Below are 72,089 nucleotides of genomic sequence, written 5' to 3' on the forward strand. Positions count from 1 at the left end.
TTAGATTAGATTTTATTTGATTTGATTAGATTTTATTTTATTTTATTTTATTTTATTTTATTTGATTTGATTAGATTTTATTTTATTTTATTTTATTTTATTTTATATTATTTTATCTTATTCCCTGAATCTTTTATCTTCTGAATCTATATCTTCTCCTATATCTTTTTGTGCTAACAAATCTTTTCTAGGGTTTTATTTTCTTGTGCATGCAGGAAGCAATTAGAACAAGGAGCAAGAAAACAACAGAACCTCTGCTTGAAGGTCTAGACGAGAGTAGACGGAGGAGAAGAATCCGAACATCTAGAGAACTTTTCCCTTCTCCAGAAACTCTCTTACAATCACCACCACAAGGTTCTGTTCATAGCATAGAAAATATGGAGAACAACAATGTTAGAAGAACTCTTGCTGACTACACCAATATAGTTGGACCTCAGCACTTTAACAGTATAGCTAGACCTAGAGGCAATATTAAATGGAAAACTCCAGAGGAAGCAACAGAGATTATAGAAAACATGGCTACTAGTGATAATGAGCTACACAGTGAGAGAGGAACTCCTATGCAAAAAGGAATCCTCCAATTACAGACACATGATGCCCTGCTAGCTCAAAACAAAATTCTAACTCAACAGTTGGAGACTCTGACTAAAACTCTTGCACAATTACCCAAACAGTTGAAAACTGCTGCATAGGTACAAACCCAGTTGTGCGAATTGTGTGGAGGCGACCATATCAATGGTCAATGTGCCTTTCCAGTTGAAGCCGTAGAGGATGTAAACTACATGACCAATCAGTACCGTCAAGGAAGCTACAATCAGGGGTGGAAACCTCACCCAAGTATTGGTCAAGGGCAAACTGGGCAAGCTGGTCAATATAATAAGCAGCAGCAACAACCCACCTTATGGCAACAGTTATCTATGCTTAATGAAAGGTCCATGAGGATGGAGGAAACTCTCAACAATTTCATACAAAAAACTGAGTCTACCCAAAAGCGCACTGAAGCTGCTATCAAAAATTTAGAGACTCAGATGGGGCAGATCACCAAACAGGTGGAAGAAAGGCCACATAGAAATTTGGGGGCTAATATTGAGGTTAACCCCAGAGAAGAGTGTGAAGTGCTAGTGAGTGTAAATGTTGAAAAAGTTGAGTTGGAAAAAGAAGAGAGAAAAGAGAGAGAAGAGAAAATTTGTGTGAAGATTGAGAAAGTGAGTAGAAAAAGAAAAGAAAAAAAGAAAGTGAGAGAAAAGAAAAAGAGGACGAGAGAAAAAAAGAAAGAATCATATGAAAAACCTCTTAGCTCATCCAAAGAAGTATCATAGGAAGAAGGAATTTGAGCGCTTTATGGAAATCTTCAAGAAATTGGAGATTAAAGTTCCTATGATTGAGACACTGCAACAGGTTCCCGGTTTGGTCAAATTTCTGAAGAAGTTCAGTAGAAAGAAGAAAAAGAAGATGGAACATGAGCTTTATTGGGTCAAGCTAATGACGTTAAAAGAGCGCTTGCTGGGAGGCAACCCAGTGGATTTAAGAACTTTTTAATTTTTCTTTGGTTTGTAAATTTTTAATTTGTTGAACATTACTTTGTCATTATTTTTGGAGATAGCATCTACTGAAGGATGCTAGTTTGACATAACATCTACTGAAGGATGCTAAGTTTGAAGCACCTACTGATGGGTGTTGGTGAGAAAATTTTGCACCTACTGATGGGTGTAGGTAAGTATGGTAACACCTACTGATGGGTGTTGGTGGATTTTGGGTCAGGCTCGTGACGTTAAACAAGCGCTACCTGGGAGGCAACCCAGTGGACTGATTGTTTTTGTTTGTTTCATTTTAGTTACACAATAGGGTTTGCATAAGTATTATGAACATTGAATTACAGGGAACAAGTGAGGGGCATGTCTAGGAGGCACGTAGGTTAAGAAAAGAAGGAGAAGAGCACATCACGAAAGTGCCGCTGAACGGTAACTTACCGTTGAGCGGTACTCTTGCAGATGGGCTTTAGTTTCCCCTTAGCGGGATCCGAGCCCATTAGGGTATTTTTATACCCTAGGCTGCGCATTTGCTCATATGTTCAGGCTCTTCTCTGCACACACACTCCTACATACCTTTTCAAAGGTTCTCTACAACTTTTCCCTCATCCCTCTTTAGAAAATCTCCCTTCCACTCACTTGCTCACTAGTTTTCCATCTAAGTTTGGGGTTGGGAGAGAGCATTATTGAAGGGGTTGATTTCTTCATTGTGGTTTACTAATGCTTAACAATGTATCTTGTGGTTTTGTGAATTATGTTTGATGCAGGGATGGCCTCCTCATCGGACAAAAAGGATCAAGATTATAGGATCCAAGAAGAAGATGAGGAAGAAGAGGAAGATACAGAGGACAGCTCAGATTGATGAGGAGCTGAGATAGCATTTACTGATGAATGCTATCATATGCTTATGCTTTTGTGGTTTAAGTTTTCTGAACCTATTTGTTTTTTTTTTAGATTAGGGTTTGATGTACTCTATTGGACACCTGGTTTGATGATGGTTTGCTATTAACTGTGATTTTGTGATAAGTAATGCTGAATGATGCTTATTGATTGATTGATGTTGAGATAGATGTGCACATTAAAATGCTTATACAGGTGATTCACAAGCTTTGTGAACAAATGCAGGATATCATGATTGTGATTGTGAAATTAAGCAGGATGTGTATGTCAAATGTGAATGAGCTTATATGTGAGGTTTTGAGCTCCAGAGTTTTTGGTATGATTGAATGCTATTACTTTGAAAGCATGAATGACTTTGCCCAGGTTTTCTATGATTGAATCAATTGCTTGTTTTGCATCATGTGATCAAGGCCGTTTGTTGGAACCCTTTTTATTGGCCAAATTCATAAAGTTAGCCCACTAAAAGAGAACACTTTGTGTTCTATCCTTTGAACCCTTAGCCTTGAACATACACTGAAACCCTTGATTGAAAATCTTTACCTTGAGTTAAGTAGAAGATCTTGTGTGGTATTGTTAAATGTTCAAGTTTGGGGTTGTTGGGAAAACATGAAAAAGGAAAAGCATTGAGCTAAGAGCTAAAAAGTAAGAATATGCAAAGAAAAAAAAAAGAAAAAGAAAAGAAAAGAAAAAGAAGCAAAGCTCAATGCAAATGCAAAGGCAAGTTGGGAAGAATAAGCATAATTGTGTTGTTATGATTCTCTTAACTCAAGGATTTTGTGATCCAGAAAAACCAATTTTCTTGTTAGCCCAGCCACATTATAAGTCATTGAAAAGTCCTTGTGATGATGCATGCTTGTGAATGTTTTTGATTGTGGTAAAATGAAAGGCAAAGTTGATTCATGTGACATTGTGATAGTAGAGTGAATGAGTGATTACCTCTTATACACTTGTGTGTGAGTGAAACACTTTACCTAGTGAGGAAATATTCCATAAGCACATGAACATCCATGCTTAATTGATTGATCATTCATGAAAAATAGCATTTGTTGGAATTTAAATGACTTTGTGAACACTAAAGCATGTGCACATCTTGATTGAACTCTTGGTCATAAGTTTGAGTGAAGTTGTTACTTATCTTGAAAAAGAGGATTTTTGAATGAGTGAACCATCATATGAATTGGTTGAAGATTGAGTTACATCTTGTTTGCTTGAGGACAAACAAAGTTCTAAGTTTGGGGTTGTGATAACAGTTGAAAAACTGTTATTTTCATGCCTAAAATTGACACAAAAAGCAACCTTTACACTTAGAAACTAGCTTGAAATCATGCTTTTATCCATATTTTCAGAAATAAAAGAGCTGGATAGGTTTATGCTTGATTTCAGTGTTTTTGTGCAGGTTTTAAGGTGAATTTAGTGAAAGAAGTGAAGAAGGAGAGAGATGGAATCAGAAAAGTCAACCAAAAACCAGAAAAGTCAACCAGTCAACCAGAAAAGTCAACCAGTCAACCAAAAAGTCAACCAGTCAACCAGAATACGAAAAAAGTCAACCAGACGAGTTTTGGGCCAGTTTTATGCGATTTTATGATCTATTTGGGCATGGACCCGTTTTCTATTATTTTTATGTCCTATTTAAAGACCTAGATGTCTTAGGGTTTGGTATCTTTGGCCGAAACGAAGCAAACACTCTCTCTTCCACCCCTTTGAAGGAGGATCTTGGATACTCAGGCTACCTCTTCACCTTTCTAGGGTTTTATCTTTCATTCTTTCATTATTGTTCATCTAGGTTCACCATGAATATGGTGAACTAAACCTTGTATGTTTGTTGGGGAATCAATGTAATCTTTTGAAGCTCTCATATATGGAATTTGTGCTTGCATCTTAATCTAAGATTTATGCTTTCTTTCATCATTAGTTAGGGTTTTTCCTCTTTGCTTAATGCTTGCTTTGTTTAACTCATTCAATGCATGATTATTGATTTTGTCGATACGGGAACGTACGGGGAAGTCTAGATTCGGGGAATCTCTCCCAATATTATATTGGTTGTCGTTAAGCTCCTGTGCTAAGAGAACTAATTATTAGGAATGCTAGGAATCGTATGAACTCGTAATTAGGGACAGGCCTTCTTGACAAGGTAATTTAGAGAGTGGGATTAACAATGATGATTTGAATGTTGAATTCCTAAAATATATGAGAGTAGATGAGATGAAATTGACCCCCAACAACATATTCATCCATATATTTCATTGAAAGTGCTTGTCTTTTGCTTTTGCCATTGATCAAAACCTCATGCATACATATTTATTTTCGTCTTTTGCATAGTAAAATCCAATTATTTTGTTCTTAAATCTTAGCTAATCAACAAATCATATAACTAAACTAGGCCGTGAGTCCTTTGGGAGAACGATACTTGGTCTTACCGAGTTTATTACTTGAAACGATTCGGTCATACTTGCCGATTGTTCAACAAGTTTGTGACATCATATTTTGGTGATCATAAATTTGTCCATCACTTACCGAAGGCTTTTGGCCTTCGGTAACTACCCACGTTAGGTTATTACCGAAGGCTTTTGGCCCTCGGTAATTACCGAAGGCTTTTGGCCCTCGGTAATTATCGAAGGCTTTTGGCCCTCGGTAATTACCGAAGGGCGGAAGCCCTCGGTAAATGTTAGCGACAAGAGATTTACCGAGGGCTCTTTGACCGTCGATAAGCCGTCTGTAATTACTTTTTACCGACGGTTTTGGGCTGTTTCTGAGGGCTTCTGGCCTTCGGTAATGCCCTTCTTTTTTGTAGTGGTAATTGGTTACGAGAAATGGTAATCAATTATGTAACGTTGAAGTCGTTGGAATGTAAAACGACTTTCAATTTCCAATTATTGCAATCGATTACATAGTGATGATAACCAATTACAAAGGAGTTTTATTCGTGTTACCTGTAGCTGTAAATTGATTACAAGTTGCCTTTAATTGATTATCAGGAGAATTTATTTATAAAAAATAGGAGTGTAATCGATTACGAGTATTTTCAATCGATTAATAGAGGGGCTTCGTTGGTCAAGCTGATGGACTTGGTGGCAGAGCACTTGGGTGGTGTGTCAAGCTGTGCTGAGCTAGTTTCCATGTTTTGTGTTTGTTTTGGATGACTCTCGTTTATCATTGATGATTACTATGGTGGTTGTATGGTACCTTGACTCTGGCCTGTTGTTGACTATAGTGCCCAATGTGCAATCTGTCATCATTTTTACTTTTAAGTCCATGAGGAGTAGGGAAACGGGTCCTTTACACGTGAGGACGAGACGAATCGAACCATCCTATTTGAAAGAATATGTAGGTGTGGTAGGGTACAAGAGATAAACAATAGTCCTACATGCTTAGTGATGGTAATGTTGTTCAGATGTTTGGATTGATATGTTATATTTATTACTGTTTTTACATTTTGAGTTGCTTTAATGGTAGCTTACTGTTGTTTGTTATGTTTGTGTTTGTGAGATGATCGTATGACTCTTTGGTTATACGGGAGTATATGACATTGTAGGTGTTCCTGATGCATTATAGAGATGCAAGTGGATGAGGAAGACAACACCAAGCTTTGTCCAAAAGCTTTAAATAAAGAAACATGGAGAAGTAAGAAGGAGTCTTTAAAAGCATCTAACCAAGAAGGATCGTACAAGCTACATTTATGAAGGGACTGTTGCCCTACATATTAGACTTAAGTTTGATCAAGCTATCAAAAAGAGCTATGAATCCTTTCTTGAAATCTACTCGCTGCACAATGATAATCTCTCAAGAAAGTCTATAGAAAGAAGATCAACTAAAAAGATAAGAAGAGTGAAAAGGTGAAATATAAAAGAGTGAAAGTAGGAAGAAAACGAAGAAGAATATGTTTAAGAAAGATCATCATCAGCTCTACTTCATCTCAATGCTTATATCGTCCAATTGTCTTCAACCCAAAAGAAATTATGAAAGCTAGCTCAAGCACTACAAAAATAATTTATTATAGTGGAGGTTTTTTTTTTGACGATATTAAAAACCATGGGCAATTTTCTGTGACTTTAAATAAAAACCACAACTATATTTTATTTTTCCTTTTTTAAAAAAATTTCCGGTGATTCATCATAAAAATCGCAACTAAGATTAATTTATTTTTTTATTTGGAAAAATTTTCTTGCAATTTTTTAATGAAACCGTCAGAATTGCAAATAATTTTTGCAACCCTACTTCTTCGTGATTTGAATTCATGTTTTCATCTTCTCCACATTTTCATCTTTTCCACTGCCCTTAGACTTCAATTCGCGCCTCCGTAGCTTCACTTCAAGCGTCCATAGCTTCGCATCTCAATTACTTCTCTTTGCATCTCACATCCCTAACCATGGTGACACCGAGAACGATGATGTCGGCGACAAGAAGAAGCCTAGAGGAACAAAGAGCAAAAGTGAGTCCTTAGAGTAAAAGGAAGCTTCAAGCTCCACCCCTAATAGTAAAGTATCGTGCACTTCTAGCTTTGACTTGTAATACCTATTTTCTCAAAACCTAAATAAATCCTCATCTATTTTTCAATTAGGTCATCCAATTTGCCGTAAACTTTGTGCCTTTCTTGTTTGCAGCGCCAATTCACCAAATATAGTAGTATGACAGGCTCAACGTTCCTGGCAATTATTCCCGCCAATGAAAAAAAATGACATGAATTTAACACCTAAAGAGTTTCTCATAATATAAACACAATTGGTGAAAATAAGACAATAAGGAAGAAGTAGGAGGCAACCTGGACTTCAGACGAGGGTTTGATTTTCAGCATTAAGCAATCAATCAATCATAAGAGATGTACTTAGGTTTTCTAGTCTGGAAGTTACATTTTTTTTTCGAGTCTATGAAGATTTTGTTGTGATATGTAATAATAATTACTACAATCACTGTAGGCCACTATGAAGTACCATGATGTTGGAAGACGCCGCTTACAATTTGAGGAAGGTGCTTTCAGTGCTATTGGAAGTAACAATTCCCATGAAAAAATAAATGCAAGGTTGTGGAAACTTACCATTACCAAGGATGAACATGAAGAGATCCATACTTTCGTCTAATGTCAATGGGGAATCATCTACTGGAATTAACTTCACTGTATATTGGTAACATTTCCTAATCACTTATAGTTGTTGGTTGTATGAAGGAAAAGGTGCTAGTATACAAATTGAAGATTATAATATTGATATATCATGCATTCTGGTATGTATTTGCCTTTGTGTTTAGATTAGAATATTGTATGTTGAGAAAAGTGATTGCTGATATGTAATTGATCATTGATCGCACTAAAGTTATTATGAGTTTTACACCCAAATGCAATACAATGCAGAGGTTTTGGTTGAGAAGTATCTTTTACGTTAAAAAAAGGGAAACTAGACATGTGCATTGATTGTAAATGTGAAGAAATGATTGAAATAGTTTTTGTTTGCAGGCTGGAATTATGGCCAAATACATGCCATGGAGCAATTCCACATTGTTGATGATAGAGATAAAGGGAATAGAGGAGACAACTGCAAAAGCTCTTCAATACTTTACGAACACTCGTCACAATGTTCTATGTTGAGATTTGTATCGCGCAACGAAATGTTTCGAAAGCGTGAAATCAGTCAATAACCAAAAGGGGAGGGGTGAATTGGTTCTTTTAAAATATATAATTATTTTTCAGTAATTTTATAGATCAATTTGTAAACAAAGAGTATAAGAAAAGAGAAAATCATATAAAAGATTTTGATCCTGGTTCAAATCAACAGATTCTACGTTTAGTCGTTAATCACTATAAAGAGTGATTAACCTTTTAACTATAATTTAGTTTCAGATTAGAATCAGAATAATACAAAGATTAGGAAAAGAATACACTCTCCTTCGACACACGATGGAAAGAAACCAACTCCATCAACTTTAAGAGAATCGTTTGAACCTTAGACGAACTAAACACAAGCTTTTCCTTTTCACAAGACTTGATTGGACTCACACTTAAACTCAGAGAACTTCCTCAAAACTAATATGTGCTCGCAAGTAGTTTAGGTAACCTCTTAAAGGTTTAGGAAGGTTGTATATATAGGCTAGGATTCAGAAAATGAAAAGAATGCTCCCAACTGCCAATAATAATCGATTATCATAAGTGCTAATCGATTATTTTAGGCCGTTATAGGTTTTTAGAAAATATGATAATCGATTATCCTTAGTGATAGTCAATTATTTCTGAACCTTGGACAATATTAATCTAGTAGTGATAATTAATTATCCCCTGTGATAATCGATTATTATGGCGACCACCCTTTTCTGTTTTGGAACGTGATAATCGATTATTGCCGTAACAGGCAGAGAGAGGTCTGACCATAAGGCTTCAGAAAGTAAGACATGGTATACAGGTAAGGCTTAAGGAAGCAGGTAGAGAGAGGTCTCACCATAAGGCTTCAGAAAGTAAGACATGGTATACAGGTAAGGCTTAAGGAAGCAGGCAGAGAGAGGTCTGACTATAAGGCTTCAGAAAGTAAGACATAATATACAGGTAAGGCTTAAGGAAGCAGGCAGAGAGCGGTCTGACCATAAGGCTTCATGAGTAAGCATGGTATACTTGTAAGGTTTATGAAAATGAGAAAGATGATTTTGAAGAAGTGAAGAAAAAAAAATGAATTAATGACATCGGGATAGTGGATTGCAGAAATACATGATTGAAACATTTATATTATAAGTAAGTTTAATGATTGTATGATATGGTTGGCTTACCCTTATTTGTTTATGCTATGATCATATAACTCATGTTATATGTGAGCAGATAATGTTGCAGATGCGGTTGAAAATGCTTAGAGATGATGAGAGAGATGCGGGAAAAATATTTCAGGGATTTTTGTAAAAAGAATAAATTTGCATTGGAAAAAAAAATGTTGTGTAAGACTTATAAGTTTAATTTCGAATTTATGTTAAGTGGTGAAGACTATATTGTTTAAAGTTTGTAAGTTTGGAATTATACTTTGGAAGAATTGAAATAAAGTTTGATTGTTTATATCAGATATCAAATTAATTTAGTCTTTACTACCAGTAATACCCTTTAAATTATTTGGGGTGTTACATCCTCTGCAAAAGATACAAAACCTAGGGCGTCTGGGTCCTTTAAATAGAGCAGAATCACAATAGAAACAAAGCTCAGACCCATCTTGCAGGCGCTCAACGCCACACTTAAGGCTCCCGGGCGTGCTGCGATACTAAAACTGGCACTCAGCTTCACTCGGAGGGCAAGCAGCCGTGGTTCTTCGGGAAAAGTGGTGCTCAACGCCTCAAAAAAGGCGCCCAGGCAGTGTGCGATAGGCTTTGGGGCTGAGGGCTCCAAAAAGGGCGCTCAAGCTTCGGGAGTTCCAACTTTCTAGTGCTTTTTCAAATCTTTCTGAGCTCCATCTCCTTGGCACTTCAGCTCTGCTTCCATATTATCTCATTTCCTGCCAAAACAAGGGAATTTAGTCATAAAATCATCAAGTTCAACCTTAACTCTCTTATTCACACAACTTAATAGAAAAACATGATTTCAAGCAAGTTTCTAAGTAGAAAAGGGTGCATCTAGTATCAAAATCTCATCACAGATAACGGTATTTTCAACTGTTATCATCCAACTATGCAATTAGTGAATAAGATGTCATTTAACGCCGACGTGGACACTTTAAGACATAGTGACATGGATTTTTGTTTTTTGGAGTGATTTTCTTATATTAGGGCTTTTTTAAAATTGATAGCAACCCCCTCGGGTCCAAACAGGATCATCGTAGGTCTCCCTGCCTGGCCAAGACTGTCGCCGGACACGTTACTGATGCCAGAAGTGTCGCCGCCCTTCGATGACTGCCACTCCTCGTTTTTGGAATTCACTCCTCATCTCTCTCTGTTTTTTTATTTCATCACAAGCCGTAGAAAGGCGTTGATGTATTATTCCGAGCTTCGCTGAAGCTCAACCGCTACACCTGCCACCAAAATTGGTTTGAATTTTTGGTTAGGGTTTTAATTGTTGCGGTAAGGGATGGAGTTTTGTTGAAGATGATGGTGATGGGTGGATATAGGTTATCGGTGTAGACAAAGAATGGAAGGATCGGAAGAGGTGAACCTATTTTGGTTTCTCTTTGCTGGAACGATGATGGATAATAGGGATTTGGGAGAATAATTTGTGCAGGAAGGTTAGAGTTGTGGTCCGTGAATGATGGGATGACCATGTGAACCCAATCAAGCTTGCTAGTCTAATTTACTGTTGTGTATTCGAATATATGTTTTTCCATGTTATTTGTGTTAGTTAATGTCTGGTTCAAGCTAATATGATTATCACATTTCATCCATGAAATGCAAATCCAAAACCAATTGCTAGAATTAACTTCACCTTTTTCAATAAATTGAGAGAGGAGCAATATGTCACAGGTACAAGAAAATCTACTTTATACTAGTTTAACTTTTCTTTCTCTCTATCTTAGAATTGTCAATAGAAAAAGTTGCTCTAAAAAGGACCTTCCACTCTTGGGTTCTTGGTTTTGCTCGATCTTTCTTTCTTCTAAAAAAGAACCAACTTCAGCGTCATAAACATTGTCTTGCCGCATCCCTCATCTGAAAAATGAAAAAAAAACCATAGTTTAACATCTTATTGGACTTTATCCACCAACCACCAAAGTACCCCAAGAGTCACACCTAACACAGCACATAGAAGGTGTCTCTGGCCATGGCGCCATGATGGATGCTGGTCTCAAACTTGAAGGAGAGCGAAAGGGTTTTGCAACTTGTGAAGGAATAAGAGAGAGTCGGCGTTGAGGATGTTGACGTAGCCACCCACAAGGACTTTAATTGGATAAAAAACCTAATATAAGAAAATCACTTCTAAAAAACAAAAATTCATGTCATTGTGCCTTAATGTGTCCACTCAGCCATTAAATGACATGTCATTCATTGATTACACAGTTGGACATTTGGTCGTTAACGATTTAAACAGCGTTTGCAAAAAGGACTAAATTGAACACAAATTACAATCATTAGGACTACATTGAACATAAAAAAAAATTAGGACCATTTCGAACAAAGCTAACAAAAATTAGGACCAATAATGGTATTAACCGTATTTTATTTTTCGGTTACATTATTTTATTTCTACTAACGTAATTGTTGTTTTGACTATGATAAGAAACTTATATTTGACAATGTAATACTATGATTTTTGGATGATATTTGGATTCTTAAAGTATTTTAGTTATATTATTACCCTATTTTTATATTTCCTCTTTTCTGGTGCATTTTTATATTTGTGTTAATTTAGTGTTATTTTAAATTTGATTTGGAGATTCTAATATTTTAGATTTATACTTTAGTTGAGAAAAAATAAGAACAATATTAGGTGTGTGCTCAACTAAACGAAGAGATAACTATTGAAGTGGTTATTACATGTCCTTCTTCCTACATAACTATTATTAACATATATATGATTTTAGTTCTTATTTACTCTTAGATTTTGGTTATTGTCTAAACATATTTGACAGTTAAGTATTATAGTCCTCGATCATTTCAAAAGAAAACTAACTCCAGTGTTACTTTCCATCAATAATTGGATGAGAAAGATGATCCTTCGATTGAAGCTTTGGATGCCGAAACAAATAACGAGAAGTTGGAGTTTTGGGCGTAAGGTTCGATTTTTCACTAGGCATTTTTCTAGATTATGTGCTATGTTTTAAGGTACTAAATTTTGATCCTTAATATTTGTTTATATTGTTTTAAGGTTACCTACAAGGATACCACTGGTCATCAAAGAAGAAAAAGAGATAATGTCAAACGTAATAGAAGGGCTCACCCAACAACTCTGCTGGATTGTTAGAAATTAGAAAATTTTAGTGGGAATTTTTCAGTCACTATATAAGGTTCCTATTGGATCATAGGTTTTAAAGAGAACTTTATGAATTTATATATTAGTTTATTAGAAGGTGTAGTTAAGTATAAATGTAATGCATTATTTCAAACTATTTGATTGTGTGATTGATATATTAAAGAGTCTTTATCATAATAAAATAAACTATTTGCATCGAATTTTCGGCGATTTTAAAACCCTAGTAGGTTTCGATGGTTTTTTAAACCCTATAAGTTTCGATAGTTTTTGAAAGCCCGGTAAGTTCTAGCGGTTTTCGAAACCCTAGTTAGTTCCAGCGGTTTTCAAAACCTCTGCATATATTGACGGTTCATCAAAACCTTTGCAAATACCGGCAATTTCTCAAAAACCCTTGGAAATAGCTGTGGTTAGAAAAAAAACCGCCGATAATAGTTAACGATGCTTTTTTTCCCAACAATTTTTGTAACAGCAGGAACTGTATTTTCCAGGGGTTAAAATCGCCGAAAATGTTAAAAAAAAAACTAATAAAATTTAATATTTTTTAGTGAAGCAAGAGAAAAGGTGAAGAGAAAGTTATCATCACATCTAGCCTTCTACTTTATCTCCAAGCCTACAACATCTAATGCTTCCAAAATGAAAGGAAGAGAAGAAGAAAAGAGAAGACGAAAAGAAAAGAGGAAAAAAGAAGAGGAAAATAGAAGAGGAAAAGAAAAAAGAAAAAAAAAGAATAGGAAAAAAAGAGAAAAAAAGAGAAGAAAAGAGAGAAAGAACTTTATGAGCTTATATCTTCTAATGCTCTTTAACATAAGAGAAGAAACCATATGAGTTCACATATTGTATTATATTTTATTAATTCTCTTTATGAGAGTTTACTCAATCTGTATTTATTATCAAACACCAAGTGTTTTTGTATTAAAAAACTCATATTATTCTTGTTCTAGTTAGGTTAGACTAGGGAACCAAGAGTAGTTGATAATACCTAGGAACCAGGAGTGGTCAAAATACTCAACAACCAAGAGTGGGTAAACTCAAACCAGTTAGGATTGACTAGGGAAACCGAGAGTGGTTTATAATACTTGGACGAGTCGCTTTGACTAGGTGAACTAGGAGTGGTGCTAATACTTGTTGTAAACTTGGAGAGGTTAAACTTATTGTAATATTTGATAAGGTTAGTGGAATCCCTTTAGATTTTCTAAGGGAGAACTGGATGTAGCTCAGGTTAAGTGAACTAGTATAAAATTTGTGTTTTAGTGCCTTTTTTCTCTAAAGCCTTTTACTAATCCTTTAGAAACATCACCATCTGAACATATCTTTGTTTTTTATTCCTTTGAAAACTCATTAGACGCCATTTACGAAAAGTCATACAAACACTATTAACCCCTTCTAAAGTCCCTGAAAAACACTAGAAGGGGGTTGAATAGTGTTATAGGAAAACCTTTTCCAAAGAGATATTTTAATAACCTTGTCAAGGATTAAAAGATTTATATGAGTTGTTAAACGGTTGACTTGAATGTTCTATTCAAACTACAGTTTGACAAATAAATATTTTTCAATCATCTAGTCAAATCTGTTGCAGCATTTTGATAAAGATAGCTCTTTGATAAAAATAAGCTTTGGTCATAAGAGCTATTATAACTGGTTAAGATAATAACCTACTATAGGATTTGTAAGAAAGGTGTTTAACAAGTTGAAGTAATAAACACAGTTATTTTTATACTGGTTCACTCCACCGAGTTATTTTTAGTTCTCCTCTAAGACCTCTTAGAGGGTTCCACTAGAATCTTCAACAAGATTAGAACCGATTATTCACACCCCTTCTATTATCACCCACTCAATCAAAGTAACCCTGTTACTCTTACTAGAATCGAGTTTCACCCACTCTTGGTATCCCAAGACACTCCAATATTGATGGAAAAGGCTCTAAGGAAGAGGAGGAAAGTGTGAAGCAAGCTCCTCTTCGAGGCTTCCTCTAGAGAAAACGTGGTGAAATAATGAGACGAAGATCTATATTGAGGGCAGAATCAGAGAAGAACTCAAGGAACTAAGGTTAAAAGCTGGAAAACCCTAAAATGGTGAGGAATCACTAAATTGATCGATTAATCGGTGGGAATGGTGGTTTAATCGGGGAAAGTGAAGAATGATCAGTGTGAATGGCTTAATCGGTAAAAAATGGAGGAAAAAGTGAAAGGAAGGGAGAAACCCTAGCGGAGGACGAAGATCTTCGATGAAAGTGACACTACAAAAAAGTAGGGCATTACCGAAGGCCAAAAGCCCTCGGAAAAAGCCCAAAACCGTCCGTAGAAGACATTTACAGACGGCTTATCGACGGCCAAAAAGCCCTCGGTAATACCCTTGTCGCTAACATTTACCGAAGGGTAGAAGCCTTCGGTAATTACCGAAGGGCATAAGCCTTTGGTAATTTCCGAAGGGCGAAAGCCTTCGGTAATTACTGAAGGGCAGAAGCCTTCGGTAATTACCGAAGGGCAGAAGCCTTCGGTAATTTCCGAAGGGCGGAGGCCCTCGGTAAGTACCGAAGGGAAAAAGCCTTCGATAATTAGCGAACGTGGGTATTTACCGAAGGGCAAAAGCCTTCGGTAAGTTCGAGGGAGATGTCAGAGACATTTGTATTTATTATGAAACCAACAAATGACCTGCATAGCAATTTTCATACACAAACAGACCTGCATAACAATTTTCAAGCACATACACACCTGCATAATGTGCATCTCAAAGATGCAATCATTGATCAATAATATCCATAGAACATCCATTAATCCATAGAACATGTATTCATATTAATAACATATAACAATGTAACATAATGATGTTCTAAAATCCAAATCATCCAACTGATCTAACATCCAAATGATGTAAACTCCAAATGTTGTAATATCCAATTGTTTCTATAACAACTAATAACAAAATGAAACTAATACTGTACATAGTTATCATCAGAGCCATCTTCATCATCCTGCTCCTCTATAGATGGTTGGACTGGTGTGGGTTGGACTGATGTGGGCTGTTGAGGGACAACGGGTGACGAGGAGGGTTGTGGCTGGGTCGGAGGGATATTGAATTCATCCTGTGAAGTACCAGGCAACACTCTCATGACCAGGGCCTTAAAGTTTGTAAACTCTGCTCTCAAATTAGTGATTTCCTGGTCACGTTGCTGTAGTGCCTGCGTGAGGCGAAGAACGACCTCGTCAGGAATAGTGGTGGAAGAAGAAGGTTGGTGCTTCAGAGTACCTCCTCTCGATGCTGTATAGTTTGCAGCAAGTTGTGCTACACCATACACTCGTCCCTTTTTCTTCCCACCAACGATGTCGATCCAGCACTGTGTCCTACGGATGTCATCTTCTGCATTACTGGCATCATCCGGTGTAGGAGCTGACTCATGTTCAGATCTAACCTGTGAAAGTCTCGTAGAAAATTCTTCCTGTTGAAACATTAAAAGCAATGTTAGGGAATGATAGAATAACATAAATGAAAAATTAGTAATAGTAACACTGTTATTTGCTTACATGAGTCTTCCGAGATCTTTCATCAACGAATTGATTAGTGCCCTTCCTTACATGAGTCTGTGCAAAGACCTCATCAACATGGACCGCCCGACCCAGAGCTTGTGCTTGTAACAATTTAGAATTAGAAATGCACATATGAAATAGAAAATACATAACTTATATATGAAAGAAAAAGTGCAGTAATGAAATTATACCATACGAATGTCATGCTCATGAATGGTGATCGACCCACCAGTATGTAGGGTGCCACCCCTTTCAGATGCTCTGTTCCTCTGGGCTTTGGCACACTTATTACGAAACTCTACTGTATTCCAATGAGCCAATAAAGAGTTCCAAATTTGATCACCCAGCCAGTAAGGGCGCTGTCCTGCATTGCGGGCATCTCTAAACATCTTTGACAGCCGATGAGATGCTTTCATGTGGAAATTTCTGTGTATATGACTTTCATGTTCAGGTTTCCACTGCACCTTCATCTGTAACATTAAAGAGAACAAACATTGATTACAGAACATACTAAATATAAGAGGGACAATTAGTTTAATTGATTGTTCACCTGAAAGCGCTCCCAAAATGGCTTTTTGTCGTAATCAGGTATTGCTCCCCAAGTAGGCCATGGACTTAAAAACTGTTGCTTAATTGAACGTGTGATGGCCTGGGAAGCAACCCTAGATGGAATAAACCTGCATAATAAAAGTCATTTGAATTACAATAGGGTTTAAACATCAAATTTTATCAAGATATTAAAAACTTACCCTTTAGCATACGACTCAATCCATGGTCGATCATGGAGGGGCGGGTCAAGACCTTCACCATCACCACTTGAATCTGGATCAGCAGATGGTGTGACAGTCTCAGAAGGCGGTATAACAGATGAGGAAGGTATAGAAGTAGGGTCAGGGAGAGGAGTGGGGGTAATAACCACAGGGGGAGGAGTGGGGCTTATAATCACAGGAGGAGGAAGAGGGTCTACTGCAGGGGTAGTAGAAGGGTGTACTGCAGGGGTAGAATGAGGGTCCATTGCAGAGGTAGGAGTAGGGTCTACTGCAGGGGTAGGAGGCTGTATAGTAGGGGTAGGAGGAGGCCCCACAGGTGATGTACTACCGACAATAGTGGTAGGTAGTCTAGCAGGCACCCTAAGTACATACTTTGGTGCCTGTCGTTGTCCTGTCATTACTGCATTGAAATGGTTACAAATAAAGCGAAAAAATAGAAATGATTAACGAAGGATCAATGGTTTTTAAAGTCAATGTATAAATAATTACATACAACTTTTAAGCTGGTATTTTAGATAACTCTATTGAAATGATAGTTCAATTTGCTACAATAGATGTCCAACATTCAGTCGTCGTCATCGTGATCGTCATCTTCATCATCGTCATTATCATCATCATCTTCTTCTTCTTCGTCGTCATCATCATCATCATCATCATCTTCTTCTTCTTCTTCTTCTTCTTCCTCTTCTTCTTCATCACCTTGTATTGTTGCTTCTAAGTCATCTTCATCACCATCAGGGTCGACCAATGCGGTTATACGTTCAACTTCAATAATTTCTTGTGGTTGTGACATTTGGTCAAGTTGGTAGGAAACATCTTCCTCAACCTCATTTGAGTCAATGCGACCTCTAGGCTTGGTTTGTATTGCTACGACCCAACTACGCTTGTCAATATTGCGGAATGGTGGATATGGCACATAATAAACCTGTCTGACATTAGTTGGTAGAATGAAAGGATCAAACGGTCTATATCTTAATCTCTGGTTGAGTTCAACAATATTATACCGTGGATCAACTCTAGTACCAACTCTCGAAGGATCAAACCATTCACAATAAAAAAGTACTACTCTGTTTGGAGAAGTAGTGCTGTTGTACTCTAGCTCATATATTTTATGAATGATACCGTAGAAATCATCATAACAACCCTCTGTTAGGCCCTTGACATACACACCACAATTAGATGTTTTCTTTCCTTTAGACCATTCATGTGTATGGAATTTGTAACCATTGGTGAAGTAAGTGTGTCATTGTTTGACACATGTCATTGGCCAATTCGAGAGATGTCTTAACTCTTGAACTGTGCGAGTTAATGCCTGATTAAAAACCTACAAAGACACTAAAAAAATTATAAAAGCAAGAGTCAAAATAACCGATTTCTAAAGGTAGGAAAAACTACAGACCTGATTTCTAAACCAATGGGGAAACTCAGAGTGTATTCTAGCAGAAGTATTTCCTTCTGCGACTTGCTCAGCAACAAGAAATGAGCTGGTATAAATGAAGTTCATTAGTGTATAACAATTGTGTTGTTGGAAAGATAACAGATGGATGATGACATACTCAAGGTACGACTTAACTTCACTGCAATTAATTAAGACATGGACATGAGCAGAATTGAATTCAGCATCAGTTAACCAATGTGTGAGTTCTTTCCCTGCGTGACGGTCTGATTGTCGGAAAACTGATAATGCACCTTCACGTGGTTCAAATTTTCATTGCATTTCATTTCTGACATGAGTGGGGGATAACATGAAGTTTTTGAAATAATGTGAACAAAAATACGTTGTCTCTCTATGCAAGTAAGCTGCACAAATTGAGCCTTCTACTCTAGCTTTATTTTTAACTAAACGTTTGGATTCTCCCATAAACCTTTCAAATGGATACATCCACCTGTACTGCACCGGTCCCCCAAGCCAAGCTTCATATGCTAGATGAATTGGAATATGCTCCATTGAATCAAAGAATGCAGGAGGGAATATTCTTTCCAATTTGCAGAGAATAATTGGGATATTTTCATCCATCTTTTTAAGGGAATTCTCCTTTAGTGTCGTGCAACACAAATCTTTAAAGAAGTTACTAATTTCTATCAGTGGATTTAACACGTGCATTGGCAAACAACTGAACGCAACAAGGATGAAAGTCTCCATGAATACATGACAATCATGACTCTTCAACCCTTGAATAGTACCATTCTGAACATTGGCACATCTGGACAAGTTAGAAGCATATCCATCTGGCATTCTAAGCTCCTTGATCCATCCACACACTATTCTTGCCTCGTCTTTTGACATGGTGTAATTTGCTTTCGGTTTAAATAATCGGCCGTTACCTTGCACCTTCAACTCTAAGTTTTTTCGTCCACAATACAAAGGTAAATCTTTTCTTGCTTTCTCATTATCTTTTGTCTTACCAATAACATTCATAACTGTGTTGAAGACATTGTCAAAGAAATTTTTTTCTGTGTGCATGACATTCAGGTTGTGTCTTAGCAAGTTGTCCTTCCAATAGGGAAGTTCCCAGAATATGCTTCTTTTAGTCCAATTATGCCATTCTCCAAACCCTTCTATCCTATTCTGACCACATTCAGTGACTTTTGGATAGTCTTTCACTCTTCTCCAGACGTGTGATCTAGTCAATTTTGGCGGGGGCACATCCGTTTCAACTTGCCCTTTGCGAAATGCCTTTTTGTTTCTTCTAAAGGGGTGATCAATGGGCAAGAACCGTCGATGGCAGTCAAACCAACTACTTTTCCGGCCATAAGTCAATTGGAATGACTTTGTATGTTCCATGCAATGTGGACAAGCTAATCGACCATGCGTGCTCGAACCAGATAACATACCGTACGCTGGGAAGTCATTAATAGTCCACATCAAGGCTGCCCTCATAAGGAAATTTTGCTTCCTTGAAACGTCATACGTCCAAACACCATTCCATAACTTCTTCAAATCATCAATTAAAGGCTCCAAATATACATCAATCAATGATTTGGGATTAGATGGACCTGGTATTATACACGATAAAAACATGTAAGGCTTTGTCATACACATCTCAGGTGGTAGATTGTATGGGGTAACTATCACGGGCCAGCATGAATATGGTGATGCAGACGCCTGAATGCACGGGGTAAACCCATCAGAGCATAGACCAAGTCTGACGTTACGTGGTTCACTACCAAATGATGGATGTTTACGATTGAAGTGCTTCCAAGCTTCACCATCAGAAGGATGACGCAAAAATCCCGGAGTTTTGTTACCATCATGCCATGTCATGTGTTCTGATGTTTGCATTGAAGTAAACAATCTTTGTAATCTTGGAATTATAGGCAAGTAGAACATGGACTTTAAGGGAATTGGTTTTTTTTGCCTCCGTCCACCATGCATTGTATGATATCGAGGTGAGCCACAAAACTTACATTCAACCAACAATGCATCATTTTTGCCACTGTCATTGTCATAGAATAACATACATCCATTAACACAACAATCAATCTTCTTGACATCCAATCCCAACTTTGAAACACATTTTTTGGCTTGGTAATAATTCTTCGGCATGAAATTGTTTGGTGGTGTCAAATCTAACATCAATTTTGTGTAGAAGTCCACTACTTGAATGGGAATGTTCCAATTAGATTTTCTAGCCATGAGTCTAATGCACACTGATAATTTTGACTCAGATGAACCTTCAAATACAGGTAGATTTGCCTCTGTAAGTAAATTGTAAAACCTCTGCGTCGTTTCATTTGGAGGCTCTTCATCATGACTATCGTCTGTTTCTTCAGCATGGTGACGAAGAGCATTGTCGACCATCTCTTGCATATAGGCAAATTGATCTATCTCAGATGTATGTACAATAGTATTCGAACCTGATGCAAGTCGTTTATCAGCTGCAGTGGAGGTCGAAGGAATTTCTTCACCATGAAATGTCCAAACCGTGTAATTAGGCATGAACCCTTTTTGGTAAAGGTGAACTTTGACGACTTCATCTTTCAAAATCCTTGTACATTCGCACTTGATGCATGGACATCGAATCCCTCCTTCAAGGGCATAATATTGATATCGTCGGGCCATCTCCACGAACTCTTCAACTCCGATGACAAAAGATTCCTTCAAACCTCTCCTTCCACTATAACAACGGTCGTACATCCATCCACGATGGTTGGGAAAATGGGCCATGTTCTGTGACAAGCCAAACAAATAAAAACTTAGCCAAAACAACAATACTCCATGTGACATAAGTAATATAAACCTATTACTACTCAAGTCGAACATGGAAGGCAAATTGAACACTATTGTCATAGGCATTCAATAAGGGCATGCAAAGAGAAGTCCTCAGTATTGAAATGCCTTAGACATACTAAGGGGCTGTGTATTAAAGTTGGAGGAGACAACTTATTACTACTGAAGTTCTGTTGTCTAGAGTACTTCCAAATATTTTGTAGGTTCTAAGTGTTTACAGTATTTTCACCCTTCTCATTGCAGTGAGAATGTGTGTAGTGACCATAGGATTTTAAATGACTACTTAACTTAATCAAGTTGTAGCCTAATAAATGAAAGACAATATACATGAACATACAATATAGACATCAACATAATTTAGGCAATCAAATATCTATAAAAGCATGGATATATAATACATATTAACATAATTTAGGCAATCAAATAGCTATAAAAGTATCCTTTAGACAATCACATTAGTTAAAATACTCAAACTTTTTAGGTTCTAAATACTCAAACTTTGAGTTTGAGGTAATTCTTTGCTTTTGACAAGTTTCCTAGCTTCATTCCACTAGTTTAGACATGGTAGGATGTTCACATTACTTAAAATAAGTGTACATTAGGTCTGGTTGCAAATTCTTACCTTTTAAGCACACATTTATAGCTTCCAACTACTAAAAATTTGAGTTGTACCTTTAAATTAATGATATAAGGTTGCTTTAATCATCACTTCAGCTGAACAAACACTGCCAATCATTTTTGGGTTTTAAAGCACACTTTTAAAGTCATTTTTCTGATGCAGTTTTCATTTTTAGACCTGTTCGATTTTGTACACTTTGTATTGTTGGGATGTGCCCTCATTTCTATCTTTCTTTTATGTTTTAAAACTTGTGTAGATAGTTGTTTTACTGTTTTGGTTACTACTTTAATACACTATGCATTATGACCACTTTTAGTGTATTCTACTAACTAGTTTTAGGTTCTAGGGTGTCATATTTTGAGTTCTAAGTTGTTTTTGTAGTGTGACTTTCTAATTAGCATTGTTTTACCATCCTAAACTTGTTAGGACAGTTTGTTTGAAGTTTGTTAGGCTACTTTAGTGCAGTCATCAAAATTTGACCATTCTAGTGCATTTCTAGTAGACCTTTTGAGGTTTTAGTAGTGATTTCAAGAAAGTGTGTTAGGAATCAATTCTTGAGTCCATTCTTAGTCATTTCTAGGACGTAACAACTTCTGTAGACGCTTTTAGGCGTCTTTTACAGATTGCACATCATCATTCTAAACTTGTTAGAACAGTGTCTTTGGAGTTTCTTAGGCTACTAGTATTATGTGTTTTTTGGTCAAACAATAAAACTTTATTTAAGTACTTTAAACTTGTTAGGATAACAACATTATTCATTCTTAGGTTAACTCAGGTGAATTTCGAAATTGTCACCTATTAGTACACTTTTTAGGTTCTAGGGTTACCATAACTTGAGCTGTAGGATGTTTTTGTAGTGTGAGTTTGTAGTTACCCATGTTTTATGATTGTATACTTCTTAGGACAATTTCGTTGTAGTTTCTTCTGCTACTTCACTACAGTTAGAAAAATTTTACCATTCTAGTGCATTCTAATTTAGTGTACTTTGGACCATGCTGTCCTTGTACAGTGAGTCTAATTTCTGTTTATGTCTACCTTGCTGCTGTTTTCCAGGTTGGTGTTGTGTAGTTAAACATTCTACACTCACTTTTAACATTGCCTACTTCATTCAATGTTATAAACTCAGTTTTGGTGGTGTGATGGAGTGATTTTTCTACATTTTTGGCCATATCAAAGTCAAATTTCAAAGTCTACCCTTTGTATGTTGTGTCATAGTTTGAGCAAGTCTAAAGTGATCTTTAAAAGTTGCTAGCACAATTCAATTACTAATATAATGTTCTTAGTGCAAAATAGTATATTAAACCATCAATTGATTTCCCAAATATAATGTCACTCTTCTCCACCCTCCCCATAAGTCTCTCCACAGACATGTTACCAAGAATAACACAACCCTCACTTTTTTTTTTCTGCTGCTTTTGGCCCCCACCACTCCACATTCCAACTCCCTCTCACCACTCTCTTGGGCCTATAAATTCCATCATAACGTTGCAGCAGCAATATTGAAAATAATAAGGCCACTTAGAGGCTCTTTAAAGCAAGACAGAAGAAGATGAAGTAGCAACAGTAGTTGTCAGAGAATCTTACTGTTGCTTATTTCTGACCAAATTATTAACCAAAGGGTTGCACCAAAGGGTTGCAGCAAATGGGTGGTGGCAGTGGTGATAGTGGAGATAGCGGAGATAGTGGTGATAGTGGTGATGGTGACCATAACAATTCTATTTTCATGGTTGTTAAGAACAAGAAGAGTGGCTCTATTCGGTCCACTTTTATGCATGTTGATGGGCTGGACATGTTTCTCATGATTTTCGGATTGATTGGAGCCATTGGTGATGGCTTATGCACCCCTTTGGTGTTGTTTATCACCAGCAAAATGATGAATAATATTGGAAATTTTTCTGGTGGAATAGATAGCACTTTCCTCGACAGCATCAATAAGGTATTGTTTGTTTTATCTTCTTTTCTCTCACTACCAGTTCAACACACATGGAACAATATCAGAAAGTAGCTTAATTATTATTTCATCAACGAATTTATTACCTTTGTGATGCAGAATGCTCTGGTTTTCTTATACTTGGCTTGTGGGTCTTTTGTTGCTTGTTTTGTAGGTGAGTATGATTTTGGTTTTTACTTGACCAACTTGTATATCTTCATTTTTCATGATGCTAAGGCTTTAACATTGTGTTGCTCTTACTATGGGGGATTTCAGAGGGTTATTGTTGGACAAGAACCGGCGAAAGACAACCTGCTAAAATGAGAGTGAGGTACCTCAAGGCAGTGTTGAGGCAAGAAGTCGCATACTTTGATTTGCATGTTAGTAGCACATCCGAGGTCATCACCAGTTTCTCTAATGACAGCCTCGTAATTCAGGATGTTCTTAGTGAAAAGGTGTGCAGAAAAACCAAAACCAGTAACTTGTATTTTTCTTGACCTTTCAATTTTGATACTAAACAAAGTGTTTTACTTCACTGTCGTAAACAAAGTGTTTTACTACTTTAAGCTGATGTAACATGCTACTACTGTAAAACTTTTAATAAATTTTCATCTTAACAAGAATTCACAGATGATGTGGTTGAGATCTACTCATTTATGTCTTATGTGTGTGTGGTCACATCATTTGATTTAACAGTTTCTCCCAAATTTGAAAACTATAGGTTCCAAATTTTTTGATGAATGCCTCTATGTTTGTGGCGAGCTACATAATGAGTTTTGCATTATTATGGAGATTGACCCTTGTGGGGTTCCCTTTCGTGGTTCTACTTGTGATCCCTGGTTTTATGTATGGGAGGACACTAATGGGGTTGGCCAGCAAGATGAGAGAAGAATACGACAAGGCTGGTACAGTGGCAGAACAAGCAATATCTTCCATCAAAACAGTTTACTCCTTTGTGGGGGGAAAGCAAAACCATAGATGCTTTCTTTGATGCTCTACAAGGTTCAGTAAAGTTAGGACTCAGACAAGGCTTGGCAAAAGGCATAGTTATCGGAAGCAATGGTGTTGTGTTTGCTATATGGGCTTTCATATCATATATTTTAAATGGCAGCATTGTTTTTTTCCGGACTTGCAAGCTGTCATCATGAGGTTTTCAAATATTAATTATTTTTCTTCCCTCCCCAAATGGTCTTATTGGTGACAGGTTTGATGGTAAGAAGTTTTTGGACAGAAACACAGGAAAGAAGATATTAAACATGTTCCAACTACATAAAACCTTTGCTGGAAAACAAATACAGGTTTGATTACAATTATTAAAAATATGGAATATAGTATCTTAGACAAGAGTTATGATTAGGTGTTGATAAAATAAAGAAAAATTTGATGTTCCACTGAACCAAGCCCAATATGGAAAGGTGACACTGTGACAGATTGGCCCAAGCCAATGTCTCCACTACGCACACACACACCAAACATTCCCAATCTGTTACCCATAACTGTCATTCTTAATTCCAATTTTCATCTTCTCTCTTTCTTTTTACACCCATAATTCATAAACAAACCCTTCCAATTAGGTTTCACATATTACTTTATAAGGGGAACTTTGTATTTTACTTATATATTTATATTATGTTCCTCTTCCCCATCACGTACCAATCAACACAAAATCTTCTATCCACCTTTCCTTCTCAACACAATTCAAAAGTGATTTTCAAATCTTTGAAAATTGTCTATCAAGAAATAATATTCCAGTATATGATATCTCCAACTTGTTTTCAATAACAAATTTTGCATTCTAGTAAAAATTACATAAGATGGGTGTGAACGAAAATTTCAACAACAATCATGATCATCATGGGTGTGTGGATGACGATGAAATCCCACTTCCTGGATTTCGATTCCATCCCACAGATGAAGAGCTTGTTAGTTTCTATCTACAAAGGAAGCTTCACAAGAAACCCATCAGCATCGACCTCATCAACCAAATTGATATTTACAAATACGATCCTTGGGATCTTCCAAGTATGTTTTCTTGATCTTCTTCTGTTTCTCTTAAACTTTCTAGAAAAGTGTCTCATAATATCATGGAAGGCTTTTCATCTATATGTATGATATAATTATAAGCTTTGAGGCTTTCCTAGTAGATTCTTATATTATAAACTTCAACCAAATTTAATATTTAACATTGCTGATTTTGTCATGCCCTTCTTTTTGTTCATTGTGGGGATGGCCATTCCTCTGGCTCTCAAGGTTAGCTGCGAATGAGAAAATAGGTGGCTATGAATGCTTCAAGTGCTACTTTCTATGTCCCTTTTGTTTCTTCTTTTTTATTCAAACCAGCCATTTTTGATGCTTCCATTTCTCTACAGAGAATACCAAATAGACTTGTAGCTGTAAAAAAGGTTCTGGTTCGATCACTCAAACTCCTCTTCTGGGGATTGCTCTTGCAAGGTTAGTTTTTCTCACACATTTCCTTTTGCCCTCTTTTTTCAGCATAACTAAAGAGTTCCCCTGTTCAAGAGGGGGTGAGAAAAGGAATCAGGAACTTCTTATTTTATGTTATGTACACTTCACTCAGCATTACTCCCTGCTGAAATATACTCGGTCTTGTGAAAGTTATTCTTCTATAATTTGCAATAATAATTGATTCTAGATTTCATTTTACCAAATCTAATTCTGGTAACAGTCTAGGGCATGCCCTGTTTTGATATGATGGATGACCTCAATGATGAAGGTGGTTTCTCTCATGCTCCGGACAATCTAACATATGGTGTTGACATGAAACAGATAAGGTGGTGTGGCATCCTTCAGGTGATTTTTATAATTTTTTCCACCTCATTTTCTATTAGAGTATATTTTAGCTGATAAGTCTGATACAAAAGGAATAATACTTGTTTTTGAACCATTATAGAGAATTGCTCTGGCATATTTGGTTGTGGCACTTGTGGAGATATTTTCAAGAAGTGCACAAGATAAAGATCCACCCACCCAACTCTCAATATTGAAGTTGTACTATTGGCATTGGTTAGTCCGTGAAAGTATGGTTCTGGTTAATGGCTAATGTTATATGCTTTTGAACATTTATTTGTTAATATTTCAGGCTAGTGGGGGCTTGCATACTTGCTGTTTACTTGGCTTTACTTTATGGAATGTATGTTCCAGACTGGCAATTCACTGTCCATAATCCAGACAGCATATACAATGGAACAATAAACTACGGCTAAGGCTATTTTAACCTTTTCACTGGCATGCCAATGCCTTTCCCCTCATTTCAATTACAAAACATTAAACTTTCTCAATCAAACAACCACATACACTGCTTCCAGAAGAACATCATACACATTCCAGAACATTGTAACTCATAATGAATTTTTAAACGCACAACTTACCTCAACCAAGATAGCACTTGACGATGGCAACCTTTGTACAACACGACACTAACACAAGCCCACAACGGCCCCTCCAACGAAATCCCTTAACCACGTTCCTTCAATCACATACTAACAAGTGAATGAAAAGTAGATGAAGGCAGCAACACTGTCTAGGCTTCAACAATATGAACATGAGAATGAAATTTTGTGGAACTTACCTCTACCGAGATAGCCCTTCACGAGCACGACAGCAACAGAAGCCCACTACGACCCCTCCAACAAAGTCCCTCAACAAACAGAACCAACACCCCTCAACGTAGCGACTAACCCGCTTAAAAACCGTAGCCCGAGACTCCCCAAACCACCACGCACCGTGAACGAACCACGATCAAGGAGGCCAGTCACCACCGTGAACGACCACCACCAGTCACTAACCGAGAAAGTGGGGAGCGTCAAAAAATGGAGGGAAGGGTGTGAAGAAACAGAGGCAAGTTTGTGAAGAAAGGCACGACAGAGACGAAAGCGTACAAGTGAATAAAATCAAATTGGGGAACGAAAACCCCAAATTGAGACTTAAATTACCGCGAACCTTACCGACGGCTTAAAAGCCTTCGGTAATTATCTCAATACCGAGGGCTTAAAAGCCTTCGGTAATATGCCGTCTGTAATTTGCAATTTTCTAGTAGTGTGATCGAATAACGGTAAATCGAAGGGGATATGGCTAGAATATGGAGGATTTGAGACGCGAAAGGTGATTCGGTAATGAGAATAATGAAAAAGAATGCTAGAGGTTGATGAACAGTAGAACGATAGAGTGAAATGGTTGTGGCTCGAGAGAATGCTTCGAGAGAGAAATGAATATGATCTCGTGTCAACGAAATGAAGGTGTGGCAAGAGAGATAATATCACGCATGGCTAAATGAAGATGTGGCAGCTTGGAGCGTTGATGTGCAAGGAATTGAACTATTTGGTAAGTTTGGGACAAAACGAACTCTTGTTTGACATTGGAGCATGCATAAGTGGTGGGATGCATAAAGGTGTGTGATTGATCGATGAGCATGAGACGTGAAGGACGTGTCTGGTTGTTGTACCGAGTAAATCCTAAGACTATCTACCATGAGATATGGGATAACGACTCTTTTTTTCCTTGTGTGCGAAAAGGGAGCAGTGTTTGAGTGTTGAACCTTCTTTTCATTAGGAGAATGATGTTTTGCATAGTATTTATGCAATAGGGAAACAAATCCTTTTACCGCAAAAGGAGGATGACACCAAGCGGCCTTGTATGCGGACTACAGTTGTGTAAGGTAGGGTACAAGAATGCGACTGAGTCTTTTCATGACAAAGTTTATGAGGTTGTGGATGCTCGTGGTGTTGTTCATGATGAGGATATTCATGATGATGTTTTCATGATGGCGATATTCATGACGGTGGTATATTTATGATGATGATCATGGTGTTGAAGATGCTCCTTAGTATGCCATGGTGATAGTGGTGTGGCTATGATAGTGATTTTTAATTTGGTGATGTTGTTAGCATAGGTGTTTGTTAGAAAAATGATGAAGATGAAGTTTTGATGATGTCCAAATCAAGTCAAGATATGTCGAGATTCAAGAAGATCCTTTGAAGATTTGTTTTGCTATTAAAAGCTTTTGCAATAATTGTAGTTTCACTAGTACAAAAACAGCGTACAACGTCGAATATTTTTTTTCTTTCACGTCGAATTCGAGAATGACGTCATATCGGGAGACTTTAAATTGACGTCAAATTTAAAAAATTCGACGTTAATTCAACTTCGAATTTTGTCAATATACGACGTTAATCAATTTTTATTTTTTTTAATCAATTGTAATCTTTTTTAACAACTCTACGAAACCTGAAAAGTAGAACTATGAACGGTAATATAGGATCAACAACAAATAACAATAATAAACAACAAACAAGTTCAATCAAACAACAACAACAAACAAGTTCAACCAAACAACAACAAACAAATTGAACAAAGAAAAACAAACAAGTTTAACAAATAAGTTCTTCAAAACGAAAACGGAAACTAACCTTTAAAAGGTGGGTTCATCGGAATAAAGTGGTGCTACCAATGAGAGAGAAAGCAAAATGTGCCTATGAAGGACAAGAACACGAAAATAATCAGTTAAAACAAACGAAAATCATACCTAAAGTAGTTAATTAACATGCATTTGTATCAAATGAAAGAAAGATTACATTTGATGGTCGTCAAACTCCGTTCGAGAAAAGTTTGAGCAGAGAAGTGGTTCTCACGCGCTAAGACAAAGTGAATGAATTTTCAATCTCCCGCTCAAATTTTTATTGAATTCACTGGCCTTTTGACGTCTAACGTTGAAGCATTCGAGTTTTATATCGTCTTATTACATCCAATTATAATTCTAAACGACGTTTAATAATTTCATTTATTTACAAAATTGCCACCGGTCATTTTTAACGTTGGTTATTTAGTGGTTAGACGTTAAACGCGTGACGTTAGACGCTGTTTTTCCACTAGTGTTTAATATTTAGGACTTAGTTTTGTAGTAGGTTTTGATTATTGTACTTTCATACTTTGTATTTACTGTTCAAAATAAAAAAACATATGGTTTTAATCGATTAAATCAAGTATTAATTGATTAAAACGTTGCAGGTGCTGAAAACCCAATTGGCACGGAAATAATCGATTAATACCTATTTGAATCGATTAGTTAATCGATTAATCCTTAAAATAATCGATTAAAGGTTACCGTTGGAGTTTTCTGACTTTTGAAAACTAGTTGTTGTACTCATTTTAATCGATTAACACTTGTATTAATCGATTAAAAGCGTTAAATGGTTGGAAACGAATAATGGAAGAGTATTTGCGTAAGTCTATAAATTGTTTCTTTGTGATTGTAATTTGTAATTGTTTTGTGAGTAGTAAACTGTTTATCTTGTTTTGAGATAAGCGACTAGACGTAGGATTGGTAAGATCCGAACCAGGATTAAATCATCTGTGCAAATTTCTCTCAACCTTACGCTTTATTATTTGCTTGGTAAGTTTAAATTGAGTAGAAATTAAAAGGCACACGTTCGTATTAAAATCCCTCTTGGTTTGTTATCCCACGCTAACCATTCCGTTGTAGCCGCTCTGACAATTGGCATCAAAGCTCGATTTGATAGTTATTCAAATGGCAGGATCATATCAAACTTTTGGAGAGGGTGCTTCTATGAATAGACCACCCGTATTCATAGGTGAAAATTATGCATTCTGGAAGGTTAGAATGAAAATACTTATTGAGTCTATTGATGTTGATATTTGGGAAGTTATTGCATTTGGCTCTTTTGTTCCTACTAACAGTATGCAGGAACCAAAACCCCATGTTTAGTGGACTGCTGAAGATAAGAAGAGACTTCAAAATGATGTGAAAGCTCGAAATATTATTTCATCTGCTTTAACCGTTGATGGCAAATGACAAAACTACTAGCCAAGTAAGTACATCTAGCCATTCTGACAATTATAGTCAACTTAGTGAAGATGAATTTCATGAAACTTATGCTGCTTTAATAGAAGAATCTGAAAAATTAGATAAAGCTCATAAGAAATTGAAAAAGAATTTTAAAGATTTAAAATTTAATCATAAAAACGTTCTTGAAGAAAATGAAAATTTAAAATTAAATGTTGAAAATCTTTCTGAAGAAAATGAAAATTTAAAATCAGAGTTTAAAATTATTTGTGAAGAGAATAAAAATTTGAAAAATAAAATTTTATTTTATGAAAAAGGTAAATATCTTAGTAGTAATGAGTGTGCATCTTGTGTGAATCATAACAAATTACTAGATAACATAACCTTAGGAGAATGCAGCAAGAAATATGAAAATAAGGTTGTTAATAAGTACATACCTAAAATTAAAAATAAACATAGCAATAGAACCCATAGAATGTGGATAAAAAAAGGAACAACTTATAGAAACACAAATGTGGTATCATGCTTCTATTGTATGAAAAAGGGTCATACTTCAAACAAATGTAAAATTAAGCATTATGGCATTTTAAGTGGTAGATATGTTTGGATTGCAAAATAATTTTCTAAATCTAACCCAAAGGACCCATACAAGTAGTTGTGTACCTATTGTTAATTTTTAAGAATTTATTTTTAAAACAAAATTTAAGAAAATTTTATTCCAAGGCCGATGAAACAATTTTTTTTTTTGGATATCTTCTAACATACAAAACATATATAGTTTTCAATCGGAAAACATTTGAAATAGAAGAATTTGTGCATGTTGTCTTTGATGAAATTGTAGACCTCAAGGCAAAACCTCTTGAGTCAATTGAATCAAATGCAGGTAATGATGAAGACTTGTAGAAGACAACAAATGAAGCGAAGAATGATGACAATTCTCAAGATGAAGATCTAAACAAAATGTGGAAACAACCTACAGGATCTAAATTTGAAATATATTTAGCTCATATGCATACATGCTTTTATTAAGGGGGAGAACATTAAACACAACTTTTTAATTATGATAAAAAAGGGGGAGAAAATGTTTATAGCTTATTTGCTTATTTGTGTTTATTCACTAATGCGCTTTTCTTCCATAAGTTGTGTTTCTATCCAAATTATTACTAAAAGCTTTAAATCAAAATGGTTTTGGATCATCATCAAAAAGGGGGAGAATGTTAGCAAAATGATGAAGATGAAGTTTTGATGATGTCCAAATCAAGTCAAGATATATTGAGATTCAAGAACATCCTTTGAAGATTTGTTTTGCTATTAAAAGATTTTGTAATAATTGTAGTTTAATGTTTAGGACTTAGATTTGTAGTAGGTTTTGATTCTTGTACTTTCATACTTTGTATTTGCTGTTCAAAATCAAAAGCACACGATTTTAATCGATTAAATCAAGTATTAATTGATTAAAACGTTGCAGGTGCTAAAAACTCAATTGGCACAGAAATAATCGATTAATATCTATTTTAATCGATTAGTTAATCGATTAATCCTTAAAATAATCTATTAAAGGTGACCGTTGAAGTTTTCTGACTTTTGAAAACTAGTCGTTGTACTCATTTTAATCGATTAACACGTGTATTAATCGATTAAAAGCGTTAAATGGCTAGAAACGAAGAACAGAAGAGTATTTGCGTAAGTCTATAAATAGGCTCTCATTTTCCATCAACAGTAACTATTCCCTTGTGCTATAGTACTCAGAAATCATTGAGACTTGTGTGTTCTTGTTCGGCTTGTGAAACTCGTGTTTGTGGAGCTGGTGAAGTGTTGCTACGGTGACAGAGGAAATAATCGGTTCATCCTTGGTGTGTCTGAGGAGGTGTTCAGAAGAGGAAGTTCATCCTTCTTGAAGTATTCGGAGGAAGTGTTCATCCTTTGTGAAGACTCAAAGGAGGTGTAGGTTCATCTCTTGTGGTAATAAGAGAGGTGGTTTCTAAACTTTTATAAATTATTTCTTTGTGATTGTAATTTGTAATTGTTTTGTGAGTAGTAAATTGTTTATCTTGTTTTGAGATAAGCGACTCGACGTAGGATTGGTAAGATTCGAACCAGGATAAAATCATCTGTGCAAATTTCTCTCAACCCTACTCTTTATTAATTGCTTGGTAAGTTTAAATTGAGTAGAAATTAAAAGGCACACGTTCGTATTAAAAACCCTCTTGGTTTGTTATCCCACGCTAACCATTCCGTTGCAGCCGCTCTGACAGTGTTGATGAATGGATAGATAGTTGATCTAGGTATGTGATGTTCGTGATGGAATCTAGGTATTGAGATTGTTGATAGGGGGAGCACTGGTTTAGCTGAACCCACAATCTCAGTAATATCTTTGTTTTTGATGATGACAACACATAATTAATAACACATGTGTATTTTGTGTTACATGTTCTATGCTTACATGTTATATGAGTATATGAGAACATGATTGTGTTGATTGTTGTGTTGTTCATTGCATTTCACTGTGTTATATATGTGATTTTATACATGAATGCATGACACATGTTCTCATACTCATGTTATTGACTATGAGTTTCATACTCATGGGAAGTATCTTAATGATTATGAAGTGATTCCCTCCTCAAAGTCTTCGTTGACTATTTCGGTACAAAGAAAAAAGTTTACACATCTTCTAAACAATTCTTATGATATTCCTTTATCTCAATTGTCTTCACTATGTAATAAAGGAGGGTTTTGGTACAAATCTCTCAACAGGTTTATCTTTTCAGTTTGGAAGAATATAGAAGTCATCCTCATGGTAGAACTATTCTCTCAAAGGGAGATAAACCACATACTTATATATGGAGTATGTAAGAAGCTAGACATTGTATCTTATATGGAGATAAACCACATACTTATATTGTCTTAAGAACCTTGGAAAGTTATTCCTTTAGGAAAATATTTTTTTGAGTTTGAGTTTGTCTCGTTTGAAGACATGCATAAGGTATTAGAGGTTAATTGGTTTTTGGAATTTGAACAATGTGGTTTTAAGAGTTTTTGTTTGGACAAGATTTTGTTTAAACTAACTAATGTTGGGTGAGGATATATAGTTTACCATTTGCATATTGTTAGGAAAATTGGTATTCCCTTACTTTAGATGATAATACTATGAATAAATCAAGAGTTTTTTTTTACTAAGATTTTGGTTGATATAGGTATGTTGATTGAATTACCTCATCAAATTTTAATGGAAAGACCTTGTTATGTCTTTATAATAGAGTTATAATATTAAAAATTGCCCATTTTGTTCTTCTTGTAAGATGGTTGGGCATGTTCTTGGAAACTATTGAAGGGAAAAGACATCAAATTTGATTATGTTAAATCTAAGGGGGAAACAATGTTAAACAAATTTATGTTCCTTTATGTTTTAATTAATTAGTAGGTTAATGTTGTGTACAAAATTTATCTGGTAAAGATGTTGATATAAACAAGAACTATGCAAGGATGAAACTAAGAAAATTCTTCACAATTTAATAAACCTTTGATTCAAGATTCTAATGTGTAGGATGCATGGGCAAATCAATTTGCACAAAACAAATTAATTTGGATGATATGCATAATTTTGGGAGTGCATTTAATCAAAATTTGTGATATGATCATAAATGGGTCAAGTAGTGAAGAGTTTCAAAGTGAACAAAACACAAAAAGAGTAGAATAGGTTTCCTTTGGGCGTGTATTTGCCTTTTGATTTCTTTCTCTTAGTTCTTGTGAATAATTGCTTATAAACTCTTCTTTCTCTTTAAGAGTAAGCAATGTGGGACTTTCCATAGCTTGGTCTTTTAAAGAATAGAAGAGAAAGTGAGCATTTTTAGGCGTGTAGGAGTTAGGAAGCATAGCTAGTGTTAGTTTTTGAACTCTAGGAGAGCTAGGAAGCTTATAAACCCTTTTGGAATGAGAGAATTAAGCAATGTGGGGCTCCCATGCACCTAGGGACGTTGCAGCTACTGCTGGACAGAACTTGGAGCCTTCCAAGTCCCACATCTCTTGAAACTCATCACCAAAGTCATTCCAAAAGCTATATAAGCAACCTAGGGGTTCTTCTTTGTAGACACCTTTGCATTGAATGAAATTTGAGTTGAATTGCAATCTTGCATTCTTCTTTGAGATAGAATTCTGTCTCTAAAGTCCCAAATTTGGGCAGGCCTTATCTTGCTCAAGCAAGTGGCGGTCCTCTTCATGATGCTTATCTTGGAAGCTTGTTCAAGTGGCGCATCTTCATTTCCTAAGTTTCCTTTTCTCTAATCTCTTCCATTTTTAATTTCTCTTCCATTTCTTAAATGTCATTTAGTACATTCTCTCTAGGTATGCACTTCCCCATCATGTGGTATCATGAGCCTTAGGTTTTTTGATCTCTTAGGAATTGCATGCTAGAGTAGAATAGCTTAGATATGTTTATTTTCGCTGAGCCATTTTCTGTCTCGTCCAGCCTCTGCGTGAAAATACAGTGAACTTGTATGATTTAGTTTAGCTTCATTTCTTGTCCTTTTTCCATGAAATTTTTTTTCCTATTTTCGTCTGAATGTCTAGTTTCATGAACATATTTTACTTTTCTCAAATTCGTTCTGTCCTGTTCCCAGTAAATTTTTTGCTCAACTGTGTTCATCCAGTTTTCTGCTGTTGAATTAATACTCCACTGTTTTGCTTGTTGTTGGCTGTTTGGACATTTTGGTGGCTGGAATTGCTCCCTGGACGTTGCTACACCCTCTCAATACTCTTAAGCAAGGAATCAACACTTCAAATCAATGCTTTGAGGGACTAAACCGTGGCTGTCCAGAGCCTTGTGCAAGTAGACATTTCATCAAACAGCAACAATGCTATTGGAGGTCTTCAACAAGTAGGTGTCCTATTTCCTTTTGTTTGTTTGTTCCAGCTATTAATTCTTTGTCTTGGCTGGATTGTATGTGTCTTTCTTAATTGCTTAGCTTTTAATTGAGTCATATGTGTTTCCTCTTTAGGAGTTTTCTAGAGTATTTTTCTGAAATTGCATAGCTAAGAGTAAATTTTACATCTCCTTGATGGTATGCTGAATTGAGCTTGATCTTTATAGGATTTAAGTGTGTGAACCTTGCTTATATGTTCTGTATTCATAAAGGCATCCATCCATTCTATTTGGCATATTAATCAAACACACTTAATGTGTTAAACTTAGCTTGGCCGAGAACATTCTTGCAAACTGCACCAAAACAGCAAAACAAATTTTTGGTAATTGGTGTGCATGCTTGCTGGCCGAGACATCTTCCTTGTGTTTAGTGTGTTTGAGCATTGTTTTCAAGCCTCTTTTCCCATTTAAATACAGAATATATTGGTTTGAGGTTTGCCAAAATTATTTCCAGCATTAATTTGGTCTTGCTCTTCATGTATACTTAGTATGTTGATGTATATTTGCTTCTTGGTTGTGTAAATTTCTTTGCTGTCTTATTTCATTTTGTGCCACTGTTTTGACTCCATTTTCTTGCTGTTTTGTCTTCATAAAATCATTAGAGTGTTGCCTCCTTGTTTTTGTGCCAAGTTTCTTGATTTTTTAGGTTCCATTTTCATCATTTGTCTTGTAGTTTTCATTCTTTCTTTGGCCTCTACCATGTGCTGTCTTGATTTGGCTTCTTTGCATTAAAGTGGATTGTACATCTTTCCATTTGCTTTGGACTTGAGTTGGTGCTCTCAAAGTGGACTTGTGAGACATTTTACTATCTTAAAAGAAGGGTGCTGCCCTTTCCTTGTTTTTTGAGACACTGGCCGTGAGTTTTGAGTCGTTTCCTTCCATTCTTTGAGTGAAACCGTGAGCTGTTTTGTGGCTGCTGCTTTGCCTTGATTTTTGGTTGTTTCTAACCTGTTTTGTGTGTAGCTTGCTGCTGTTTTTTTTTTTTAACATGTCTGCAGGTTCCATCCATGCTTCATCTCATGGAGATAGCAACCATGGAAGCCCTTCTAGCAAGTTTGATGTGATTAAGGCCTTCCAACAAATGCAACATCAACTTGATGCTATGAGCAAACGGTTAAACGCGGAAACAAAGGCTAAAGGGAAGCAATCTCATGGTCATGATCATGGTTCCTACAAGAAGAAGCAAGAAGCTAGAACCATAAATGTATACCTTCCTTCGCCAAAGAAGCATCAAGAAGATAAAGCTATGGACCAAGGCCTTACACTACCAAAGTTGAACTTGCCTACTTTCAAAGGGGAAGTCGAGCCGTCTATTTTTTTAGATTGGATAGCTAAAGTAGACCAAATTTTTGATTTATATAGTGTAAATGGACCTTTGCGTGTAAAGTTAGCTTGTTTAGCTTTAGAGGGATGCCAAACAATGGCTAAATAGGAGATACTTAACCATGGCCTCACCTGCGAGTACATGGGAACATTGCAGGGACATTTTGTACCAACGTTTCATACCTCCATACTACCATAGGGACCTCTTGATTAAGCTCCAATGGCTTACTCTAGGTAGACGAAGTGTGGAGGAGTATGCTCGCGAGCTCGAAGTGCTCGTACATCATACTAACCTTAAAGAAAATGATCATGCAAAAATAGTTAGATTTATTAGTGGACTTAATAGCAACATCCAAGATATAATTGAATTCCATGATGATGAGACTTTAGATGTAGTGGTTCATAGAGCCATGAAAGTAGAGAAGAAACTCTTGAAAAAAGAAGCTTGTCAAAACAAATTTTCCAAATCTTCAAGAGATGTTTTCTACAAATCCTCATCATCAAAGGATAAAAACAAGGATGTTTCTAAGGAGTCCACTAACAAATCGTTTTCTCATTTTTCTTCTAACCATTCCTCTTCCCCACCTAAATCTTCTTCTAGACCAAGCCACATTAAATGTTTTAAATGTTTAGGACATGGTCATATAGCCTCTGTCTGCCCCACCAAAAAGGCAACATGCATTGAGGGTGAAGTAATTGTGACTAATGAGTCTACGTCTTCCTTAACTTCACCAACCTATAGCTCTTCTTCCTCATCAAGTGATGCCAAAGAGAAGGTCATGCTTACTTGTTTAAATGACGACAGAAAAGAAAGAGAGGAGAGAGTAAAAGAAGAGACTGAGAGAAAAGAAAGAGAGGAGGGAGAAAAGAAAGAAAAAGAAGAACTTGTGAGAGAAATAGAGAAGGACAAAGTCTTAGTCAAAAAGGAAGTGTTACTGAAGGCACCATCCACTCCCATCATTCAAATAGATCTAAACCATGACAGGGGAGTTTTTCAATCCTTCTACTTTTCTCCTTTTACTAAGTTTTCTTTCTTTGTTCCAAAAATATTTTGCACAACTTTTTCACCTCCCTCTTTCCTTCTTTCCAACTATTCCATAAACATTTATGAAACATGTCATGAGTTAGTGTTACCCCTTTGGGTCCATTCAACTCAAGACAAAAATAATTTTTTTCTCTAAAAATGGTCTCCTAGTTTTCACCACTAAATGCAATAAAAATATCAGGAGACTTTCTTTTACTATTACTTGTTTATATACATTGATTGGTCAACATAAATTCATTCACAAAATGTTTAATGATTTTTGCAGATTGACATTTGATCTAGGAGGAGTTGCTTTGGTTTATACACGAAATAAGTCACTAAATCTCTCTTTGTTGCAGGCTTTTCAAGATTCGAGGTCGAATCCTCTCCAACCTGGGGGGGATGATATGATCATAAATGGGTCAAGTAGTGAAGAGTTTCAAAGTGACAAAAACACAAAAAGAGTAGAATAGGTTTCCTTTGGGCGTGTATTTGCCTTTTGATTTCTTTCTCTTAGTTCTTGTGAATAATTGCTTATAAACTCTTCTTTCTCTTTAAGAGTAAGCAATGTGGGACTTTCCATAGCTTGGTCTTAAAAAGAATAGAAGAGAAAGTGAGCATTTTTAGGCGTGTAGGAGTTAGGAAGCATAGCTAGTGTTAGTTTTTGAACTCTAGGAGAGCTAGGAAGCTTATAAACCCTTTTGGAATGAGAGAATTAAGCAATGTGGGGCTCCCATGCACCTAGGGACGTTGCAGCTGCTGCTGGACAGAACTTTGAGCCTTCCAAGTCCCACATCTCTTGAAACTCGTCACCAAAGTCATTCCAAAAGCTATATAAGCAACCTAGGGGTTCTTCTTTGTAGACACCTTTGCATTGAATGAAATTTGAGTTGAATTGCAATCTTGCATTCTTCTTTGAGATAGAATTCTGTCTCTAAAGTCCCAAATTTGGGCAGGCCTTATCTTGCTCAAGCAAGTGGCGGTCCTCTTCATGATGCTTATCTTGGAAGCTTGTTCAAGTGGCGCATCTTCATTTCCTAAGTTTCCTTTTCTCTAATCTCTTCCATTTTTAATTTCTCTTCCATTTCTTAAATGTCATTTAGTATATTCTCTCTAGGTATGCACTTCCCCATCAATTTGCCACCTTCTTTGTGGCAACATGATGATGTGAATATGGTAAAAAATTTCCTAAATGAATCAATTGGTTCAAAATCAAATACATTAAAAATCAAATACACTAGATGAAGGTAATAATTTGTTAGCTATTGTTATGGTTTTGAATAATAGTTTTATGCTCTATTTGAAAACGAATCTATAGTGCCTAAATCTTATAAGATGATGGAAATTACAACGATCATATTATAAAATTTTATATAAAATTAGATTATAAAATGATGAAAGAGTTTAAATTACACTGATTAGACTATACATATCCAGAAGAGACAAACTATATATAATACAAGTTATATTGATTAAATGATGAGTTATGAATTGATCAATTGATACATGCGCTTCAACTCATCATATTGACCATATGGCATCTAAAATACCACATCTAATTTATTTATTTCAATATATTAATTGATATTCTATTTTCATAACTCATAATCTAAAAAGGTTAAACTTGTAATGCTAAGTTAAGCTTATGTTAACTAAAGATTATATAATCCTTAAAAAAACTGTTTGTGTTTTGATATTTTTAATTTTGAAAATTTTATATTTTTTTTATTTTTAAATTGTTTGAAAAGGATTAGACAATGCGAACTGCAGTAGAAACACCAAAGAGTAAAAGAAAAAAGTATTTTTACATTTTTATATATGTTTTTAATTTTTAGAAAACTGGTGCGTATATGAAAACTTGGGATTCCAAATAGTAAAAAAGGGTGGAGATATGAAAAGTAAGATGAGGGTTATAAACCTAAAATAAAAGCTCTAATCAAAGAAAGTGCAATCGGATGCAAGTTGCAAAAACGTGGCTGCAAACAGTCATAAAGTGCTACTGTCGTGAGGTGTAGCGCGTAAAAATGGGGATCTGAGAAGCCAAACTAGGGGATGAGCAAAAAGTAGCCCGGCCCAACGTAACATACTATCTTCCTCTTCATCAATCAATGGCGCGACTTGCCTCATCTTTTTCTCATTCAATTTCACATCATTAGGCACCTCTCAACTAACTAATTTTATATGAATAATTGCTTTTAAGAAAATTTGAGATATTATATTTAATTTTTAAATAATGTACAACAAAACCTACAAGTATTAAAATCAATTTTCTACAAATAATTTTACACAAAAACTCAAGTAAATATTTTTTTTTTACCAAAAATATTTGTATAAAGATGCAAAATTTTTATGGATAACATTTTCGGGAAAATTTGTAAGTAAGACGGATTTTTCTAGTAGTGATATGAGAAAATATAATTTTTATCATTTATTAGTATTATCTAAGTTTATATCTACAAAAGGTTTTATAATAAATAATTTACAACTATCTCAATTGGGTCATAATATTTGTAAAATTAAGCTAATTGGTCCAAATATTTGTAAAATTGAGCCAATTAAGCTCTTATTTATTTATATGGAAATCTCAAGTGGGTCCTCATATTTGCAACTATCTCAATTGGGTCATAATATTTGTAAAATTAAGCTAATTGGTCCAAATATTTGTAAAATTGAGCCAATTAAGTCCTCTCCGTCAAATCTTCACAGACGGCGTTAATAGCGGATGACGTGTTGCACGCTGATTTCAAAGTATTTGATTACGTAGAATTTTTATTTAATTTAAGACATTATGACATGACAAAAGGGTTTTACTTATCTTCAAATTATAGGGTCCATCATGACCGCCACCCGCCGACGGTCACCATTTTCACCATCTCTTCAACCACAGTTTGCAATCAATCCTTGCATCATCCAAACACAACAACAGACCATCCAATATCATATCCCTAACCTGTAGAGAACCTTACATGAACAATCCCAAAAATCCCTAATCGAAACTGAGAGCCTTGAAACGCCGGAGGACGAAAACCCTCGTCGCCGTAGAGACATTAGCGCTGAGACGCAAACCATTTCACCTTCTAACACAATCAATTATTCTTCACAGACCCAGAAAAAAACTACCTGAAGAAGTTGATGAATTAATTAATCTTAAATACCACTTTTTCAAAGCCTTTATCTATGCCTCAACCCCCTTTCTTTTCTATTGTTTCCTTTATTCCGCTATTTTGTGGTAAGTTTTTTTTTTTTTTTTGGTTTTGCTCTTGTGGGTTTTCGGATTTCAGTTTCCTTTATGTTCAATCTGATCAATTTGATCCACTTCTTTCATCTTCTACCTTGCTCTGTTTTATTATTTTTTTTCCTTTTTCATTATTTTTCTTCTTCGGTATTCCTGAATCAGATTAAATGTATTTTTTTTGTGTCATTCAATATGTGGATCGATTATTCACCCTCTTCGTGTTTTTCAGTTTGTGTAACAGGCAGAGTAAACATGAAACATGAGATGGTTACTGGTGTAGCTTTGAAGGAGCTATGAGTATGAAATCAGAGTGCAAAAATGGATTTTTTTGTAATACTTAAGCCTGTTTGTTGAAGGCAAGTTATATGTGGAAACGTTTTGTTTTGAGGGGTTTGTTTTATCTGTAACTTAAATGGTGTTACTGTGGACGACCTAGTTTATGCCGGGTTCATCGTTGGATTTTCGTTATTCCTAACGATTATAGTTTGTTATGCCACTTTTGAAGAGCACAATATCACATATTTTTAAGTGACTGGTAGTCCTAATGACGTTGTTGGCAAAAGGGGAAAAATTTTGAATATTTGGTGTTTTGTTCTGGGCACGTTTGTCATGGCCCCGACGACGGCGTTTTTTAGTTTGAGAGGGAGAAAGGGTGTGTGTCTGGGGAGTGAGGGTTTGAGGGTGGGAGTGGGAAAGAAGCAGCTTGGACGGAGGAGCGGAAGAGGTGAATGGTGATAAGTGGTTTGAGGGAAGAAGAAGCACCGTCGTCACGTGGATTTGATTAATTTAATGCACAATGCCATGCCATCAAAACAAAAAATACAGCTCAGCTCAATTTAACGCCGTTTGGAACAACTTAACGGTTAGGATAAAATTGACTCAATTTTACAAATATTTTGACCCAATTGAGATATTTTGCAAATATATAGACCCAGTTGAGACATTTGCAAATATGAGGACCCACTTGAGATTCCCATATAAATAAGAGGACCATCCGAAGGTTTAAACCTTTTTTGTTTTACTTCAAAGTTTTATTCCCATAAATAAAAATATAATTATCATTTATGCATTAAAATATGTAAATATTAAGAACGATTTCTTACAAATAGTTTTGCATAAGAAATTTTGTACGTATGATTTTCAAAATTGTTGGAAACATAAAGAAGTTATAAATGAATCAAAGGATAAGATATTGAGTTATTGTTATTATTATGATAATTTAACATATAAATGAAGTTGTTATATTTAGTGATATTCTATTGATATTAATAGTTTTTACAATAAATCTCACAAAAATCGTATAAATACATATAGTATTTCCTTAAAAAATACATTCTCTCATACTATCTTTTTTATTTATAAAAGTTCAAACTCTCTTATTGACTTGTGTCGGAGAGTCCTTTGTAGCGACTAGTCCAAGTATTATAGACCATGGTTCTCATAGTTAATCCTAACTAGACCAAATTTACTCACTCCTAATTATTGAGTATTATCATCACTCCTAGTTCTTAGGTATAGTGAACTACTCCTAGTTCTCTAGTCTAACCTGATAGTACAAGAATAACATGAGTGTTTTAAAACAAAAACATTTGGTGTTTGATTACAAATAAAGATTGTAAACTCTCATTGAGAGAATTAATAATATATGAACTCATGGGGTTTCTTCTCTTATGTTAAAGAGCATTAGACGACATAAGCTCATGAAGTTCTTTCTCTCTTCTTTTCTCATCTTTTCCTCTTCTCTTTTCTTTTTCTTCTTTTTTCTCTTCTCTTTTCCTCTTCTCTTTTCTTCTTCTCTTCCTTTCATTCTAGAACCATTAGACGTTGTAGGTTTGGAGATAAGTAGAAGGCTAGATGTGATGATAGCTGATACAAGAAGGCCTAGCACCATTGTACCTATCACAAGAGGGATGATCAAGAAGCTACAAGATGAGTACTCTCCCAAAGGCCAAACCCTCTTTGCTATCTTTGGATGGAAGATTGGAGACCTAGAAGATGCTTTTAAGATGCCAAAACATGGAGAAGGGTAAAATAGACATTTCTATACAAGAAGGGGTGTGCTTATCCTTCTAGGGGGCTGCATTAGTAATTGTTTTCTCCACATAAAACTCATTTGTCACGTGTTTTAGAAGCCACACATTTAGCACATGGGTTCAGATCTGAAACGTGTAAATTGCTTGCTTAAAGCCTTGAGATTGATCTATAAAATCTCATAGGCAAAGCTTGTAGATTACTTTTGGAAAATTATAGAAGATGAATTCTGCACTTTGCAATTTTCTCTCATCCGAAAGTCCTCTCTACTTGCTTGCTCTTCCATTGCTATCTTCTTCCATTGTGGAAGCCGCCTGAGATAGCCTACCATTCCCTCAAGCCAACTTCCATTTCACTTCACATAATCACTTCAATCCGCTGCAAACATTGCACTCAGTCCAGCCAAAACAGAGAGCCTTCTCTGCTACAACTTTTCCAGCACTGAACCATGCTTTCTTGACTGTTTCATGGCTTCTTCAGTTGCAGCAGAGCTAGTTGTTTCCTTCAGTCTCACGGATCTACTCCTATGCATCCTCCTTGATGCATCAAGTGGTATCATGAGCCTTGGTTCAAGTTAGAACCGTGAGATAAGTCCAGATTTCTTTCATTTCTTTGCTGTCAAAAATTTCCTGGTTGTTCTTGATGTTTTCTGAAAATTCTGCACTGTTTTCATCAATCATTGCTGTGTCTAGGATCTACTCTTACTTTCATTGGCTACTAGCTGTCTTTGCTTGAGTGTTCCTTCATTTTATTCGGCTATCATTGATTGTTTGAGTCTATTTTACCATTTAAACATCATTTCTGGTTTTGTCTTAAGTCTTGTTAGTTACTTTGCTGTTTTTGTTATCAAATCTGGTTTTCAACCAAGTTTTACAAAAAATCTGAGTTGTTTGAATGTGGCTACACCAATTAAGAGCAATGAATACTTCAGAAATGAGCTCAAGTGTTTAGATTCTACCATTCAAACTCAAATCTGTGCAGGTTGTTCAAATCTGACAGCATTTCAGTTTCTGTTTTCTTTTGTGCTGCATTGCCACTGTTCTTATGGTCATTTACTGTTCTATTGAACAGCAGTTGATTGATCCATTGTTTGAACCATTTGGAAGATGAAATGAGTTGATTCCAAATAGTTTGTCATGTGGCAAGAGTGTCCAAGCATTTGGCCGAGATGCATGTGTTTTCATTGAGTGAATTCTGCCTAATTGTGTGTGGTTAGTATTAGATCATTGCTAACCATCCTCAACACTGAATTTCTGCATTTGTGCAACTTTCAAATACCATTTCTAACTCCTCTTTGCTGTTTTCAAATCAGAATTACTTTTGAATCAAAATTTGACCATGCTAGTTGTTAAATTTAGCTGAAATATGGTACTACAGTAGTGATTTTCTGTTTTATATAGTTTTGATGCATCCAATTAGTTCCAACAAGTCATAATTCATCATCAAAACATGTTTGAATCATTGGAAAATAACTAAGCGCAGTACTGTTCATTTGGTATATTTTACTGCATTGAAAAATTGACTCTGCTGCTGGTTTTTTTTGTGTCAATTTCTGCACTGTATTACTTTGCTTGATTAATCACATTTAGATGCAGTAAAAGCCATGGTCCATTTAGAATATCAAGATAACAATTCAAAAGAGATATTACATATGTTAAAAGGCACTTAGGACCATTGCATCATTAGTTTCGAAAGTTTGAAGTGTATAATAGTGTTGCTGTTAAAATCTGGTGCAAAAATCTGGTGCAAATCATTCAGACATTTCATCAAACAGTTTTGTCAAATTTTCAATGCATAGCCAATTCGTGTGTGATTCTGATCTAAAGTCTTTTCTTGTGTTTTAAATCTGATCTAGAACCATTCTTAGGATCTATTTGAGGTGCCACCGTGTTTGAAACTCCTTTCATTGCTTGATTTTCAATTTTTCTACATTCTGCACACCAACTGTTTGAAAAATTTCCTGGTGTTGCTGTCTTTTGGTTGTGAAAATTACAGCACTTGAGGTGATATTTTCAGTGATTAATTGGCTTGTTGGATAGTTGGTTTATACCTCAGGAGGTGTATCACAATTGGAAGCATCAAAGAAGGTTCAATGAAGAGGAGCAAAGACAAGAAGATGGCAATTTGGATGGGAAAACTGTGACAATTCTGCACTTCCAAAGTATGCTGCAGCAAGTGCCAAAGCTGCACTCTTGAGTGATCACTTGCAGTTGAGAGGATTGGTGTGAATTAAGCATAGTTCACTCTTTGTTTTTGAGAAGCCAAAGCTGCACACATCTTTCCCTTAGCCAATTCGCATTTTTTTCTTACAAATTACCAAATTTCTTTGTAATTTCCATTGGTTTTCTTTGGTTGTAAGTTCCAAATCCAAGCAAGTGAGGTGCTAGAGTTCACAAGTGCTCTTCCCTCATTTGTAACTAGACTCAAAAGAAGTCTTACAACCTAAAATTGAGTAGTCGGTGAGTGTGTCTTAGATCCAAAGTCTAAGCCTCACCTAGGAGACCTCACTTTAATTGCTTTTCCAATTCTCGCCTAGATAGTATATATCTTGTGCGAATAGGAAGCTCTCTTAGGGGTCTGAATTTAGAGTTAGGTTGTGTCTTTTCTTGGCTTTGTGTTTTCTTTGTTGTCTTTAAGACTTAAGTGGATTTAAGAGTAATTTTGATCTAAGGACTCTAGTAAGTAACTAGAAGCATATTTGGCAAGGATAAGGCTTGGTACTTAAGCATTCCTAGTGAATCACCTCCCTTACCTGGAATATTGCTTTCAAGTGAAAAGCTCTAGTCTTTACTTCAAGAATAACATTTAAGTCCATCATAATGTCTAGAAGGCATTATCCTAGGATTAGTGATAGTGAAAAAGAACATTTTTCTCTTCAAACTTTAGTTAATGAATTCAAGGAAATGAGAAGAGAAATGAATGAAGAGAAAGCCAATAGAGATCTTCAAAATGCTGTCATTCAAGATGAGTTGAGATTGATAAGGAAAAGTAAGTCTAGGGGAAGTCAAGTAAAAACTCTCAAGAGGGAGGGATGTCTTTGAGTATGGATGATTATTACCCTCATCAGCCTTCTACTTCTAGGAGGCATAGGAGCAATTCTCATGCACCCCCACCCCCTAAAGAAGTCAATATTGTGTTGTCTCACTTCCATGGGAAGGACAATGTAGAGGCTTATCTTGATTGGGATGATAGGCAATATCATGTTAAGATAGGTAGAAATTATCCCATTCATGATTGGAATGAATTGAAAGTTTGTATGAAAAGAAAGTTTGTGCCTCGAGAAATTGAAAGAAACTTAGAACTTATGAGAGAGCTTATTAGAAAAGGTGAGTCATTCATTCAAAATATAAGTGGGTACTCTCGTAGGGAAAGTGAGTTTCTAGGAAAACTTAAGAGGCTATGGGAAGAGACAAGCAAATATAGAATTGAGAGATTAAAAAGAGAAAAACAAAAGCAAGAAGTAAGAGAGAAAAGAAGAGAGCAAGAGAGAAGAGAAGAGGAAGAAAACAAGAGAAGAGACGAGGAAGAAAGAGAAAGAAGAGAAGAAGAGAAAAGAAGAAAGAAAGAGAGAAAAGAAGCACAAAGAAGAGAAAAAGAAGAAGTTGAAAGAATAGAAATGGAAGAAAAGAAAAAGCAACTAAGGGCAACATCTCCTCCTATCCTAGAAGCTAGATTCTTAAGGGGAGGTTTTCTATCCTTTCACTTTTCTCCATTTATATTTGAAATTTCCAAATTTCACATTTCTTTCAAAGACTTTGCCACTCCATCCTTAAAAATGTTATCACTTTCAACACATGCAAAGTCACAACTTGGGTTATGGTTACCTTTATGGTTACCAATAACTCAAGATACAAATAAAATTTCAAATGAAGAAAGGTTTCTTTGTTATATTAACATTAAAAATTTCAAAATTAGGAAACCTTCTTCTACACATAGTCTTTTATATATATTATTGGGTCAAAGAAAACTAATTAGAGATATGTTTGATGCTTATTGCAGATGGATATTTGACCCAGGAGGAACCCTTGTGAAACACCAAAAATAAGTCTTCAGAAGCACCATCAGATTTGAGGACAAATCCTTTCCAAGGGGAAGGGGATGATACAAGAAGGCCTAGCACCATTGGACCTATCACAAGAGGGATGATCAAGAAGCTACAAGATGAGTACTCTCCCAAAGGCCAAACCCTCTTTGCTATCTTTGGATGGAAGATTGGAGACCTAGAAGATGCTTTTAAGATGCCAAAACATGGAGAAAGGTAAAATAGACATTTCTATACAAGAAGGGGTGTGCTTATCCTTCTAGGGGGCTGCATTAGTAATTGTTTTCTCCACATAAAACTCATTTGTCACGTGTTTTAGAAGCCACACATTTAGCACATGGGTTCAGATCTGAAACGTGTAAATTGCTTGCTTAAAGCCTTGAGATTGATCTATAAAATCTCATAGGCAAAGCTTGTAGATTACTTTTGGAAAATTATAGAAGATGAATTCTGCACTTTGCAATTTTCTCTCATCCGAAAGTCCTCTCTACTTGCTTGCTCTTCCATTGCTATCTTCTTCCATTGTGGAAGCCACCTGAGATAGCCTACCATTCCCTCAAGCCAACTTCCATTTCACTTCACATAATCACTTCAATCCGCTGCAAACATTGCACTCAGTCCAGCCAAAACAGAGAGCCTTCTCTGCTACAACTTTTCCAGCACTGAACCATGCTTTCTTGACTGTTCCATGGCTTCTTCAGTTGCAGCAGAGCTGGTTGTTTCCTTCAGTCTCACGGATCTACTCCTATGCATCCTCCTTGATGCATCAATAGCTTAACGAATCGACGTAGATATTAAGAAGTGAACTTTAGGCCTAACTCAACTCCACCAAACCAGCTTGTATTGTGAACTTTGCACCCCACTTATATATATATATATATATATATATATATATATATATATATATATATATATATATATTATAATTTGGTCTTATCTCTAGTCGTTGTGCGACTCCCAACACACCCTCTTCACGCCGAGGTATAGACATCTCAAGTGTGAGAGTAAAATTAATGGGTGATCCGATAGTGGCCTGACAACGGGTGGAACAGAATGGCCACATAGATCTCGCTAGGAAAGGCTCAAACCATCGCTCTGATACCATATTAAGAAGTGGACTTTAAGCCTAGGTCAACCCCACAAAACTGGACATTATGGTGAGGTTTGCACCCCACTTATATATTATAATTTGGCCTTATCTCTAGTCGATGTGGAACTTCCAACAATAGAATCTGTTGATTCGGACCAGGATAAAAATCCTTTGTGTGATATATCATTAAACTCATCTTTAATTTGTATACTAGCAGCCTTTTTTTTCCATACAACCAACAACTCTAAGTTATTAGGAAATGTTACCAATATACAGTAGATGATTCTCCATTGACGTTATACGAAAGTTTGAATCTCTTCATGTGCATCCCTGGTGAATTATCTAGTAAAGGTAAGTTTCCACAACCTTGCTTAGGATACATGGTGGAATTAACAAACTCAACCAACTTAATCGTTTTCTCGTTGTTTGAAGTTGCATTCACTTTTTCATGGGAATTGTTACTTCCAATAGCACTGAAAACACCTTCCTCAAATTGTAGGCGGCGTCTTCCAACATCATGGTACTTCATAGTGGCCTACAGTGATTATAATAATTATTATTATATATTACAAGAAAATCTTCCTAGATTCGAAAAAAAAATGTAAATTACAGACAAGACAACTCTAATAAAATGTAAATTCCAATCAATTTATAATCAATATAACTTCAAATAAACAAATTCAATGGAACTAACAAAATATAATTCATTTCAAACATTAAATTGTCTAATAATATTTAATACATCATTTATACATGAAACGATATATTAAATCTAAATATTACATTAATGTACATACACTATTGAATTGTATCCAAGTTTCTAGTAACACTTAAAATAAAAGAAGCCTAGTTCCGTCTAATGTCTCAATGTCTGCAGCTTCCATGGGAGATGAATCATTAAATAGAGTTAAAACAAATGAATAGTTTTTTAATACCTTATTTCATGATTCAGTAATGTTTGTACAAATAATGGTATGCATGTGTTTCATTACATAATACTCACACTCATAGTTGTCCAATTGACGTCGACACTGCAAATTAAATACAACTAATCAAGACTCATTCAAATTATAGTCACATAATATCATATTATACTCTAGGTAACATTTGCACAATGTAACTTTGATCAATTTTGCTAAACCAAATTTCACAAAACCAACAACACAATTAGTCACATTAAAGATATAACAAAAACGCTGCCCTAAATTGGAACACTATAAAGAAGCTAAAAAGATTAAAATGCTACTCTATCCCAAATGAACTCAAGACTACCGGCCAGAGAAATTTATTAAAATTGTAAAATATAAGTAAGAAAAATTTATTACAATTGTAAAATATCTTTCGTAAGAGTGTTTTTTTAAAAGTATGTATTTGTGGACTAGATAAAGTATATGATTCTATAACATATATTCCATGATATGTAAAAGATATTCTGACGTTTTGTAACGAAAAAAATCTAGAAAATTAAAACCTACGTGAAGTATATCTTTCACATTAATTAGCTTTATACACCTTTTAATTTCTAATTAAAGCTTTTAATAACAATAATCTCCTTGCTTTAATACGAACTTGATGCGGTTTATTCATCAACAAAAAAACGTTAGCAACGTTTTGTGCGCTTGTCTTAAAAGTCACTATTATAGTGAAATTACAAAAAAGTAATAGAAATGATTAAGTTGACTAGAAAATAATGGGACATCTTATATGATAAGAAGAGAAAACTTTTAATAGAAAAACGTATTTTATAACCATGGATGATTTTACCAAACATCAATTCAAGGTTATAGTAGAAAGAAAACACATCCATAGAAAGAAAAGAAATCTACTTATAAGAGCTTTTCCCATATCCGTGTAGATTTGACAAAGACACTATACTTAAGAAAAAGTACTTGTATTTTGACATGTTAACTTTACACTTAATCTTACCGTTCTAGTTTATGATAAGAAATGAAAACAATATCCCAAACTTTATAGACAATATCACAGTACTACCCTACAAATAAAAACAAGTAAAACATGTTGTATATCCAATGAGAAGAGTAATCTGGACAACCAATAGGAAACTTGAATTCCCAAGATAGTCTTGACATTTTAATAAGTTAAAGTCGAAATAAGTCATCAACATATTTATCCTTCCTAATATTTCATCATCTCACTTAGGTGCTAGAAAACAGGGCAGATAGCATGGCAAGTTCCTTTGGCTTGGGATTTTTAATTTTATTTGACAAGGACACACAGGTAAAGGGGGAGTGATCTAGATTAGGATCTATTGGACAATTGGAGTAGTAATGATGATGACAAAAACAAATAAACACTTGGAAGTGGTTTCTTATTTTAAACTAAATAATACTGATATGAATACTATAGCAACAGTGACTATATATATTATAGAAACAATATCTCTTCTATCAATAAAAGCATTCAAAAACTTTACTGGCCCTAGTCAGAAGCTGATTTACTATGCTGTCGTGAACTCCAGTACCATCCCGAGTTGAACCCCTTGACTGCATATGACATGAAAAGAAACAGAGTGATTATAGTACCACACAAATCAACACATACAATGCTCATGAACATGATTACTCAAGAACTGTATATAAAATGCATTGAGATGATTATGAGATGTTTGCATTGAGAACAAGCCAGCCAATTCCAGATCCAGATATAGTCAAACCCCAAAAGATTTCCACACAAAATCAGTTGAATTATGGACTCTATTCCTGGCTTATCTTCAATAGAAAAGGTAAAAAAAGGTGAAGTTATTCAGAAAAGGCTCCCACGGGCTATACATCGCTTTCTAAACACAAAAAATTAGCTTTACTGCAAATTTCTATATGAACATTTTTACCCGAAAAGATATTAAACAATTGTTTTTTGTGTTATTCAACTTTTTTCTTCTCTTTTACTGCAAATTTTTTTCTGCCTTTTAAAATTAAGTTTATGTTATGAAAACTGTTAAAAAATAATTATTTTACTAAGAAATATTCTTTTTTTAGTTTGAAGCAAATACATCAAAAGCATTGAAGTGGTTGTAACTTCCAAGACATTATTCATAATCATTGTTAAAAGTTTGACGCTGTTGAGAATGTCTGAATTAGTATTCGAAGGGGCTTAGCTATTGAACTTAAACTATAAAAGAGGAACTGGATCTCATTACATTGTAAATTTGCTGAAGACTCATAGAAGGAATATGGTAGATTATGGAAAATACTTTATTTTTGAACCCAAAATTCAAGATATGCATGAATTCTAGAAAAACCATAAATTCATCTATGAATGGTTCAATGTGTTAAGTACATGTTGGCACAGCGCCACTAATCGCTAGCTTATAAATATTGGTTATAATTTCTCCTGGATGAAGAGAATTTGCTGTGATATCTACCCTATTTTCCTGACCAATATGCAATGAGTAATAGTAGATATAGCATAGACAATAATGAGGAAAAATCAAAAAGCTTTGCTTACAAACAGAAAAACATTAAAAGAAAGAGAAAATAACAGTGAGCAAAGTAAACAATGTTATCTTAGGATCAAAAATGGTCTTTGATTATCAGACCAACATTTCTGGTTATCATTAGAGCACTGTACAGAAGATAAATACAGCAAAAAATAGATCCAAGTAGTTACATAAATAGTTTGTGAGCTCATGATAACATGCTAGAATTCCTTTGAGCACTAATGAACATAGTAAGATATAAGAACAAAGTTGGTGCAATGCAAATTTCATATATGCAAGCATTCTAACAGTGCAAAACAGCAAAATTGGAAACCAGAAAGTTCATTTTAGACTTGGTTCTGCATTGAAAATCTCACATCTAAATAGAAATAGAATTAATTTATAATATCCTTAAAAGTAATATAATTTTCTGTTCAAAGTAAACCAATAAAATATAGGATAAAAAAACAGAAAACATATATAAAAGAACAGTTTGATTGAAAAATAAAGCTATCAAAACATTTGTGAAAACCCAAAAATCAATATGAAAGTTCAGAATCTGTTCCAAGCCAAATCTTAATGCCCATCAATAACATAATCAGCTACAACATAACATTATGGTAAAAACAATACTCCATATTAATCATTTTACAAAACATATTTTATGTAATGTGGGGATACCACGGTCACTAACGAACAGAATAATCCACAACCTCTACTTAGCTACCCAATTTGATGTTTCATTTAGCATTCCTTTAACCATATATAACAATATCAAGAGGAGAATTAATGCAAAACATTAATTTGTGCCTGTGTATGTATAAATGAAGTGTGTATCACTAGTGCAGAAAAGGTCTTTAACGTCATCCTTTAGACATCCGATCCTCGAATATTTCACGTAAAAAATGACTGGTGGCACGTAGAGGTCCGACCTAGATGGTCCCTGATGTCTGATGGGGGAAAAAATACCAAAAGTCATTTTATTTCGCAGTGTAGACGTCCAGGCCCCTATGTCGGATGTCTGATTTCTTTATAAACGTCCGGACCCCTATGTCGGACGCCTAAGGACCTGGCAGGTAGGTGAAAGTTGCCCTATTCCATTGCTTTAGACGTCTGGGCCCTTAAATCGGACGTATGATGGTGGCAAAGAATACCAAAAGTCATTTTATTTCGCAGTGTAGACGTCCAGGCCCCTATGTCGGACGCCTAATGACCTGACAAGTAGGTGAAAAGTTGCCATGTTCCATTGCTTTAGATGTCTGGGCCCCTATGTCGGACGCCTAATGACCTGACAAGTAGGTGAAAAGTTGCCATGTTCCATTGCTTTAGATGTCCGTACAGACGTCCGAACCCATATGTTGGACGTCTGATGTCTCTATAGACGTCCGATGGGGGTGGGCCCCGACGTCTAAGGCTGTTTTATTACACTTTGCGCGAACTCGGGGCAGTTACGCGCACTATTCATCAACTTCCTCTCGCGTTTTCTCTCGCGACTTCGCATTTTCAGGTAAGTTTTTTCTCTTTTGGACCGTTTAAACTTACTTTTAGTCCGATTAAATGAGTCTTTGATGAATTATCTTCCATTTGAACTGATTAAAATGAGTTTTCGATGTGTTTTGGTGTAGTTTTGCTCGTTTCCTTGGGCGGTGATTTCTTGCGTTTTGGGCAACATTTTTTTTTTGCGTTTTCCACTCCTCCAATTCCTTCACTACGTTTGTAATCGGTTAAGAAAATTAGCATTCTTGTTTAAAAGTTTTTGCCTATGCATGTTATTGGCTTTTCGGTATGCATGTTTTTGGCATTTGGATATGCATGTTATTAGCTTTCGAATATGCATGATTAACCGTCGAATTTGCATGTTGTTGGCTTTTGGATTTGCATGTTGTTGGCTTTTGGATATATACATGTTATTGACTTGTGTGTATGCATGTTTTTGGCTTTTGCGTATGCATGTTATTGGCTTTTGAATATGCATGTGATAAAGTTTTGTTGTGTTTTTATGATTGGTATGTTAGATTATTAGTATCACTTGAGTGAAAATTAGTTCCCGTTTGAAATTTAACACAAACGTTTGAATTGTTCAATTTGACAGTTTGGGAAAATTATTTTTCATAATTTGCTATAACATGTACGTTGGAGTTTATGGATAAGATTGATAAAATTTTGGTTCAATATTTATATTGTTCTCCGGATGCATATTTGATTGTGGTCATCCTTGACTACTCTCATTTCGTGTATATCGGAGACTAATGCGAAATGTTGCTGAAATCTTATCAAATTTATGATGTAGACTTCTTTGCATGTGTCTTAGCAAATTATGAAAAATAATTTTTCTGAATGGGTAGGGCCTAACCTTGTGAGAGTTAAAAAATTGAAACTGATGAAGTATATTACGAACATAGTATGGATCGAAGCTGGATGAAAGAACGTCGCACCAGTGAAGAGTATCAGAAGGTTGTTTCGAAGTTCTTGCAATATGTTGAACAAAATGTTAAGTCTGTGAACAAAACATATTTTTGTCCTTGTGTTTGTTGTCTTAATCAAACACTCCAAGACTTACGCAATATGTGTGACCATCTATTCATGTTCGGCATAATGAGAACTTATACTGTTGACCAGGTTTGGGGTCCCCAAGCTCAGGTGGCTATACCCACTTTAGAAATTCATTTTTTGGGGGAGGCCATAGGAACATTTATAGCCTGGCCTAAAGCATTGATCATGTCACACATTGCTACACCACAGGTATAATATTTTTATTATTAGTCTTTATATGTTAAATTTAAAAATATTTATTGATAACTTTGAAATTTTTATGTTCAGTTCATACATCCCCACAAGCAGCCGATGCAAGAGTGATAACAGTTGAAAAACCATTATTTTTATACTTAATTTTGATATTAAAAACACCCTTTATGACTTAGAAACTAGCTTGAAATCATGTTTTTGCTTAAGTTGTGAGAATAAGAGAGTTGAATGAGTTTTATACTTATTTTTCCTTGTTTTGACAAGAATTAAGATGAATTGCATGAAGAAGTTGAAGTAGCAAGGAGCTTGAGTCATGAAAGGTTGGAAAGTGGCACATAGAAGAATTATTGTTTCATGCCTGGGCGCCATCGCTGAGCGCCAGTATGGAAGTGCAACCACTGCTTGACGCCTGGGCGCTACTTCTGAGTGCTAGTTTGATTTTGACAACACTATTTCAAGCTTGGGCACCACCGCTGAGGGTCAAAAGAGTGTTGCAGCTACCGTTGAGCGCCATTTTGAGGAGCTGAGCGCTGATGACTTGGGCTTGGGCCATTTTTCTGTATTTTTAACAAACTATTTAAGGTTTTGGACGTTCTAGGCTTCATATCTTTGGACAGAAAGAGATGAAATTACACTATTTTCAACCCTCAAAGGCAGATTTTGGATGCGGAAACTCCGATCTTCAACTTTTTGGGAGACAAGACATTGTAAAATAGTAATTAGGAGTAAACTTTCTTCACCGGTAAATTAGAAAGTGACATTAACATTAATGAAGAAGATGAATTCATAAATACATGAGAGTGGATAGGATAAGTCGGAAACCCCAACAACGTAATCATTCCATATTTTATACCAATCACCTTTGCATCTTTCAATCCAATTGATCAACACTTGCATTCATATTTATTTTCCGCAATATAAACACAATGATTTCGTTTACAAGTCCTAATTAATCAAGAAACCATATGAATGTTTAGGTCGTGAGTCTCTAGGGAAACAATACTTAGTCTTACCAATTATTATTACTGGATATGATTCGATACACTTGCCGAAGTGTTAACAATAAGTCACTCATAGATGAAGATGATGACCTGGATGAAGTGAAGGATGATCCTTTAGCAAAACTCATGACAAAATTACCCAGGTTGAACAGAGGACCAGTAGAAGTGTACTAGGATAATAAAGTATTTGGCATCCCCCCATGTCGCAGTATATATCACATTCAATGATGCACTGAAGATCATTGGAGGAAACAGGATGTTGAATATTTCCATCCTTCAACTATGGTGCATGTAAGATAGTTAATGTTGAATATTAAACTTATTTACATTCTTAGTTTCTAACAACTTAACTTTGTTGTTTTAGGTACATGGACAAAGTCATTGTGGACCAAGGCGGTCTTCCATGTATGAATTTGTTGAACCTCAGATCATCCAACCTTCTAGTAACACAATTGAGAGCAAACAAAAGTATTTGGAAGCATGGATGGTTGAGCCAAACAGAGACATATACTTTGTGTCATACATTGATGGGTATGGGTTTGCTTTATGTAAAATTTCACTAAAGTTTTCTTAATTAGTTTACTAACTATTTATGAATCATGATAGGTCTCATTGGCAGCTGATGCTCATCATTCCCAAACAATGTAAATTTGTATGGTTTTATTCGCTGCACAGGAAGATGAAAAATGACTTGAGAAACATGCTTCAAGGGTAAGTGTTTTCTCCTTTTATGTTTCAAATTCATTTTGACCTTCAAGTTTTATGATAAATATAGTTATATTAATATTACTTGTGTTTTCAATGTAAATAGAGTAATGGGTAAAAACCAAGGTTATCTAGTATCTGTCCTGTATCCAAAGGTTGTAAGTCATTTATAGTTCTAATTTATTTTACTAGTTATTGAATGATCTAAATGCTTGACTATTTAGTTTGTCACTTTAGCATACAAAGCAGCTAGATTCATGGGAGTGTGGCTACTATGTCATGTCTGGATTAAGACCATCATTCAAGTTATTATTACAGATGACTGGAATGAGGTAATGATGCTTAACTTATTTAGATTCTTAGTTTGTAACAACTTAACTTTGTTGTAAGATAGGTACATAATGTATCTTTCTTCATTTTGTAGCGCTTCAAGAGTACACAATTAAGAAGATAAGACAGGAGTGGACAATTGATAACAGTTGAAAAAATGTTATTTTTATACTTAAATTTGACATCAAAAACAACCTTTATGACTTAGAAACTAGCTTGGAATCATGCTTTTGCTTATGTTTTTGAAATAAGAGAGTTGGATGGGTTTTATGCTTGGTTTCCCTTATTTTTGCAGGTTTTAAGATGAATTGAATGGAAGAAGTGAAGTAGCCATAAGTTGGAGTCAGAAAAGGAAGAAAAAGTGCATAAAAGAAGAGCCGCAAGTACCGCTTAGCGGAAATTACCGCTGAGCGGCACTCTGAAGACTCGCAGTCACGACTGAGGGGCAAAACAACAATTGAGCGTCAAACTGAAGAATCGCGCTTACCGCTGAGCAGAAATTACCATTGAGCGGCATTTTAATGGGCCTTGGGCCACTTTTCTGTAATCTCTGAGAGTCTATATAAGGTTTTAGTCAAACCTAGGGTTAATATCTTTTGGCAGAACGAAGTAAAATCACATTTTCTTCACCCCTTGGAGGAGGATTTTGGATGCTCAAGCTCCACTCTTCAAATTCTTGGGTTCTATCTTTCATTCTGATGGAAGCTTGCTATGGGTGAGAATCATTGAACCAGGAAGCCAAATAGCAAATGTTCCAGTGAGCAAAATGAAGACAGCGGAATTCTGAAATAGATGCAGAGAATGGTATGGTTTCGGTGAAGAATGGAGTGGGTTAGAACCTGTCAGCTCTGAGGGCCTTTTACTTTGGAAGGAAGCTAGAGGTAAGGAGAAAGAAAGTGAAGAATTGGGTTGACTCAAGAGCAAAGGTAAGCTGGAATTTCATTTCTGCAGCAACTAGACTAAGCTCCAAAAGTGTCTACAAAAGGAAGAGGTCTCCTATTTTTAGGAAGATAAGAGCCTCAAATCTGAAATGAAATTCAATCCAAAAGCAAATGAAAAAGGCGCCAATTTGCTTCAGCTTCAAACATGCCTCATTCCAACTCAGCAGCAGAGGTGAAACAACACCAATTCTGAATTCTTATTCCAACTCAGCAGCACATGTGAAAGCTGGGCTAGCTAGGTTATGAGCTTTTTGATAGCTTTGGTAGCAAGCTTCTCCCTCCAAGTCTCTCTTTTCACGTGCTCAAATGCTATGCTGGCAGCTGCTCCCTCTAATTTTATTAATCCTACAAAGCAAAGAAAAAATGTGCTTTTAATTATGGGAAGAAGGATTAATGTAAATTACCTTCCATAGAAGCAAAATGGTAGGTGATCCTTCTTCCTCTTGAATCCTCTTTGCCGTGGCTCTAGTAAGAGCTCCAATGTGTGTCTTAGATGGTCTTCCATCAGACCCTCCCTCTTGAAAAGGATTTGTCCTCAAATCTGATTCAACCTGTTGATCATTCCCTGTGAAAGGAATTAAGTCGCAGATGTTAAAAGTATGACTGACACCATAACTTTCAGGGAGATCTAAGATGTATGCATTATCATTTATCCTTTTGAACACCTTGAATGGACCATCTCCTCTTGGACTAAGTTTGGATTTCCTTTGAGAGGGAAATCTTTCCTTTCTCAAATGAAGCCAAACTAGGTCTCCTTTTTCAAAAACTATTTTCTTTCTCCCTTTGTTGTTGTATTCTGCATATTTTTTAGTTTATTTTTCAATTTGGATTTTGACTTTCTCATGTAACTTCTTGATAAACTCCGCTTTAGAAGCACCTTCTTTATGAAGAAAAGAAGATGATTCTGGAAGAGGTAGTAAATCAAGAGGTGTGATAGGATTAAAACCATAAACAACCTCAAAAGGAGAAAAGATTAGTAGTCTTGTGGACTACTCTTTTATAAGCAAATTCAATATGAGGTAGATGTTCATCCCAAGATTTGTTTTTTCCTCTTAATATTACCCTTAATAATGTAGATAAAGATCTATTTACTACTTCAGTTTGCCCATCAGTTTGTGGGTGACATGTAGTAGAAAATAGAAGTTTAGTTCCAAGCTTTTCCCATAAAGTTTTCCAAAAATGGCTTAGAAACTTCACATCTCTATCAGACACAATAGTTTTGGGTAAGCCATGCAATCTCACTATTTCTTTAAAGAAGAGTCTAGAGATATAGCTATCACCATCTACTTTGTGGCAGGGTATAAAATGAGCCATTTTACTAAAACGATCTACTACCACAAATTTATAGAATCATACCCCCTTTGAGTTCTTGGCAATCCTAAGACAAAGTCCATGCTTATGTCCTCCCAAGGGGTATTAGCTATAGGAAGAGGTGTATAGAGTCCATGAGGCATAATTTTGGACTTAGCTTGTAAAAAAGCTATACATTTAGAACAATGCCTTTGAACATCTATTCTCATGTGTGGCCAATAAAATTTACTTTTCAAAATGTTTAGAGTTTTGTCAACTCCATGATGACCCATGAGTCCTCCTCCATGACTCTCTTTTATAAGAATTTTTCTAATGGATCCTTGGGGTATACAAAGTTTTCCTTTATTAAAAAGATACCCCTCAAAAAGATAGAATCCATCAAAAGGCTTCTTAAGACATGATGAATAAGTGGATGCAAATGTTTCATCATTTTCATATAACTCTTTTATGTCATCAAATCCTAATATTTGGGATCCTAGGGTTATTAATAATGCATGTCTTCTAGATAAAGCATCCGCAACAACATTAGTACTCCCCTTTTTGTGTTTGATGACATAGGGAAATTGCTCAAGGTATTCCACCCACTTTGCATGTCTTTTGTTTAGCTTTGCTTGCCCTTTAATGTACTTGAGAGATTCATGGTCAGTGTGTATTATGAATTCTCTAGTTACCAAGTAATGCTCCCAAGTTTTTAAAGCTCTAATGAGGGCATACAACTCTTTGTCATAGGTAGGATAGTTCAAGGTAGACCCCCTAAGTTTTTCACTAAAGTAAGCTACGGAATGTCCTCCTTGTATTAAAACAGCTCCTATACCTACCCTAGATGCATCACATTCTAGTTCAAAGGCTTTGGAAAAATCAGGCAAAACTAGAATAGGTGCATGAGTTAACTTGTGTTTCAAAGTCTCAAAAGACAACTTTTGCTTATCATCCCAAAAAAAAGGCATATCTTTCTTGACTAGCTCATTTAAAGGAGCAACTATGGTGGAGAAGTCTTTCACAAATCTTCTGTAAAAACTTGCAAACCCGTGAAAACTTCTCACCTCTCCAACATTTTTAGGGGTTGGCCATTCTTGTATAGCCTTGATCTTCTCTGGATCAACATGTACACCTTCTTTTCCAACTTTGAAACCAAGGAAAATCACACTTTCTTGACAAAAAGTACATTTGTCAAAGTTGGCAAAGAGATTATGTTCTCTAAGAAGAAGCAAGACTTCTTTGACATGGTTAAGGTGCTCTTGAAGACTTTGACTATAAATTAAGATGTCATCAAAATAGACCACTACAAATCTTCCTATGCATTCCCTAAGGACATGATTCATTAATCTCATGAATGTACTTGGAGCATTGGTCAAGCCAAAGGGCATGACTAACCATTCATACAAACCAAACTTGGTCTTAAAAGTAGTTTTCCATTCATCTCCTTCATGAATTCTTATTTGATGGTATCCGCTTTTGAGATCAATTTTGGTGAAAAGATTTGCTCCATGTAATTCATCCAACATATCATCTAGCCTAGGAATGGGGTTCCTATACTTGACAATTATGTTGTTGATGGCCCTACAATCTATACACATTCTCCAAGTTCCATCCTTTTTAGGGACCAACAACACACGCACAGCACAAGGACTTAGACACTTTTGGATCCACCCTTTGTTCAATAATTCATTAACTTGTTTCTCTATTTCTTTTGTTTCCATGGGGTTGGTTCTATAGGCTGGCCTATTGGGTAGGCTTGCCCCAAGCACCAAATCTATTTGATGTTTTATTCCCCTCAAAGGTGGTAATCCACTTGGTACCTCTTTGGGAAATACATCATCAAATTCCTTTAAAAAATTTTGCAACCCCTTTGGTAGAGAACCAAGTTCATGAGTGATTGAAACAAATGCCTCTTTGCAATAGAGAAGAAAATGAGGTTGTCCAAGAAAAAGATTTTTAGAAATGTTCAAAGTTTGAGGTTGGACAACTTCTTTATTTGAGGCATGAGTTATGGTCTTCTCCTTTCTTTCTTTCCTACTTTTCTTTTCTCCATCCAACTTCTTTTTAAGAATTATTTGGTCCTCTCTTACTTGTGAAGGTGTAAGAGGACACAAAATAATTTTCTTTCCCTTGTGTTGAATGGTGATTTTGTTGGTGACTCCATCATGTAGAGCTTGCTTATCATATTGCCAAGGTCTTCCAAGTAATATGTGCCCAGCTTCCATTGGTACTATTTTACAAACAATTTGATCTTCATATTTGCCAATGGAAATGGGTACTCTTACTTGTTCCTTACCTACTATTCCATCATCCTCTTTGATCCATTAAAGTTTGTAAGGTTTAGGATGAGGAGTAGTGGTTAAGCCAAGCTTCTCTACCATTCTAGAACTACAACAGTTGCAACAAGAGCCACTATCCACAATCATTGAACATGTCTTTTCCAAAACTTTGCATCTTGTATGGAATAGGTTCTCTCTTTGTGACTGTTCTAATTCTACATGTTTGCTTTCCAAGAGTCTCCTTACCATAAGTAAATCACCATCACAAGGTAAAGTTTCTTCTTCTTCAGAAGTGGATGTTTCAGACTCACTATATGAAGAACCCTCACTTTCACTCTCATGCTCAAGAATGTAAGTTGACCTTCTATTGCGGCACTCAGATGCATAGTGCCCTTTTTCCCCACATCTAAAGCACTTAGTCTCCTTACTTTTATGATCTTTTAAAGGTTCTTTGACTTTTTCTTTCCCTCTCTCTCTCTCTAAATTCTTCATACCTTGGCTTGATTAGACTACCCTCCCTCTTGTACTCTTTCTTATGGTTGGAACTATGAGGGTAATCTTTCTTAGTGGAGCTTTTCCTCTTGAGTTGTTGCTCCACCATCACACAAAGTTGGACTAACTCATTGAGATCATTGTAGGGTATAAGTTCAACCCTATCTCTTATGTCATAGTTAAGTCCACTTTGGAACCTAACAATTGTTATCCTTGGTTCTTCTCTTATCCCAGCTCTCAACATAAGCAACTCCATTTTCTGCCTATACTCTTCAACACTCATGTTTCTTTGTTGGAGTTTGTGGAGCTTATCCATTAACTCCCTATCATAATAGGTTGGTACATGTCTTCTTCTCAAGGCGGTTCTCAACTCATTCCAATACCTGATGGGAGGTAAGTGTCTTAGCCTATGATCCTTGACCAAGGCTGTCCACCAAATTAAGGCATAGCCTTGAAAACTTAGAGAAGCCATGGTGACTCTCTTTTCATCATCTATTTGGTGGCACTCAAACAATTGCTCACCTTTCATTTCCCATTCTAGGTATTCTTCCACATCATCCTTTCCATGAAAGGAAGGAAGATCAATTTTGGGCTCTCTTGGATGGTGCTCTCTAACTCTATGATGTCTTCTAGGAGGCATTTGGTAGTGGTCATCATTGTGGTGACTACTATATTGCTCAAGCTCACTATGAGAAGATGATGATGCTTCTCTTCTCCTATGGGAAGATCTCTCTTTCTTTTTGTCTTGATTAATTAAAAGTTGACTAATCATGTCTTTGAGCTCACTAATTTCTCTATCCCTTTGTTCAAATTTTTGCTCAAATTCCTCCCTTAAAGAACTCTCACTATGGGGTTTCAAACTTCCTGGCACACTTGATTAACTCATTCTTGTCAAAGGAAAAGTTTTTCACAAATTTTTCAAAATATTTGACAAGTAATGAGTGAAAAGATTTTCACAAGCTTTCTTTTCTTTGGTGAAAAATTTCTAAAGAGATTCTAGAGGCAAAAGATGTTTCTAAGTAGCTCCCAGGAAGAAGAGGTGAGTCACAAATGGACAAGCTTAGAAACCAAGTTCTTCCTTAGCCAGAGTTTCCTTAGAGTTATCTTTTACCTTAGTTTCTAAGTAGAAATTCTTCAAATTCTTTTCAAATGTTATGAAATGAACCTAAAACCAAAGAAATGTTTACTAAATGCTATGCAATCCTATATAGCACGGAGACTTAAAAAAAACAAAAAGATTAAGCGAGAAATTAAAGAAAGCAATAAAGATGCCAGAATGTAAATGCTAGACGACCCTAAGTGAAAGTGCAAGTGACACTTGGAGCCCCTTGACACACTTCCACACTAAGAAAACGAAATTGGACTATTACAATGTTCAATTGTGAACTTGGAATTGCTTCAAGAGCATTTTTCCAAGTCACTTGGCTCAAAAACAGCAAAGAAAAAAACATACAATTTCAAACATCAAATTCCATGATATTTGGTGTAAATAAACTTGAAATGAGGCCTAGAAGTAATGTGAGCTTTGTCTTCTTGCTGCTGCAGATAACTACTCAAAATGTAGGTGTGAGTTGCTCTTTTTCCAGGTTTGAAATGCTGCTGTAACAGAGTTTTTCAGCTGTTGTATAGTGGTGTTTGGGCTGCTATTGAGTCTTCCTTCTTGCTCCACTTTCAATTCTCAAACCACTTCCTAGAAGGCTACCAAAGTAGGAGTAGGTCTCTGGTGCTGGATGCCCCAAACAGCTTGCACACACACTCCAAAACTCATTAGAAATCACACCAAACAGATTAAAAATCTACACCAAATTTCTGCACACTGCACCAGTATAGGCTGCTGTATTGAACACTTTAGATGCCAAAATAGACACAAACAATTGGAACAGCACACAAATGAAAGTAGGTACACAAGATGAACCTATCAAAGGCACTAGAATGGATGAAGAAAGCAAGAAAAACACAAGCACAGTTCAGAAATTATTCCAAATGGAAATTGTTTGATAATTTTCAGAAGTGTTTGATAAAATGCCCCAATGAATTTCAGATTTTGTGTTTTTGATTTTTCAGCTTTTTAACACTTGATACTTCTTCTTTTGATCATGTATTTTCATTTTTAAACATTGAACCAGCTTTTTCACAATCCAGCAATGAATTTTACACTAAAATTACCAAAACAGGGCTGGAAAAACATAAACTGCACTAGAAAAATGAACTAAAATGGTGGTTTTGGAACCCAAAATGAGTGGCAGTGATTCAGCAACTTTGATGAATGTTCAAACAACTTTTCTTGGTGATATTAAACATGTTTAAACTCTTAAACAGCTGAAACAATGATTAATATTCAGAATCACTGATCCACTTCCATTTTTAACTCAAAAATGATTGTTTAAATATCCAATCTGCATATAAATTCATTTTTGACCAAATGAGCAGTATTAACAACTTTCAAACATCCATTTAGACTTTCTCAAGTTTTCCAAAAGCACAGAAACAGCAGGATTTGAAAATCACCCTTGCTATGGCCAAATTATGCAGAAAAACCATCAATTAACCAACCAATTTTAGTTTTTCATGGATTCAAAAACTGGACAGCAAAGGAAATGACTCTAAGAAGTGTAAAAACACATATCTAAGCTACATTTAATATGCTTAGCATGACCAAACTCAGATTAGACCAAATCAAGTATATTAGCACGGTGAAAAGTTAGAAGTTCAAGCTGCAATGGTGAATGGTTAAGGATTTTAAGCAACCACACTATGCATATTGCAATTTAGTGCTTGTTTTGGTTTGCTATACCTTAAGACACATTCAACAACATCACACAATGTTGTACCAAGCTCCAGAATCAAAAGAAAACCACTGAAACAGTTTTAGAAATTTAGCACCAAATTTAAATTCTGTATCAGAATTCACAATGGAAAACAAATCAGATTTGCATTTTGATGCTTCAGCTTGTATAACCCAGGCTAGATCAAGTCCTCATTGCCTTATTTGGTATATATACAGCTTGTTTATCACTTGCAAATCAATTAAAACGAAATAATCCAGCAGAAAAGAAAACTAATTAGAGACAGAAATAATACTGCAACAGTAAATTGCACAAGACTTAAAACAATACAGAATTGAAATGTAAAGCTAGAAATGACCCAAACAAGAAGGTTTCACCGATTAAAATGAAAGGACAATATAAGCACACAAAGGAAACTAAAATTGAATTACTAGAAAAGCAATACAGAATTGAAAACAGCAGCAAAACAGAAACAGAAACATCACAAACTGGACTGAAAAAAGAAACAGAAATAACACAAAATGGACTGGAATTAAACAGCAGAATGGAAAGGCACTTAGCTATGGTTTGCGTGGACAACCAGAGCTCTAGATACCACTTGATGGAAGCTTGCTATGGGTGAGAATCATTGAACCAGGAAGCCAAACAACAAATGTTCCAGTGAGCAGAATGAAGGCAGCAGAATTTTGAAATAGATGCAGAGAATGGTATGGTTTCGGTGAAGAATGGAGTGGGTTAGAACCTCTCAGCTCTAAGGGCCTTCTACTTTGGAAGGAAGCTAGAGGTAAGGAGAAAGAAAGTGAAGAATTGGGTTGACTCAAGAGCAAAGGTAAGCTGGAATTTCATTTCTACAACAATTAGACTAGGCTCCAAAAGTGTGTACAAAAGGAAGAGGTCTCCTATTTTTAGGAAGATAAGAGCCTCAAATCTGAAATGAAATTCAATCCAAAAGCAAATGAAAAAGGCGCCAATTTGCTTCAGCTTCAAACATGCCTCATTCCAACTCAACAGCAGACGTGAAACAACACCAATTCTGAATTCTTATTCCAACTCAACAGCACATGTGAAAGCTGGGCTGGCTAGGTTATGAGCTTTTTGATAGCTTTGGCAGCAAGCTTCTCCCTCCAAGTCTCGCTTTTCACGTGCTCAAATGCTATGCTGGCAGCTGCTCCCTCCAATTTTATTAATCCTACAAAGCAAAGAAAAAATGTGCTTTTAATTATGGGAAGAAGGATTAATGTAAATTACCTTCCATAGAAGCAAAATGGTAGGTGATCCTTCTTCCTCTTGAATCCTCTTTGCCATGACTCTAGTAAGAGGTCCAATGTGTGTCTTAGATGGTCTTCCATCACATTCTTTCATTGTTTTTCATCTAGTTTCACCATGATTATGGTGAACTAAACCTTCATTGTTGTTGGGGAATCAATGTAATCCTTTGAAACTCTCATGTATTGAATTGGTTCTTTAATTCATATGTTTTCTTTCATTAATTGTTAGGGTTTTTCTTCTATACTCTATGCATGCTTTCTTTAACTCATTCAATTACATGATCAATGATTTTATTTGTGTGGACACATATATATAAAGCTAGACATGAAGAAATTCTCCCAATAGTAGTATTTCCTAGACATAGGAATAGGAGGATTGGTTCCCTTTAAGCTTTTGTGCGAATGTAAACAAGACATTGTAAACTAGTGATTAGAAGTAGGCTTTCTTCACCAAGACATTGAGTTTAAGGTAAATTAGAAAGTGACATTAACATTAATGAAGAAGATGAATTCTTGAATACATGAGAATGGATAGGATGAATTGAAAACCCCCAGCAACATCATCATCATATATTTTAATCATGTTTTGCTTCTTTTGATCCAATTGATCAATACATGCATTCATATTTACTTTTCGGCAATTGCATTCAAACTACATGAATTTGTTTTACAAGACTTATTTAATCAACAAATCACATAACTGTTTAGGCCGTGAGTCCTTTGGGAAACGATACTTGGTCTTACCATTTATTATTTCTTGATACGATTCGGTTACAGTTGCCAAGGGTTAACAACAACTTATCTTCTACAAAGATGGACTTAGATAGGAAGATTTATTATTGTTGTTCAACATATTTAGATTTAGTTTAAATTTAACTTTCGATAGTTTAGGTTTTGGATTGTTTGTTAGTACTTTGTTAACTTCAAACGAGTTGATATATTATATTATAATGTTCTGGGACAATTTTCTTCTTTTCAGGTGTGGTTTTATTGCAAAAATAAATAAATTTTAAAAAAAAATACCCACTAGACGTCTGTTAATACCACATCGAACGTCTATAGACGTTTGTCTGTGTATACAGAGATGTCCAATGAATTATAGAGGCTAAACTCGTTCCAGGGTCTTAGACATCCGACTTGTGCACTCAGATGTCTATATGGATGTCCGACTAAACACGTCGGACGTCCCATCAATGTCACCCAAATAGAAGTCTGATACGGGTCAGACGTAAAAAGTCCAAAATAACGGACGTCTAAAGTGATTTATGCACTAGTGTATACACATTGCTATTAAGAAGACATATAAGTTATTGGCAGAAGAAGTTGTTTCCTACCTTAGAGAGTAATTACGAAATAAAAACCCTTGCTTCGAAAGGGGAACAAACACGCAGCTACACTTGCAGCATCAACCACATCTACCTAGGTTAGCTCCTACCTGTCGAATCATTGCTTGATCAGAAAAAAAACTGAGGAAACTGATTTCCATCAGTGAAAAATGAAGAAAAAGGCAAAATAATCGGTCAAAAGGTGAGAAGATGAAGATATGAAGAAACCCTAGCAATTGAGGATGAAAGATGCTTACCACTTGAACTATGGCGAATGAGAACTATGGCGAGAGCCTTCAATTATGGAGACCAGAGAAAACCTCTTGTGAGGGTACGCGAATGAGAAAACTTTTATAGTGAGTGCAATGCAAGTGAACGACAGAACGACGGTGAATGGTTGAGTGAATGGCAGATGATGGAGGGTGAAGAAGACAGGAAGAGAGGAATAGAGGAAGAATGGTTGAATGGTTTCTAAGAACGGCGAACGAGAGTGAGGGAGGAGAAATTAGGGGCATGAGATAACGGGATGAGAGGGAAATGGGCAGAGAGAGAGATATTATGACTGATTTTCGTTAAAAAAGTTTCAACCTTAAGACAGGTGTCCATAACTACATAATAATAAGTTTTGAACTTATTTACAAGTTTGCCACCGCATTTTATATTATGACTGATGTACAAAACTACATAATAATATGTTTTAAACATATTTACAACTTTGCCACCGCGTTTCATATTATGACTGATGTACAAAAGTACGTCATAATATGTCTAACTTTTATTACAATTCTGCCACCGGTCAACCTATTATGAGTGACCTATTATGATGAATGGTTTTCACCACTCATAATAGGTCGTCATAGTATGCTATTTCTTTCACTAGTGAAAGAGTAGAATTGTGTACCAGCCTGCAAAAAAAAATCTTGTACCACCAAAAAAACCTACCAAATTTTATTGACAAAGCACTAGCTACCTGCACCAAAAACAAACGAAAATTTGCACAAAATCAGACACTTAAATGACGATGCCTTAAAATAATTTACTACAAAAGAAAAATTATAAGCCGAATGTGTTCACCACTAATTCTATGAACGCTTCAAGAGTTCAAATGATTCCAAGCACCATTTCTTGAGAGAGAAGGTTGATGCCAGTGAGTTTGCATTGTGTGACGAGAATTTCCTGCAACTCATTGATCTGGCTATGAAAGAGATCTCTCTATGAAAGAAAAAACTTTTGGAACAATTCCGCAGAGTTCCCAATCTCCTTCTCCACAAAATCTTCATTCCACGCATCCATTGTTGATAACGAAGATCGAAGTTCCCTCGACGCAATGCGTAGCTACATGCATTTAAGTTAAGGTGATTGAATGAATCTCAATGTTTCTCTCTGGTTTCCAGTTCGGAACGGAACTGGTTAGGGTTTGGCTCTGAGAATGAATGAGAATGGAGGAGAAGGAAGGAGGGAGAACGAAAAAAATAATTTCACAACAGAAGAGAAGAGAAAGTAATGCGAGAAAAATAAACTAAATATGTAAAGTAATCCATATCTATTATAATATTTAATCGATATAGATCAATAATTTATACTTGTTTTAGGGTGAAGGTATAAAACAAAGGTTTTCTTATACCTATTCTGATTGTAAAAGGTATAAAGTTATTTGTATTTTATTACAATATTGTCATCGTATTACTTTTTATACCTGTTTTTATTATAATCGGTGTAGAAAGGTTTCTCATATTTACAAAAACTACCACCGCGCCACTTTCTATATGTAGTGGATTTTAACAAGTATAAAAAATTGCTATAAAAAGTATATTTTCTACTAGTGCACTGATCATCAAAGTATGTGATATATGTTAAAATTATATATACACACAACAGGAACCTGTTGTTTACTTGAGGAAGTAGTGGATCATGAATATATCGTTTCTTAATTATAACGTGTACTGGTATATGTTGATGAACAATGCCAGGATCCTCTGATAGAAACAATATCATTGTTACCCCTAAAAATTCCAGTAGCTGATTACGTAGCTAATTTACACATGATACCATTCCATTCATACCATGTTGCTTACGACATTATACGCATTTCCTAATCAATTCAAGGCTACCATACACATATCATAATTTATGAAATGTCTTAATTCTACACTTAAAAGTAGAGTAACTTTCCACATATATTTCTTGACTCATGTAGTCAATTCATCACATATACATAGTTTAGTCATATTCTAACACACATAACAGTCTCTTTTATGAATGATCAACCAAAGCATAGAACATATCACTTATATAACAATTTCATAGTATCAATTAACAAAAAGAAAGTATAATTAGTTTCCATGAAACATAATACTCTCACAGGTAACAGATTCACAACAATTAACAGCATGAACATCAACAACTATACACACAACTCAATAAAGCTCCCCTTAAACCCAAGACATTTAGCCCAATTACATCATATTAGCAATTCATCGATTACCTAAAAAGAAGCCAAAATATCCCCATAATATCACCTTCTTTTTGCCCTATGTTTTCCACTTTTTCCCAGACATCATTCATATTCTTTTGTTCCATTACTAGACATATATCAATGTAGGGGAATATGAGATTGGATTTCTTCATGTATATACATGCTCATTTTAAAAGGAGTTTTTCTTCCTTTCTTTTTCACTTACATTAAATTAAACTTGGAGGAAAAATTCTCAAAAAGCCCATAACATACCAAAAAACACCATCGAGATTAGATTCATAAGTGGATGAAGCATTGCAGAAAGAAAAAAAATGACATTAATTTAACACCTAAAGAGTTTCTCATAATATAAACATAATTGGTGAAAATAACATAATGAGGAAGAAGTAGGGGGCAACTTGGACTTCAGATGAGGGTTTGGTTTGACCATTAAGCAATCAACCATGGCTTTTCATTGGCGGTAATAATTGTCAGGAACGTTGAGCCTGTCATACTACTACAGTTGGTGAACCGACACTACAAACAAGAAAGGCACAAAGTTTACGGCAAATTGGATGTCCTAATTGAAAAATAGATGAGGATTTATTTAGGTTTTGGAAAAATAGGTATTACAAGTCGAAGCTAGAAGTGCACAATGATTTACGATTAGCGGTAGAGCTTGAAGCTTCCTTCTACTCCAAGGACTCACTTTTGTTCTTTGTTCCTCTAGGCTTCTTCTTGTCGCCGACATCATCATTCTCGGCATCACCATGGTTAGGGATATGAGCTTGGTTGGTTTAGTCAGAAAGTGGAGCAAGTTTTCTCTAAAAGGGTTGTCAGTGAAAAATAGAGAGATAACGGTTGTGCTGCCCTATTTCGGCGCGTTCCAGAAGAAAACTCAAGTGAAGGTTGTGAAGGATAAGTCATACACTACGAAAAATGAGAAATTGAGATGCAAAGAGAAGTAATTGAGATGCGAAGATATGGACACTCGAAATGAAGCTATGGAGGCGTGAAGTGAAGTCTAAAGGCAGTGGAAAAGATGAAAATGTGGAGAAGATGAAAACATGAATTGAAAGCGCGAAGAAGTAGAGTTGCGAAAAATATTTGCAACTTTGACAGTTTCATTAAAAACTACCGAAAATTTTTTCCAAATAAAAATAAATAAATTAATCTTAGTCACGGTTTTTATAATGAATCGTCAGAAATTTTTTTAAAAAAAGAAAAATAAAATATAGTTGTGGTTTTAATTTATAGTCACCGAAAATTAACCAAGGCTTTTAAAATTGTCGGAAGAAAACCTCCACTATAATATATTATTTTTGTAGTGCTTGAGCTAGCTTTCATCATTTCTTTTGGGTTGAAGATTATCTAATGATATAAGCCTTAAGATGAAGTAGAGCAAATAAATGATGATCTTTCTTAAACATACTCTTCTTCGTTTTCTGTCCTACTTTTTGTCTTTTATTTTTCACCTTTTCACTCTTCTTATCTTTTTAGGTGATCTTCTTTCTATGGACTTTCTTGAGAGATTATCATTGGACAACAAGTAGATTTCAAGATAGGCTTCATAGCTTTTTTTGATAGCTTGATCAATCTCAATTCTACTATGTAGGGCAACAATCCTTTCATAAATGTAGCTTAAACGATCCTTCTTGGTTAGATAATTTTAAAGATTCCTTCTTATTTCTCCATGTTTCTTTTTTAAAGCTTTTGGACAAAGGTTGGTGTTGTCTTCCTTGTCCACTTACATCTCTATACTGCATCACGAACATCTACAATGTCATCTACTCCCGTATAACCAAACAGTCATACCATCATCTCACAAACACAAACATAACAAACAACGATAAGCTACCATTAAAACAACTCAAAATGTAAGAACAGTAATAAACATAACATATCAAACCAAACATCTAAATAACATCACCATCACCAAGCATGCAGGACTATTGTCTATCTGTTGTACCCTACCACACATACATATTCTTTCAAAGAGGGTGGTTCGATTCGTCTCGTCCTCATGGGTAAAGGTCCCGTTTCCCTACTCCTCACGAACTTACAAGTAAAAATGACAACGAATCGCACACCGGGCACTATACTCAACAACGGGCCAGAGCCAAGGTGAAACTTCCCTTCTCCACTGTCTCGCACTTCCATCAACAATCATAAGATACAACCACCATATCAATTATCAATGATAAACGAGAGTCATCCAAAACAAGCACGAAACATGGAAAATAGCTCAGCCTGAAGTCCATTACTCGACAACCACTAGAACCTAGCTTTGCGTAACGTAACACAACTTGACAAACCACCCAAGTGATCTGCCACCAAGTCCATCAGCTCGACCAATGAAGCCCCTCCATTAATCGATTACAAATACTCGTAATCGATTACACTCTTGTGTTTTATAAATAAATTATCCTGGTAATCGATTAAAGACAACTTGTAATCAATTTATAGCTACAGTAACACGAATAAAACTCCTTTGTAATTGATTATCATCACTATGTAATTGATTACAATAATTTGAAATTGAAAGTCGTTTTACATTCCAACGACTTCAACGTTACATAATTGATTACCATTTCTCGTAACCAATTACATCGTGATAAAGTCATGGAAACATATGACAATTTCAACTTTTCAAATATTACAGGGGTAAAATCGTCTTAGAGATACATGATTTCTTCATATACGAATTTTCTATTCTTATAATTCTTTTAAAATCTGCCTGTAGTATATAAAACAAATTTGTTTATTCTCACCACAAACCTAAATGATGAATATTTAAAAATGTGATTATTTAAAAAATATATATATAAGTATTTTAACACTAGTAAAAAATACAGATTTTGACGCTCAATATACGCTTCGGTTATACCAAAACCGAAGCGTATAACGTTATATACATCGGTGCTTATTCAACCCGTTTTGGAACACTGAACCGAGGTCGATTGTCCACATATTCTACATCGTTGATGCTTTTAACTGAAGCCTATAAGCCTTTGCTGGTCACTTGAAAAGTCTGAACCATAGGCTATTGCTTCGGTTAGTTGGAAATGGGTGAACCATAGTCTATTGCTTCAAAAATATGATGTCACAAACTTGTTTTTCAATCGGCAAGTATGACCGAATCGTTCAAGTAATAAACTTGGTAAGACCAAGTATCGTTCTTCCCAAAGGACTCA

The 72,089-nt window shown here is 35.6% G+C and overlaps 2 protein-coding genes, 1 long non-coding RNA gene and 2 pseudogenes across 3 annotated transcripts; 3 read left to right on the forward strand and 2 right to left on the reverse strand.

The window, feature by feature from the left end:
• Nucleotides 1–17,141: 17,141 nt before the first annotated feature.
• LOC148200567 (uncharacterized) lies at nucleotides 17,142–17,840 on the reverse strand (annotated as a pseudogene).
• A 239-nt stretch (nucleotides 17,841–18,079) lies between these two features.
• LOC148200568 (uncharacterized) lies at nucleotides 18,080–20,744 on the reverse strand. The gene is made up of 2 exons (XM_088112987.1): nucleotides 18,902–20,744; nucleotides 18,080–18,153 (listed from the first exon to the last, which is right to left on the reverse strand). Exons 1-2 carry the CDS (start codon nucleotides 20,742–20,744, stop codon nucleotides 18,080–18,082), a joined length of 1,917 nt encoding a protein of 638 aa, XP_087969113.1.
• A 2,324-nt stretch (nucleotides 20,745–23,068) lies between these two features.
• On the forward strand, nucleotides 23,069–24,347 carry LOC148200569 (ABC transporter B family member 16-like). The gene is made up of 4 exons (XM_088112988.1): nucleotides 23,069–23,362; nucleotides 23,477–23,531; nucleotides 23,633–23,811; nucleotides 24,078–24,347. Exons 1-4 carry the CDS (start codon nucleotides 23,069–23,071, stop codon nucleotides 24,345–24,347), a joined length of 798 nt encoding a protein of 265 aa, XP_087969114.1.
• A 1,425-nt stretch (nucleotides 24,348–25,772) lies between these two features.
• LOC148200570 (uncharacterized) lies at nucleotides 25,773–26,323 on the forward strand. The gene is made up of 3 exons (XR_015785805.1): nucleotides 25,773–25,807; nucleotides 26,091–26,167; nucleotides 26,268–26,323. It is a non-coding gene; the product is annotated as an uncharacterized LOC148200570 (long non-coding RNA).
• A 7,693-nt stretch (nucleotides 26,324–34,016) lies between these two features.
• Nucleotides 34,017–38,345, forward strand: LOC124848464 (uncharacterized; annotated as a pseudogene).
• Nucleotides 38,346–72,089: the final 33,744 nt, after the last annotated feature.

Source organism: Vigna umbellata, chromosome 4, assembly GCF_029865625.1.
Source record: "Vigna umbellata cultivar VRB3 chromosome 4, Vumbellata_1.0, whole genome shotgun sequence".
Taxonomy (NCBI): Eukaryota; Viridiplantae; Streptophyta; class Magnoliopsida; order Fabales; family Fabaceae; genus Vigna; species Vigna umbellata.

Coding starts and splice junctions, on each gene's coding strand:
- LOC148200568 (XM_088112987.1), bottom strand. CDS start 20,744: ATGGCCCATTTTCCCAACCATCGTGGATGGATGTACGACCGTTGTTAT. Junction 18,154..18,901: donor CTTAGAGTTGAAGGTGCAAG/GTAACGGCCGAT, acceptor AATTAATTGCAG/TGAAGTTAAGTCGTACCTTG.
- LOC148200569 (XM_088112988.1), top strand. CDS start 23,069: ATGGGTGGTGGCAGTGGTGATAGTGGAGATAGCGGAGATAGTGGTGAT. Junction 23,532..23,632: donor TTTTGTTGCTTGTTTTGTAG/GTGAGTATGATT, acceptor GGGGGATTTCAG/AGGGTTATTGTTGGACAAGA. Junction 23,812..24,077: donor AGGATGTTCTTAGTGAAAAG/GTGTGCAGAAAA, acceptor TGAAAACTATAG/GTTCCAAATTTTTTGATGAA.